Source organism: Zea mays, chromosome 3 (assembly GCF_902167145.1).
Source record: "Zea mays cultivar B73 chromosome 3, Zm-B73-REFERENCE-NAM-5.0, whole genome shotgun sequence".
NCBI lineage: Eukaryota > Viridiplantae > Streptophyta > Magnoliopsida > Poales > Poaceae > Zea > Zea mays.
Window position 1 is genome coordinate 59,389,626 of NC_050098.1, and position 72,089 is coordinate 59,461,714.

At 44.8% G+C, this 72,089-nt stretch overlaps 2 protein-coding genes and 1 long non-coding RNA gene across 3 annotated transcripts; 2 read left to right on the forward strand and 1 right to left on the reverse strand.

The window, feature by feature from the left end:
• The first annotated feature begins 15,357 nt into the window (after positions 1-15,357).
• On the forward strand, positions 15,358-27,390 carry LOC542682 (crs2 associated factor 2). The gene is made up of 6 exons (NM_001112199.2): positions 15,358-16,199; positions 20,683-20,810; positions 24,290-24,515; positions 25,297-25,424; positions 25,508-25,661; positions 26,613-27,390. The coding sequence occupies exons 1-6, from the start codon at positions 15,434-15,436 to the stop codon at positions 27,044-27,046; spliced, it is 1,836 nt and encodes a 611-aa protein (NP_001105669.1). The 5' UTR covers positions 15,358-15,433; the 3' UTR covers positions 27,047-27,390.
• Positions 27,391-53,019: 25,629 nt separating this feature from the next.
• LOC103651962 (uncharacterized) lies at positions 53,020-54,801 on the forward strand. Its single transcript, XR_002750280.2, has 2 exons — positions 53,020-53,356; positions 53,666-54,801. It is a non-coding gene; the product is annotated as an uncharacterized lncRNA (long non-coding RNA).
• LOC100194360 (S-adenosylmethionine synthase 1) lies at positions 54,697-56,840 on the reverse strand. Its single transcript, NM_001139395.2, has 2 exons — positions 56,803-56,840; positions 54,697-56,271 (listed from the first exon to the last, which is right to left on the reverse strand). Exon 2 carries the CDS (start codon positions 56,244-56,246, stop codon positions 55,062-55,064), a length of 1,185 nt encoding a protein of 394 aa, NP_001132867.2. The 5' UTR covers positions 56,247-56,271; positions 56,803-56,840; the 3' UTR covers positions 54,697-55,061.
• Between the last annotated feature and the right edge of the window lie 15,249 nt (positions 56,841-72,089).

The window sequence follows — 72,089 nt, forward strand, 5'->3', positions numbered from 1 at the left end:
AAGATAGTTGTTACCTTCTTCGGATCTACAGCCAATCCCTCTTGGTTTATAATGTGACCCAAGAATAGGACTTCACTGATCCAGAACTCACACTTGCTAAGCTTAGCATACAGCTGACAATCTCGTAGCCTTTGAAGTACTTTCCTCAAATGCTCCTCATGCTCTTGCTCATTCTGGGAATATATAAGAATATCATCAATGAACACTACTACGAACTTGTCGAGGTAGTCCATGAACACATTGTTCATCAAGTACATGAAGTAAGCTGGCGCATTCGTCAAACCAAATGACATGACCCTAAACTCATACAGTCCATACTTGGTGATGAATGCTGTCTTCGGTATATCCGAGGGTCGGATTCTGAGCTGATGGTAGCCTGACCTTAGATCTATCTTCGAGAACACACTCGCTCCTCTCAACTGATCGAATAAGTCCTCAATTCTAGGCAGGGGGTACTTGTTCTTGATAGTAACCTCATTCAAGGATTTGTAGTCAATGCACATCCTCTTTGTTCCATCCTTCTTCTCCACAAATAGCACCGGGGCTGCCCAAGGCGAGGTACTCGGCCTGATGTAACCTTTCTCTGACAACTCATCAATCTGCTTCTTGAGTTCCACCAATTACGGTCCGGACACTCGATAGGCTCTCTTGGAAATAGGGGCGGTGCCTGGTATAAGCTCTATGGCAAATTCAACCTTCCTTTCAGGTGGCATACCTGGTAACTCCTCGGGAAACACATCTGGGAATTCTGACACTACATTGATAGCCTCTAATGGTTTAATCTCCTCAATATGAGCGGTGACTTGGTGACAACTCCCTTTCCTTGGTCCTGACAAGACCAGCTCCACCAAGACTTCTTCTCCTAATAAGGACACTAACTTCACTGTTCTCTTGTCACAACTAAGACTAGCTTGATACTTGGTTAGCCAATTCATCCCTAGGATGACATCTATAGTTGTATCTTGGTTACCCATAACTATTAAATCAGCGGGGCACTCTATCCCCCTTATTTGAACCTTTGCACTAGGGCAAAATCTATCAGTTTGGGTCCTTCCACCAACTGAACTAACTCTCATAGGTGGGTACATGGGTGCTACTGGCATATTATGTGATTCTACCCATGATGCAGTCACAAAAGAATGTGTTTCTCCAGTATCAAATAAGACATTTGCAGAATGGTACTCGACTGAAAACGTACCTAGTGCCACTCCTGGAGTCTCCTGGACTGTGTCGACCTCCAAATGGTTCACCTTTCCATATTGGGCACGAGGTTACCCACGGTTGTTGCCTCCTGGCCGCATTGCATTCTGCCTGACTGGGGCATTGGGAGCTCGCTGCTGCTGAGCTACTTTCTTTGGGCAATGATTCGCCCAATGGCCTTGTTCCCCACAATGGAAACATGCACGACTTCCTCCTTGAGCTGGCGCTGCTTAATTGTTCTGGTTGATTGCTGGGGCAGGAAGACGGGCTGCCTGATTGCTCTGACGCTGGTATTGATTTCCTCCTTGCTGGTTGTTCTGACGGTACTGCTGCTACTGAGGAAACTGCCTCTTGTACTTCTGGTACTGGTTCTGACGCTGATGCTGGTGTGGTGTTGGTGCTGGTGACCTTGCTTGAATTGCTGAGGTGGGTTGCCGGAGTAGCGAGGACGGCTGCTACTCCCAACCTGAGGTCCACCAATCTTGTGTTTCCTGTCCTCCATCTCCTGACGCTTCCTTTCTATCATGATTGCTTTGTCTATCACATGCTAGAAGGTAGGGAAGGTCTGGTTCATCAGCTGATAGTGGAGGGGATCAACCAACCCTCTCAATAAGCGGTATTGCCTCTTGGTATCCGTGTTGACATCCTCTGGGGCACAACGCGACAGCTGCAGAAACTTGTCCCTGTACTCGCTGACGGACAGGGGACCTTGCTTCAAGGCGAGAAACTCCTCCTTCCTCACTATCATCAGTCCCTCGGGCACATGGTAGCGACAGAAGTTATTCCTGAACTCCTACCAAGTGATAGCTTTAGGGTTGGCATGGGTGGCGAGGTAGGACTCCCACCAAGACTGTGCTGCTCCCCTCAGCTGTCGGGGACCATACAACACCTTCTCACGATCGTTGCACTGGGCAGTGTGCAACTCATGCTCCACGGTACGCAACCAATCTTCAGCATCCATGGGATCAGCAGAGTGGGCAAAGACTGGGGTATGGCCCCTCATGAACTCTGCCCGCTTGTCTCGGGGCACTTGTGGCATCTAGACTTGCACTGGAGGCTGAGGCGATGGTGGCTGCTGCTGCACCTGCTGCAACGCTGCTAATGTCTGACCAATTGCCTGAACTGCCTGGGTCTGCATCAAGAACATCTGCTCAATGGTCATAGGTGGTGGCGGTGGCAAATGCTGCTGCGGGGTTGCTTCCTCTTGGGGTGCCTGCTGTTCAGGCTGAGCACGCCTCGCACCTCTGCGCATGTTCTCAGACATCTATAGAAATCACACACACATATCAAATCTGACTCTGCAGTCTTTCAGCATAAGAAAAGATGTATAGAAAATCTTCATAGAACTGAACGATTGACCATCTTCACTGACAGCTTCTCAGATAAAGAGGAAAGTGGAAATAAATGGATTACCCAACTAAATAACTGACTTTATTAATAACTACACCAAGTTGCAGGGGATACCCACATCTTGGTGACAATCATTACAAAGATCCAACTTTAGTACATGTCCATCATAACAAGCATCCAACATAAAATAAGCAAACTAACTCTAACTAGACTGACTAGACTGAGACACTGAACTAAGAATTATTACAGACTCTGACTCTGTCAATCTAGGGATCCAAATCTATCCAGGTCCTGCAGTCTGGGGTACCATAGTTGAAACGACCACGGGGCGGTGGACGGTAAGGGTGCTGAATCCCGACAGGGGTGGGAGAACCACCATCCAAATAGTGGTGTGCTGCGCACTCAGCACGCAATTCCACAACCTCCGCCCGAACCTTTCCCAACTCATCGAGGGCGTGGTCCAACTCTGTGTTGAGCACGAAAGCCAAGTTGACCATGTTGTTCAGTCTGGGATTGTCCTCACCAACTGGCGAGACAATCACACCTCCAGCACTGCCGGTCGAACGGTGAGGGTAGTACTTCAGGTCGAGGCCATCAACTACCCCGCTGAACAACGAGCAATACTGAGAAAGTGTCTGCCGTGCTGCCTCTTGCATGGCTATCTCGGCAATATCCCTCTCAGTAATAGAATAGTGCTCTGAGAAGGCCTCTGCACCCTAGAGATCATTGTCCGGACGGCGCACCAAGCAAGTAGCCTCCCACTGGTCCGGGTATAGCCCGTGACGATGCTGGTAGACTACACAACGGTACTCGATAGACCAAGTGTGTCGATCGAAGGGCCGACGCAGCAAGGTATCGAGAGCGTCGTGGAAGTGACACCCACGAGCGACATCACGAGTGATGGGTCTAGCAATCCATCCCTCCCGCTCCGGCTCCTCCGAGAGCTCCGTGTCGTGGCTTGAACTGCCACCGGCGTCGTCATCGTCTCCGTCTCCGTCGGGTCTCCTCCAGCAGCCAGGATGCCCTGAGGTGGTGCAAGGGGCATCTCTGGCTGAGGTGCAAGGGAAGGCGGCCTCTCAGACTCCACCTCCCGCTGAGGCGAGGGGGAAGAGTCCTGCTGCTCCTGGTCCTGCTCCTGCTCCTAGCGTCGGCGCTCCTGCTCCTCGTGCAGGCGACGATGCAGTCTCTCCAGCTGGTTGGACTGACCTGACACCGTGCGATGCAAGGGACGCTCCGCCAGTCGAGAAGGCAAAAAGGGAATCATAGACTTACGTGCAGTGCCCTGATACGGGCCATCTACAAAAGACATCATAAGCATAAGAATAAGAGTGGAACTATGAGACCAGAAAGTAAATAGAAAGAAAAGTGAGACAAAACTTTTGAGATGAGTAAATAACATAGAGTTGGTCAAGATGACCAACTATTAAAAGAACTCTAAGGTCAAGGTAAGAGTAGGGGTCTATAGTCCTTAGGTCGACCATTCTAGTCTAGGTTAGCGGTCCTACAGTCACCAAGGCTTTGATACCACTTATATCACACCCGATTTTGAAAGGCAAACCGAATGCGAACCACGTACGTGTCAAAGTCGCCTAGAGGGGGGTGAATAGGCAAATCTGAAATTTATTAAGTATAAGCACAACTACAAGCCGGGGTTAGCGTTATAAATAAAGTCGAGTCCGAAAGAGAGGGCGAAAACAAATCACAAGCAAATAAGAGCGTATGACACGGTGATTTGTTTTACCTAGGTTCGGTTCTTGCAAACCTACTCCCCGTTGAGGTGGTCACAAAGACCGGGTCTCTTTCAACCCTTTCCCTCTCTCAAACGATCACCTAGACCGAGTGAGCTTCCTTCCTTGATTTCCCGGATCACTTAGACCCCGCAAGGACCACCACACAATTGGTGTCTCTTGCTTTTCTTACAAGGCTTTGACAGTAAGAATGAGAGAAAGAAGAAAGCCAACCAAGCAATAAGAACAACAAAAGAACACAAGCCGATCTTCTCACAAGTCCTAAAAACTAGAGTTGAATTGTGGACTTTGATTTGATCGGAGGCTTTGATTTGTGTCTTGGAGTATTGTGTATTGCTCTTGTATTGAATGAGGAGTAGTGAATGCTTGGGTGCATTGAAGAGTCGTGGTTGGGGTATTTATAGCCCCAACCACCAAAATGGTCGTTGGGGAACTCTACTGTCGACGGGCGCACCGGACAGTCCGGTGCGCCAGCCACGTCACCCAATCGTTAGGGTTCGACCGTTGGAGCTTCTGACATGTGGGCCACCGGACAGTTTGGTGGTGCACCAGACATTCACTGTTCACTGTCCGGTGCGCCATCTGGCGCCTGCTCTGACTTCTGTGCGCGCAGTTGCACTGTTCACTTTAGACTTTTGCAGACGACCGTTGGCGCAGTTAGTCGTTGCTCCGCTGGCACACCGGACAGTCCGGTGCTAAACCGGACAGTCCAGTGAATTATAGCGGAGAGGCAATCCCAGAAACCTGAAGGTGGCAAGTTCAGAGTGATTCTCCCTGGTGCACTGGACACTGTCCGGTGGCACACCGGACAGTCCGGTGCGCCAGACCAGGGCTGCCTTCGGTTGTCTTTTGCTCTTTTTATTTGAACCCTTTCTTGGACTTTTTATGGGTTTGTGTTGAACCTTTGACACATGTAGAACTTATAATCTAGAGCAAACTAGTTAGTCCAATTATTTGTGTTGGGCAATTCAACCACCAAAATCATTTAGGAAAAGGTGTGAGCCTATTTCCCTTTCAACGTGCCAGGATCAGAAACTCACGTACACATCGATTACATAATTGGACATCATCACACAATGCTCGAAATAAATAGCGGAAAGGTACTTGATTACATCAAGATGTTCAAGACATCCACAGATTCTATTACATAGCCATTGTTCAACATAATTATCAAAGTGCGGAAATACAAAACGTAGATGCTAAGCCTACACAGGCAGCTGACTGGGGGTTTGCCACTAAGAAAAGACTAGAACTCGTCATATTCCTTGAACTCCTCGAAGTCATCCATGTTGCCAACATCACCTCCTGAGCATTGGATACACTAGGGACAACCTGGGGTGGGGGTGGTGTGTAAAGCAAGGGTGAGTACACATCAATGTACTTAGCAAATGTCATGTTTGGCTAAAGTGGACTAGCTGTATATGGAGTTGAGGTTAAGCAGTTGCTTTTAGTTGGTCAAGTATGTATTACTATTAGTAGAGCCAAGTTTTAGTAATAAACCCAGTTTTTACCCAGAAGTACCTCCTCAAAAGAGGAAATACCAGAGATCAAATTTTATAACATCACTATTAATCATCATCATAAAAGTATCCAAAGTTCTTCTAATCAAAGAGGATCCCAAGGCTGCTCTTAACCGTGAGCTTGGCTGATATACCAGTTTTTAACACTCTGCAGAGGTTGTACACTTTACCCACAAGTCGTGATCCCTTTCTAGGCTGGGTTGTACAGACCCGATCTTCACTACCAAGGTGAATGGCCAGGGATACACTACGTAGCCTTTACAAAGACTCCCCTGGTGCATAGCTGCTCGTTAGGTTTCGCCAGTCGTACAAATGCAGTACACCTCCCCAAGGTGGGTGACTAACAAAACCAAATCGAAAGAACCTCTACACCCCAACCATGGCACAGCGAGCACTATGCCCTGGCCCCCATTGACGGCCCTCTAGCAAAGCCATCTACACCCCCAGGTTCATCTAATTAATCAGCTAAGGGCGTCCCATTCCACCCTCATGGTTGTACAGTTATCCCGGGTGGTCACTGCACGAACAGGTCCTTACGGGGAGGTACTCAGGAAAAAGGCCTGAGCCCCCTAAGGTATCACAAGATCATCCACAATATCAGGATAACATTATCGTATCATAAATGTTCACATCGTGTTCATTGATTAAGTTAAGGCAATAGCAAAATGCTAACCATGATAACCCAAAAGGTAAACAAGGATAAGTGAATACAGACTAGTCAATCCTTAGGTTTAAATAATGTAATGCGGGACAGTGAATCATAAAGTATGTAGGACATAATAGGTCAAAGGACACTTGCCTTCACCATATTGTTGCTCAGGGAGGTCTCCAACAACACACTCAGGAACCTCGGACTGCTCGTTGTCTAAATAAAGCGAGCATGCATTCAATACATTTGGAAAGTACAAATGAACACCACACCAAACATGTACAAACATTGGAACACATCTTAAAAGGACACAATACTACCTAAGGGATAATTAATTTAAAGTATAACATGAACTACAACAAAACTTAACTTCATTTGAAAATAGATTATTATTTCTCTAAGTGTTACTTACAAGTACATAAACATAGTTCAACATATTTTATTGTGACCTAAAATTTAGAACAGAGATGAACTTATGTAATACATATTATTAATCTCACAAGCTTAAACAAGTTTAAATCTCTAAGATTCTCCTTTTATTTATTTATTAAATAAATAAAACATACACCTATATTAGTTCATATTCAATCCCAAAAATTAGAGTGTGTAGACAATGAGTAAAACCATTTTATTTCAACGGAGAATAATTCTATGAACATTTTTCAATTTGAATCACTAAATTTGGAGTTCATATGCAAAAGTTATGAAATAAACAAGTTTGGGAATTCAAAATATGAAATTAGGGCTAATCCTGTGAATATTTAAAAGTCTAGGGCTAAATCTGCAAGATTATAGGGGCCTGCGCGCGAAAACCAGGGACGGCGGGTTGATTTCCTATAAACCGAGGGTCTCTTTAAGAAAAATACCGCGCGAAGGGGTATCGGGTGAATCTAACTGTTAGATCAGAAACCAACGGCCGAGATTAGATCTGCGGCCCAGGGCGCGCGCGCGAGCGGGCGAGCGCTGACATGCGGGCCAGGGAGTGTCAGCGACAGAGGGGGAGAGCGCTGACCGAGCGGGCCCAGCACCAGAGGATTTGGGCGCCGACAGGGTGGGCTAGGGAGTCAGGGCGTGCATGCGCGAAGCGTTATCCGTGATCTGGGATGTTCGATCTGAATCATACGGAGGGGATCACACCAGGGGAAATAGACGGCTGCGGGCAGCGCCGCTCCTCTCCGCGGCGGTGAAGTCGCCGGAGTTGAGGCTGGCGCGAGCTAGGGTGGCTCCGGGGTCGCTGGAGTTGGGCAGAGAGGAAGAGGGCGCCACGACGAACTCAATGGCAGGGAAGAGGCCACGAATCCATGGGCAGACAGGGGAGAACGGCGGTGAGAAAGCCTCGGGTAGGCCAAAGTAACTCCGGTGAGCCATTCCGGCCACGGGGAGGGGACTTAAGGCGCGCTAAGTCCTTGGCTAACTTCAGCAGAGGCAGCGGTGACACAGGGACCTACTTCGGTGAACTAAACCGGGCCAAATCGGCCGGCCACCGCGCGAGCACGGCAGACCGCCGCGGCCGAGCACCGGCGAAGGTGAAATTGGCCGAACATAGGGCGCAACAGGGGAAATTGGGCACGGGGACGGGTGTCTCACCTCGGGGCAGAGCTCGGGGAGGCTTGGAGCGGTCTCCGGTGAGCTGGATGGCCGGGAACGCGGGCGCGGGTCTCCGGCGGCGGCTGGCTGCGTGGGCAGAGCGAGAGAGAGGGTGAAGTTGAGCGAAATGAGGTGAGGGGTGTGCGCGGGGCACTAGCGGGGCTCTAAGAAGGGAGCTGGGCGCGTGGGCGGGCGTCGTGGCCGAGAAATCCGGTGACGTGCGCGAGTGCGCACGCGCCGGTCCACGGCGAGCGCGGAGGGGGCGGAACTAACAGGGTAGGCCCACGGCGCAGAGAGAGAAGAAAGGGGTGCGCGGGGCAACGGCTTGGCGACTGGCGATCCGGGCCCGCGAGACAGAGAGAGAGGGAGCGAACGGGCGAAGAAAACTGGCGCCGACAGGTTGGCCCCACTGGGCAGAGAGCGAGAGAGAGAGCACGTGCGGGAGGGGGGAACTGCCGCTGACAGGCGGGGTCCGCCTGTCAGGCGGCACGGGCGCGTGGCCTGGCTAGGCTTAGTGGGCCGACTGGGCTGCTTTCTCCTTTTCTTTTTCTCTGGATTTTCTAATTCCTTTTCTATTTCTTTTTCTATAGGGTTTTCAAATCCAAATTCAAACTAGGTTTCAAATTCAAATAAATTCAAACTTGTGCAACACTTCAAAGAATATTTTAAGCTCAGCATGATGCAACATGTCATGACTCATAAAGTTTTGGCAATAAATAATTAACCTCCACTAGTTTAAGCTATTTCTAATCAAAAAGGAAAAAGGGAGAGAGGATCTAGAGAGAGAAAGCCTAGAGTGAGAAAAAGAAGAGTAACACATGATTTTGGGTGATAATTAGAAAGAAATTTTATAACCCCAAAATCAGGGTGTTACAGCGCCCACCTCCGGTGAACTCACTCGACCACCTTCGGCAAGTCGTGACCTTTGTCATGCCACCGAAGAAAACTTCTTCAGGGCTAGGGGCTGCACTGCAGCCATTGGACGTCAACCAGGAAACACTGCGTGAAGCCAGAACTCAAAAAAGGAAGGCTACAAGTCCAACGCCTCAGGATGAGGAACTGGACCAAGAAATAGGGACCTCGAAGCCATCCATCAACAAGTCCAGAGGAAGAAGGAGAAGATGCTTCGTCTCTCCGAGCTACAGAAGAAGATCGACGAAGCTGCTGAGGAAATGCGTCATCTCACTCAAGATGACCAGGACCGACGACCTCAACTCAGAGAGCTTCGTTAGGACAATTCCTATGATGATGAAGAATGGTATGATGATTTCCATCATGGAAATTTTGCTTTTGATGATGCTTCTACTCTGTCAGTAGAACTGCAGGCTACCCCATGGCCCCCATCATACAAGCCACCCTAGCTCCCCATGTATGATGGGCACTCAGATCCGAAGTAGTTTCTGATGAGTTACGAAGCAACTATATCTTCCTATGGGAGCAATACAGCAGTCATGGCGAAATCCTTCGTCATAGTAGTCAAGAATGTTGCGCAAACCTGGTACTCCTCCCTTCGGCCAAGAACAATCACATCATGGCAGAAGCTGAAGGACATGCTGATCACCAGTTTCCAAGGGTTTCAGACGAAGCCGGTTACTGCTCAAGCTTTGTTCCAGTGCACACAAGACCACAAAGAATACCTCCATGCGTATGTCCGAAGGTTCTTGCGTCTGAGGGCACAAGCGCCCACAGTGCCCAATGAAATCATTATTGAGGCCATGATCAAGGGTCTTCGGCCAGGACCTACGACTCAATACTTCGCCAGGAAGCCCCCTCAGACTCTGGAGAAGCTGCTTCAGAAAATGGACGAGTACATCTGGACCGACAATGATTTTCGCCAAAGAAGGGAGGAAGCTTATAGGTTTTCTGAGATGACTAGGGGCTTTGGAGGAAGAATCCACCCTAGGTATGTCAGATCAATCCACAACTCCAGTCAGAGTGAGGACAGAGGAAGCCAATTTCAAAGGCCATAGCACAGCTCACAGTCTTTAGGGCAATAGCAAAGCTCCTTCAAGCCACCAGCTCCAAGGGGCAGAGGCGGCAGGGGTTTCGGAGGAAGATATGGGGATCAGCCCAGGAAAATATATTGCTTATTCTATGGTAAAGCCAAGGGCCACACTACAAGAACGTGTCAGATTACCATTCAGAAGCAAAAAGAGATTGCCGAAGCAGAAGCCCGGCAGAATCAACTGAAGCAGGTTTTACATACTGCTTCATGCTACTCTCCCTACATACCAGAATATGTGGGCAATCAACCTGCAACTTCGGTTGCTTCGGCAAGCCATTCATAAGCTTCCTGGCCTCAGCTTCCACTACCACCACCATTGCCACCTACTCATACCCAAAGCCAGCAGCTAGAAGGGCGTCAGCACCACCACCAACAACGCGACTTCAGGGAGGAGTCCGAAGCTCGTACAATCAACAACACTATACCAGAATCGAAGCACATATACTGAGGAATATCCTACTTCTGAAGTACTTTTATCTTGTATGCTATTTTACTTTCTGTATGAGAAACAAGTAATGAAAAACTCAGTTTCAATTTCTTTTAATAATTCTGCCTACACCAGAATGAAATATATCTTCTTCATAGATTTACGAAGCTCGAAAGACGACTCTTAAAGGAACGAAGTAGATTTCGAAGCTCAAAAGTAGTTTCTAAGGGAATGCAGAGCCAAAATTGACGAAGCTACAAAAAGTCATTCCTAAGGGAGCGCAGCGTAAGTTTTCTGCTCAAAAGTCGTTCCTAAGGGAATGCAGAGCCAAAATTGACGAAGCTACAACCAAACATTTCTTTTAATAATCTTTATTCAGTCGTTATGCTGCCGAAATCATTTCCTTATTTAATGACTTAAGAAAAAAAAGTATATAGAAAACATTTGTGCTTAAAACCATTTGAAAAAAAACTCGAAGCTAAACTGCAATCAAACATTTGGCTTTCTATATTCCCTTTTCTCACAAATCTCGAGGACGAGATTTCTGTTAAGGGGGTAGGATTTGTAGAGCCCAAAATTGGTAGGAGAATAATAATAATGATGATGATGAAATTAATAAATATATATAATTAAGATAGTGTTTTAGGATTTTTTAAAGCCTTTTTGTTTAGATAAAATACTAATTCAATTAATTAATTAATCAAAGTATATTTTGCATTCATGCTGAAATTTTGAGTGTGCATCTAACTGAATTTGAAATCTTAAACTAAATTTGAGTTTGAACTTGAAACTAGAGGATAGTTTGAAACCTCAAAGAATAAATTGAGGAAAAGATTATCTCCTTCATGAACTATATATTTCTAAAACATTCTTTAGAAATATTTGAATTAAGGTAGTCTTTGATGAATATTATACTTTACTTTCTCTTAAAATAATTGGGTTATTTATATAAACCTCTAAAACTAGCCGCACCTTTAAAATATATGCTTGAGAGGAAATATATGTATGTTGCATTTGCCTAAACAAATGAATAAATAATATAAATAGAATGAATAACCTCAAGCCATGATGGAATTTATTGACTATGCACTCTAATTGAATTGAGAATTCAAATTATATTTGAATTTGTTTTGAATTAGCAAACAAAATAGAAAACAGGAAAAAGAAAAGATCAAACCTGTTAGCTTCTTGGGCCGAATCTGCACTCCTCGGCCCAATCCCTCGTCCACCTAACTCCATGCGCCGACAGGAGGACCCTACGTGGTCAGCCACTCTGCTTCCTACGCGGATTCCTTCCCAGCCACCGACCAGTGGGCCCCGCGGGCGTGGGAAATCATCTGCGCCCTGGCAGGTGGACCCGGTGGCCAGACTCTTCTTCCTCTCCGCGCTAAAATTCCGCTCACGCCGCGCGATGAACTGACTGCGCGGATCCTTCTCCCTCCCGTGAACCTCGTCGTATTGTTGCAACAAGTGCCGATGACGTCGGGCCGGTTTCGGGGCTGCATGCGGCTATTTAAACAGAGCTTTTCCCCTCATCCACCCCGTACCACCGCCCGGGCAATCGTTCACCAGTGTGTGCGGAGAGGAAGAAGTCGCTGGTGAACTGCGCTCACGGGATCAAGCTCGGCTGCAACGCAAGACCTCTGGGTCATCGCTGGGAGTCTCACTGCATCACCGGTGGTGCGCCCGCGACTGTTGGGGCGAAATCGTCTACTGGAGCAGCAATTTGTCACCGGAGACATAGATGATCGCCGCTCCGCACCTCGCCATGGCTGACTCCCGTGGTTGCCTTGCATATCGGTGAGTCGCATCCCCTGTGCTCGCCTCATTTTCCTCTTCGGGTAGCTATAAACGCAACTAGAGGTCGAGCTCTACAGAGGAGTTCGTTTATCGCCGGCGTGGTCTCCACCGCGGGCTGGAAGTGGCGCCACCGCTCCCAGGCTGGTAGTGGAGGGCCGCTCCTATGTCGTTGATCGGTAAACTAACGGATAGGATTTGATCAGGGTCAGGGGTGATGTGAACAGTTAGATCTAGATGAGCGTGTGGGATTGGTTAACCACGTACCGTGTTGCGAAATAAAATCTGTGCCACGGATGGACGATCCGATGGCTGGGTCATGTCGGTGGCGTGGCACTTTCTGGGCCGTAGATCTCAGATCGGTCGATTGTCTGCGCTTACTGGTTGGGGCAGCTGTGGATCTAATCAGAACCATCGGTTTTGAATCGGACGACTCCTATCCACCAATACCCCGTCGCACGACTCAATTGCAAAAGGAACCCTGGTTTACCTTCGAATCAACCCACCACCTACCCTCTCATAAAGATAGCAGCAAATAGGTCCTGAAGTTTATGAAACAAACCCCCGAAGACTTAAGAAATAATGCCCACAGTCCATCTAGCGCAGTCCATCTAGCGCAGAAACAATAAAATAACCCTGGAAATTGATTTTCAAGTATAAGGATAATTCTTGAATCTTAGAAAATTCATAACTCATTTATTTTAACTCCGATTTGATCCGTTCGAATTGCGTTAGATTCATAATAACATCATCTATACAGTATGACACTAACATTTATCACACCCCATACTTTTATTATTAGAAATTTGTCTAGCCTATGTTTAATAGATTAACTCCTCTAATCGAAGTTAACCTATCCATAATTATAATTTGATTAAAAATATGATCTCTAGTTAAGTTATAATTAAGTTTAAGGTTGAGTTAATTATTTATAGAATAGTCTCTCATATGATACACACTAACCAATTTATAATATAGTTTAATATTTTAATCACATGGATCTTCTATAAATCATAACTCTTTAATCGTAATTCCGAATTTAGTGGTTCTTGTTTCCACGATCTCGTAGCGACGCGTAGATTATTATTACGCAGTTTAATCTTATGTTTGGTGTGATGTTAATTTTGCCTATACCATGTTTGTCTGTATTGCTACGTTTAGCAGTGAGGACACGTGTCATCTGAAGAGCAAGTTGGTACCTGGAATCTCAAGTGACAGGCAAGTTGTGCCCTTGATCACTTTTTTTTACCCAGTCATGTTCTTATTAATCATAATGATCTGCATAGGTTATTTTTGATGGGACCCAATAGGTTACCCTAGATTTGACTATCTTTATACCTTGTTTCACCACTGGTTTTACTACTAAATTTTTGGGTAATACATGCTATTGCTTTATGTGGTTTTGGGTATAGAGATATTCATTACTCATGATTACACTTTTTATTATCTGTTCATGATAAGATCATTATGTTAATGAGAACATGGAGAACCACCCAGGAAAACAGTGCTACCAGAAAGGTTTAATGGGACTCTCTTGGCTGATTAACTAGGAAAGCTAGTGGTTGACTACCTTACCCGAAAGGGGCAAGGGCAGTAGGGGAGTGGTCAGTGTAGGGAGGTCCTTGGTTGATTTTGCTGCGATGGCGGTCAGGCGAGGGATTCCTGCACTGAAGCTTCCTATAAACTGTAGCGGGTTTTTTGAAGCTAGTGGAACTTTGTAATGGCCTCGTAGTGTTACCCTGCCTCGCCTCCTCGGTAGAGATGTATGAGATTGGCCGTCTCTTGGCAGATAGGTAACATGACTTGTGGGTAAATATGCGCAACCTCTGCAGAGTGTAAAACTGATATACTAGCCGTGCTCACGATCATGAGCAGCTCGGACACTCACATGATTAATTTATGAAACTAAATTCAATTTGTCATATGCATTGCATCGCAGGTGATGTTGTTATTTTTGTTCTACTACTTAATTGGGTTGGTATTTACTTATACTTAGTATTTGCTAATAAAATTTTGATCAACTTTAAAAGCAATGCTCAGCTTCAACCATCCTCTTTGGTAAGCCTTACACTTCACGTGAGCTCTCACCTTTGGCGAGTTCATGCACATTATTCACTACAACTTGTTGAGCTATGAACGTATGTGAGCTCACTCTTGCTGTCTCACACCCCCCACAGGTCAAGAACAAGTACCATAGGATGAGGCGTATGGAGGATGCTGCGATGTGTTCGTGAGAAGTCTAGACCGTCGTCTCCCAGTCAACTTTGGGTTGCTGGACCGTTGTCTCTTTATAATGTAATTATTTATTTATTTTGTACAGAACTCCTATTTTATAGTAAAGATGTGATATTCGATTATGTGCCATGATTCATCATATGTGTGAGACTTGATCCCAGCACACCTGGTGAATATATTTGCGCATGGGTCTTTGGTGCCCCGAAACCTGAGTGTGACAGTGGTGCAGCTGCAACATGGCCTCCCCATTTGTTGGCCTGTGATCGCGCATGAAAATGACGAGCAATGTTTTTCTTGGTTACATATTTATAATGTTATGTTATTTTTAACAAAATCGACTATTATTGTGTCAACTGAAGCACCAATTTTCTTGGTTCTAAAGTTTCCACCGTCATTGTGCTCTCCTACATTTAACCAGTTTTCTTGGTTCCACAATTTCTACGCCATTGTGCTCTCCCATATTTAAATAGTAAAAATGTTAAAATTATGTATAAATAAAATTCAGACCATGATTGTTAGCTTTAAACCTATATTTACACCAACCTGAATAACACAACATATATATCTTATGTTATATTTTTAAGCATAAATATAAATCGTAACAAACATTTTGTTAGTCAAATAAAAAAATCAGTCTAAAACATGCTTCACTCTTAGATTGTCTACAATATAATGTGTAAAATAGGAGACGATGAATTTTAGATGAAACTATTTAACACTGTTTACAGAAAGAAGTTCTAAAATAAAGGATGGGATAGAAGATACGACACTGCTCAATAGGGAACAATGTGGTTGGTACAGTGGTGCGCCCGAGCATGGACACGAGCAATATCTGAGCCCTACAATGGTGCCAAAATCTACTCGTTATCTCGTTTTCTACTCTCTTCCATTTCATCCTGGCCACCAGTTCCCGCCATGCCGCCACCGCCGCCGCAGCGTCCAGCTTCATCCCACGTTGGCCGCGCCAACCTCTTCTCCGCCTCACCGCCTCCCCTCTCCAATCGCCGCTACCCCCATCATCGGTCGTTGCCCCTCCCGCCCGTCTCCCCACGCCGCCGCGACCCCAAGAAGCACTCCCAGCAGCCTTCCCAAGAAGAACCGACAGACAGCGGTCCAACAAGAACGGTCACAACCAACCCGGCCTTCCGCGCGGCCCATCTCCGTACCGCGTACCGCAAGCCCGTGCCTCCAGCCGCAGCCGCCGGCGAAGGCGAGGCCCTCCTCGCCGCCGACCCAACCGATGCCGCCTCGGGGCGCGCTGTCGTCGTGGGTCCCTCGGGCCTTTCCTTCCGCCTCCCCGGGGCGCCGTTCGACTTCCAGTTCAGCTACTCCGAGGCGCCCCGCGCCCCACCGCTCGCCATCCGGGAACCGGCCTTCCTGCCCTTCGCGCCGCCGACCATGCCGCGGCCCTGGACGGGCAAGGCGCCGCTTCTGACAAAGGAGGAGAAGGCGCGGCGCCGGGGCGTGCGGCTGCACACGCCGCTCGGGCAGGAGACGCCGCAGACGGTGAGCGCGCACGGGATCATGATGGAGGTCAGGGAGAGGAGGAAAATGGACCTGGCCAGGGTGAGCCCCGGTGACGGCAGGAGCAGGGAGGAGGTGCTCGGTGAGCCGCTCACCCCATCTGAGGTGCGCGCGCTCGTCAAGCCGCACATTTCACACAACCGGCAGCTGAACATTGGTAACAACTGCACTGCCATTTTAAAGAATCTGATTACTTTTCCTGCCTCTCTATTCGTTCAGACTTGAGATTAAACTCAAATGGGCCAATGTGTAGAGCATAATGAGAGAATGCAGTGGCATGATAACAAACACATCTGGAGTTAAGTTAGATGCAAGGTCCTTTTCGATTACATAAGGTTAAAAATGTGGATTGTGGCACAGCCATGGTATCTGCCTACAAATTCAGCCATTTGTTAGGAAACGGTGAAACTATAGCAATGTCTTTCATGCATGAAACGAGAACAAGTCAATTTGTGGCCCTCCAACTCTTCTCAGGGTTTTATGGTGGGCCAATTGCATACCTCTTCGAACCATTTTTATGAACATTCCATTTGAGAAGTCATAATTGCATAGTTGCCACCAAAAGCGCTGGTCACTCACCGCTGGATTATCAAACTGAAGAAATGTCGTCATCCAGACAAAATCCTTCCTTCCCCATCAGCACACTGATGGGACCACTTCATGGTGTTGCATTTCTTCAGTCCATGGATCCTCCTTATCGCTCCATCTCCATGGTTACCATTGCAACATCTGGAGGTAGGGTTGGACGGGCAGGTAGCCAGGAGCTGAGGGCACCAGCGAGGGGGACTTGCGCCAGATCAGGTTAGGCTATCTCCAGCAGCAGCATCTGAGGAGCTGGCACCAGAGGTGGGGACACTTCGACTGTGAGGAGCAGGCAGGGGTCAGCACCATGTAAGAGAAAGGGGCTGGCAATGGAGACCAACATGCAAAGCACAGATGATGCCAATGAGAGGCTGCAATGGCGAAAGAAAGGAAGCATCAGAAAGGATATGCCGAGGATTAATTTGGTAATTCCATGATATGATTTTCCGTACATATTTTCTGAAATGGTTTTGCACCTATTGGATAACATTATCTAAGTTAAACTAGTGGCAATCTAACGGGAGGGGATTCCAGTGGTAGTTTTCCAATATATGTTTTTAATGGCAAATTTCAAATAGGATTCAAATCAGTAGCAAATATGCATTTGTCCTTTTCATTATCGTTACCCCTTCGCAAGACTTGAAGTCACATCATATGCTGTTTTTGCCATCAGCTGGCGCACCTGGTATCAGTAGTGTTTTGGTTTTTGGTTTGCTGGTCCCGAGAAGGAACACCACTGCATTCAAGCAGGAGGTTGCCAGCAGTAAGGCTGGCTTTTTTTGAGAGAATAGTACATATGTGATAAGTGGATGTTCAAACACATAAATATATGTTTGATTTAGTTAGTGAGAGTTGTTTTAGATTGTTTGGACCACGTTCATCAAGGGCTAGCGAATTCATGACAACTTTCACTAGGTTCAATTCACATGACATTGGCTTCACGCGCGACGACACCCATCGGTATTGTTGAAGGTTGATATCACCAAAACTTGACTCGATGGCATTGACCATTCCTACTTGAGGTGCTGGAGCACGTGTGCTTCAACTGCTGACGGGATTGGATCTTGATGTTGCTCTCCACCGTCAGCACCAGGGTGCTCCTCAACACGGTTTAAAGGTGGTAAGGCAGAACTAGGCGCTCAACCACCACCTGGATGCCTAGGCAAATTAGGCGATCGCCTAGGCGACGTTATACAAGCCAACCAATATATACCGCGCCATAAATTCTGCATAATAAGGAAGTAAAACTAACAGGTCATAGAATATAAACACAATAGTAGATCTGAAATAACCACAAAGTAGTATCTAATTGCATAATAGCAAGTTTGGAACACTCCCATCTCACAAGCAAGTCACAAAATATAAAACAACACGATAGCAAATTTGAAATAGCCACAATGTAGTTTCTAATGGCATAATTAATAGTAAGTAGCTTCTAATGTAGCAAATATGTGAACTAGCAAAGCATTCTAGCAGTAGCTTCTAGCTAGTTCTAATTTTTGAACTCTCCCATCTCTCAAAAGTCATCATCAAACTCTCCTAGGATATTGAGTGCCTCCCCTTATCCACCATCGTTGCCACCATCAGGTTCATCTTCACAATCTGTGATTTCTGCATCATGTGGATCATTTTCTTCCTATTCAGCCTCTGACACATTTTGTGCAGCTGCAGCACCAGAATTTCTTCTTGAATACACATTATGGGCTCTTCTTGGAAAGTTTCGGCCACAAAGTGCTTTTGATGCACCAATGACATTATTTACAAGCTCCCATGTAAGGTCACACTTACAACCACGCCTACCTTTAAGGCCTACATGTAATGAGTCAGCCCACTCATTGTCCCAGTTAAAGTCATGAGTCCTCATGAAACAATAGATCAAAGTTTTCCCCCTTCTTTTGGCGTTTTTTAGAATCTAGCTTTCATCTTCCGGTTGTAGAAAATGAAGACGATAGAATTCAGCCTCTTATGCAACAACCATTTTCTTTTCTTTGTATGGATCTACAAAATCAGAAAACACCTAGTCACTATTTGTTAAAATATTGGTTACCAAAGTAGGCAAATGAGGATTTGAGGAGGCACATAGTCACTTACAAATTCAAAGGTGCTCTAATTGGGTTCACAAGCAGATAATGATGCACAAAGACTCACCAAACGCCTAGCAAATATCTGTAACTCAATAGCACGACCACCATACGAACGCCACCACTCAACTAGAATAACAACATAACAAATACAACCATATATTAGGAGCTATGGCTGAAAATAAATCATGCTGCTTGCTGGAATTAAAATAGAATAGCAACACTTATGAGAGATCATAGTTTGAAGGTTATCTTTGGCCATCTTATTTGAAAAAGATGTTCCTCTAAGATACTCATAATCCACTGCTTGAGAATTGATTTGGCTCTTGTTTCCTCATCTATCATTCCTGCAAGCACATCAAGAAACTGTTTATGAAGAGGAGATGTTAGGGTCGAATGATGCAACAAGTTACAAAAGTGTGGTAGGACCCTTGCAATATTTCATGTTGACAAGGCCTGATATAGCCTTCCTGTTCAACAAGGTCTATTAGTTTATAAATGCTTCCTACTATTATTTATTGGGTTGCAATCAAGAGGATTTTACGATATCTCAAATCAAGTTCAAAAGTCAGGTTGAAGCTACTCAGGTCGTTCTCTTTGACAACAAGTCTATATTTAGATGCAAGTTGTCTAGATGATAGAAGATCTACAAGAGGCTTTGTTGTATTTTTGAGCCTTAATCTCATATCTTGAGTGCAAGAAAACAAGGCACTATATCGAGATCAAGTGTTGAAGCAGAGTACAAGGCTTTGAGCCTTTGGCAAATGCTACAACAGAGATCATGTGGATTTAAATCTTATTGATCAAGTTAAATCTTATTGATAGGGATTGATTTTGTACTTACTGGAGATTTGGTTATGGATGGTTTCATCAAGCTCTTTTGGTGCGTCAGCTAGAAAACTTTAAGTACAGTACAATCTCTATTTGGGAAGTTGTGGTTGAGGGGGGTTTGTAAGATATGTGTCTAGGCCAATTTCTATATTGCACGACAGGATTCCTAGTAGATTGAGTCATAAATCAATTTTATAATAGTCTGTATCAACTTAGGAGTTCTAGTATACTCTATGTTGTAAAGGATTGAACCCTATATATAAATACAAGGACGTTGGCTCTATGGAGGGTGCAACGCTTCCAGGCAGCTGTTTTTACAGATCTTACATGACAGACTGTGGACTGGCGAGTAGCGACAGACGCAAACGTCACAGTCTCCAGGACGACAACTCCTGTGCGCTATGTGGACAGTTGGTGGAAACAACAGACCATATGCTCATCCCCTTCCCTGCATCTTTTCTAGAGAAGTCTGGTTTAGTCTTCTGCAACCAGCAAGACTGCATGTCTTCGTGGCTACGGCAGATTCGAACCTGACCTCCTGGTGGCTAGAACCAAGGCAGCTGCTCCTGGCGTCCTTCAGCCATGGCTTTGATTCATTGACGTTGTTGGTTTCCTGGATGATCTGGAAACAGCGTAACTGTCGGGTGTCCGCTGGCACACTTGGTTGAGCTGGTTTTAGAAGAAGGCAACACCTGGGTGGTGGCCAAATTCTCAACTGTTTCAGCCTTCCTTGCTAGAGCGCAGGTGACAGGTTAGCCTAGAGATGTTGTGGGGTCTATGTCGATCAGTGTTCACCAATGTAGACGAGCAGGATAAGGCCTTGGCCAATTTGTCTGTTTGCCTTATCTGTGTTGTTGCCTTTGGGCATGTCGCTCAAAAGCAACAGCTCATGCCAAACTTGGTAGGAAGGGATTGGTCCTCACTCCTCACCGGTGTTCAGAGTTGGAGTTGTTATGTCTCTGTATTGTAGAGAGTCGAGGCGATATAGTCTTTCCTTCTCGTAAACCCCATCCTCATAGGAAACCTTCCAAATCCTCTTTTCTGCTTATTGCAAAGTTAAAACTTCTTTTCTTTTGTTGCAAAGCTAAATCTTATTACTGATGGAGTGTAGAGTTAAATATCAATTTCCTGAACAATTTTCTGTAGGAAGAGATGGCTTGACTCACAACATGTTGGAAATGATACATTGTCATTGGAGGCGCCAGGAAATCTGCAAAGTTAGATGCCGAGGCGTTCCAACTGTTGATATGAAGAATCTCTGTTATCATCTTGAGGTATCTATAATTAGTTTGCTACTGCATATAAATGTGCATTGTACACGTTCACATGTGTTAATATATCCCCCAGGCATCTGGATATGCATTCTGTGGTACAAAGCCAAAGATTTCCGTGAATCTCTTTTTCTAAAATTTGTATTTTTTTACTGTACTACAAAATGTGGCATCCAGTATGCAAAAGTGCCTTCTTTTCGAAAAGAGAATATTTCAAAGAGTGAGATGATGTTCTTTTTTATTTCTGTTCTGAATTGCATGATAACTCAAATGACACTTGATTATAAGATGTTTTAGCTTTTCTAAATACATTGCTTTTACTATTTATCTTGACATATGTCTATCTAAGTACATGAAATAACCCATGTATCTAGAGAAGTCAAAACCTACTCTTTTTTTTTCTCGAATACACAGGAAAACTGCGTATCATTATATTAATAGAAGAGTGTGCAGAGTACACAAGGTCAATAGGCCGCTACAGAGTTACAAGAGGGGAACTGAAGAAGAGACACAACAGAAACGACCAACATAAAACCATAGTTGTCAAGGCGTCGCCTAGGCGACACTTGTCTAGGCGGTAAGGCGCCCCGGCAACGTAAGGCGTCCTGCTCGCCTTACTCCGCACCTAAGACGAGTGGGAGAGAGGTTGTCGGTGGCGCAACAGCTCCTGTGCGTCTGCTCCAGCGGTGCGACGACGCGGCGGCAGCTGCAGCAGTGCGACAGCTCCAGTGGCACTGCGGCGGGCGCGGTGGCGCGACTGCTCTAGTGGCGCGGTGGCGTGACTGCGATGCGGCGGCGCCGGCATAGGAGGGAGAAGTGAGCGGAGCAAGAAGCGAGCAGAGAGGGAGAGAGCGGGGAGAGAGAGACGCTGGTGGCTGGGAGAGGCGGCTGGGAGAGGGAGTCGGGTGGGAGATGGAGAGGGGGACAAAGCCACAAAGGAGGTGGGCTTAACCTAATCTTCATGGGCTAGTTGGGCTGAATTGTATGCTTGTTGGGCTAGTCTTTTTCTTTCCTTTATCCTTTTCTCTTCTTTATTATTATTTTTGTCCTAAATACTTTCTCAAATATCAATATTTTCCTATTTTTAAGTATATTTAAGGTGTCGCCTCGTCTTACGCTTTACCACTTAAAAGTTAAAAAGGGGGTCTGTCGCCTTACCTCGCCTTACCGTTTTACAAACTATGCATAAAACACCCTATGACCTTTAACCATGAACACTAGGCAATGATAGATCATTGGCCTCAGCATCTCCCAAATTCTAATTCCATTTCCTGACATAATCATAATAGTAGAGATGCTTGGCCTAACTCCATTGAACACACCGTCATTGCGATGTCGCCATAGAGTTCAAGCTCCTAGGATCACCAAGGAGTTCAGCCCATCCTGGAAGGAGCTACTAATAGAATTTGTTTTATCCCTCCACCAACCAAGGAACTCAACATCAGAAGGTTGTGGCGCGAAACCAGCCAGACCAATCCTTTGCAAGAGCAAAAACCAGGATTATCTGGAGAAAACACAAGACAATTGCAGATGATTAATGGTCTCCATTTCTTGGTCACAAAAAACACAAGCCTCCGGGTGATCAAGGTTTCGCCTAGCCAACCAGTCTGCTGTCCAACAGCAGTTGTGGGCTTCTAACCATAGGAAGAAACGACATTTGGGAGGTGCCCAACTCCTCTAGATATGCTTCCAATGCTCAAAACCAGTAGCTCCAAATAGCAGCACATCATAAGCCGATTTAGCAGAATAGCAGCTCGAACTAGAGAACCTCCAGATGTGCCTATCTGGAGTATCTGGCAGCATAATCACCTCTGAAATAACTTCCCACAAGCTACCTACTTTCATAAGAGTTGTTTGAAACTTTTAGGATCATAGAAAGGGACAAAAGTTGGGCTTGTTAATGTTTTGCCTCTTGTTTATTTTTTTCTCGGAAAACAGGGTTGCGCATCATTATATTAAGTAGAGGGAAAAAAGTCCAAGTGGACAGCTACAAGCATCCCAGCCCCCCTTAAGGTGGCGAAAACACAAAAACATGAAAAGATCCATCAGGAGATACAAAAGAAAACACGACCACACACTACCCCCTAAAACCTTCCTGCCGAGCTAAGGGTTGTTGCTAGGCCTAAACATTCCAGATGCTTGGCCCAGCCATTACCCAACACGCTAGCTCATCAAGCAGGGATCTCTGCACTTTGCCAATTGTAGGAGAGCCACCATCAAAGACAGTCCGGTTTCTTTGCAACCATAAGCACCAAGCTCCTAAATGATGACACTATTTAAGCCTTTTCTCCAATTCTTATGGACTCTGCTGCTCACCTCTTTCCACCAATCAGCAAAAGCAACTCGTATTCCCCAGGAGTGAGGTGCCCCAAACCAAAAGGTGAGAGTATGTTGTGCTAGAATTGCTGGGCAAAGACGCAAGAAGTTAAAAGATGTTGTGCTGTTTCCAATCTATCAGTTATCCAACATTTGTTCTTCATTGCTAACCAAAGAAAATACTTGCATTTCGGAGGGGCCCAAGATTTCCACAATCTTTTTCCCGACTCAAAAGTGGTGTTGATCCCATGAACAAGACATTGTAGCAGGACTTTAAAGAGAAGGAACTTGAGGCTTCATGCCGCCACACATGCGTATAGAACACCATTCCTATGTTTTCTGGTTGAGCGACCAGCTGGTCGACCCAGGGGTCCAACTAGGCGACTAATCGTGATTAGTCGACGACTAGGTCGACTAATCGACCTCTGGTCGACCCTGGTCGTCCACTAGTCGTCATGTCCATCCAGGACATATATATATAGTATATATGACATATATAAAGGGTAAACATGACATGAATGCTGCAATACTGATTTAAGAGAAGATATCCGTTCATCCAACTAAAAATATTCGTTCATCCAACTGAAAACAGTAGCTATCCAATGACCCTAAAGTAATGCAGGTGTTGAAGAGAGATTTAAAGGAACATGAAAAACATAATTTCAAACCATACACGATCATGAACAGATATAAGTTTAGAACAACATGGAAGACACATAGTGAGACCATACACGATCATGGCCTGCCAAAAGTAATCATCGCTAATCGTCGACTAGTCAGACGACCAGGGTGATCAGGTGTCCTAATCGGGTCGCTTGTCCTGATCGGCCACCCAAAACCGACCTGCCCGACACGACTTGAAAACATAGCACCATACATTATTTTTTTCCTTTAATGGAAGGATTTTAAGAAAAATAGGACACTAGTATAAGTACCGATATCTTGAAATCAACAGTGTACTAATGAACTAATATTATTTTGATCAAACTAGTGTATGAGTTAAGGACTATGAAGAGCTTGTATATTGTTAGGGAAGTGCACTTGTTGGCCTCTCATGGAACAAGACCTCAGTCATCATGTATACTTGCTTATGTGTTTTTCAATACAACTATACAGGACTTTATTGTAATGCATTGTCAAACATAATAACATCTATTATGTTCCAGGAGAAGTCAGGTGGAAAAGTCATTCACCGAGTAGGCGGCGTTGTTTTTCTATATAGAGGAAGACATTATGATCCTAAGACCCGTCCTCGCTATCCACTAATGCTCTGGAAACCTGCAACTCCTGTATATCCAAAACTCATCAAAGAAGCTCCAGATGGGTTTACAAAAGAAGAAGCGGATGAAATGAGAAGAAAAGGGCGTGATCTGCTGCCAATCTGTAAATTAGGTATTGAGTTACTGATCAACCTTATTCCTATTCTTATTGATTCCTCGCCAATAAAACCTTTACTCTTAATGTTCATTGTTCAGGTATGTTCCAAATTTGGATGGCCTTCTTATTTGATTTGTTTGTTTACAAGTTTTGTATTTATGACATTCAAATCAGTATGTGAAATGACCTATTCACAGTAGGAACCTTAATCCTGTTACACACCACATACTAGATTACCTTTCAAGCCTAGACTAGTACTGTAAATACAATCCTAATTGTCAAGGATAGGATAGGCCCCTGATTTTACATTTTGTTATGTATACGCTTACAAGATTGTGTACCATGTATGTCATGCATATGTGGGATGTGGCTGCTGGCTACTGGTTACTGCTAGATTTTTTTCCTACCTGTCTAGTTCTACTGACCAAAAATGCTAGTCCTTCTAGAAATAGCTGACCCAGTTTGAACTGTTAAACTTCAGTAATTTCGAACGGTGATATTGGCTCAATTGTTTAGATTTTCCGTCTGAAAATAATATCGTTGGAGAGGCAACAAATACTTAAAAAATATATAGCATTTTACTATATTTACTAATGCATGTTTGCTTCTACTAAACGGCTGCTGCTGCTGCAGCTGTACACCTATGCACCACTGTGCAGCTGCAGCTTCAGTCATAGTGCTAAACTGATTGTCAAAACTGCTCACTTGAAGGATTGCTTGTTTTTTACTCTGTATTTAAGGTACAAAGAACGACACATGCTACTGATGGCGTATTTTATCTTGTACTCTCTTTTAGCCAAAAATGGAATATACATCACTCTTGTCAAGGATGTGCGAGATGCTTTTGAAGGAAGTGACCTGGTGAAGATTGACTGTGAGGGTTTGAATCCAAGTGACTACAAAAAGATTGGAGCGAAACTAAGGGTTCTGTTCACCCTCATGAATTTCTCAGTTTTCATTTCATTACTTGTAGTGGAAGCTAAATTTGCTTAGTTCTATATATGCAGGATCTTGTTCCCTGTGTTCTTTTATCATTTGATGATGAGCAGATATTGATGCACAGAGGCAAAGAATGGAAATCCAGATACTCGAAGCCTCTTACTCTCATTCCAAAAGTTCCAAAGAATAATCTGGCAATGACATCTGTCATGAATAGTTCAGGTATGCTTTCTTAACTTTTAAACCGCCTACAGCTGTCAGCAGCTTACCCATATGGCCGTGCCTCTGTTTACAAGTCGTCCGACTAATCGCGATTAGTCGGGCTGGTCGCCTGAAAGTGGCTGATTAGCCGGACGACTCGATCAGACTTTCTAGTCGTCCAGATCGTCCGATTAGGCGTCCAGATCGTCGATTAGGCGTCCGATTAGAGGGTTTCTGGTCGTCCATTGGCGGCTAGGGTTTACTATTGGGCTTTATTGTTTTTACGGCCCATCTACAGTCACATAAACAGCTTGCCTCCCCTCACCAAACCCTGTCTGCGCCCCTCTCCAACCCGTGGCGGCTAGGGTTTAGTGGCGGCTAGGGTCTAGTGCAGTCACCGGCGGTTGTCCAGTGCAGTAGCCGACGTCTGCTGCAGTTCACCCGCACCGGCTCTGCACCCACTTCCGGCGTCTCTAGGTCACCGGCGTTGGCTCCAGACCAGCACCAGTGACAACTTACGACGGACAAGATGAGCTCCCCTCCTCCCCCCTTTCTATCTTATTATCAGTATGTCCGCAGTCTCTAGTTCTTGCCTTCATGGTTCTTACCATCACATTCATGACTTCTGTCTGCTCTACAGCTCTAGTCAATAGACAGAGGACCGATTAGGCGTCCTAATCGTCGCCCTAATCGCGATTAGGCGCCTTTTTTTATCCATGCTTATTTTTATTTATGATAGCAGTTTTTGTGATTGGATTTTTATGAGCTCCTCATTTTGTAATCTCTTCCTGCACTCATTTATCATATGCATAATTTTGCTCAAACATACACTCAAATGTGTTGCATGGAGAATATAGCTGCCTTTTTTTGTTGGTTACTTGGAAAAGACCAGTACCTCCGTTTTTAATTCAATATTATTGGTTGCACTTCCTGGATCAAAATAACAAAGCAACTTTTTTTTTGCATATACAGATGAAGTTAGTGATGCCAACACTCAAGTTGCGATAAGAGAAGTATTGAGACCCAAAATGTTCAAATTATGGAAGAGTGCGGTGGACTCGTCTCTGGCATTGCTGCTGGATGACGCCGAAGCAAATAATCTCACACCCGATTCGCTCCTGACTCTGGTTGAGGAGTTCAGCGTGACATCTCAGGCGGTGGAGCACTCATTTCCTGCTCTGCTTGTGACCAATGGTGATGCGAGCACCGACTCTCTAAGTGCAGAGTACATGAATGACGAGCCTGAAACAAGCGTTGCTGGAAACGAAGAGGGCCAGCTGGAGCAGTCACCTGATCTCCGTGACGATGAACATTTTGATGTCGACATGTTTGAGCGTCTGGAGTCATCTGTGCCATTGGGATCGCTGCCTATTGACAGCATGATAGAGCGGCTGAACAGTGAGTGAAGTACAGCGAGCAGTTCGTTCTGTCCACTGGGATAACTACTGATGGTCAGATTGCAATCTCGGATCGTGTGATGCATTATCTACGTTCCTCCGGACCCTCAGTCTGGTGATAATCTCAAGATCCGAGAATTTCCTGCGATTTGGTAGCAAACGTGATGTAAAGAAACTAACTGTAGTATGCAAGTGCGCCATGCATTTGGCAAACGCACCAACGGATAACACGTCTCGTTTGCCATCGTCAATGAGTGCGCTTGCATGTATATGAATATCTGCATTTATACTGTGTTTACCAAAAAAAAAAGTATTGTGCCATGCTCCAAAAAGATGCGGAGCTAGCAGTGTCAGAAGTCTATAAACTCTATAGTAATTTATACTTCTGCATTTTCTGAATATTTTTGAAAATAAAGAATCGGTCTATGGTTCAGAAAAAAGATGGGGAAAACGCACCAAAGAGGATTCAAGAAAGCTACCTTGGTGAAATTAATTAAAGCATCGTCTTTGAGTGCATTTATAGAATATTAAAGGGATCCAAGTGAACTGAACGCTGACGTGGAGAAGAGAACAGACAAGCGTAAGTTTACAGTTGGTTTAGACAAAAAAAAAACAGAGAAAGTTTACCATGTATTAATAGATGTTGAGACTGTCGTAAATTCTGCTCCATAAACTTCACCGTGTAGTTCCATAAGAAAATATAGAGTTTATGGAGCACCCTTGCCCTCACATCTTCACTTTTTTTTCCTGGAGCAGAGTTGTGGAGTTCAACCTGTTCAGCTAAGAAAACATGGAGCGGAACGATATCAAACATCTTCCAACTACCATATACTTCCTCCTTATCAAATTAAAATTCGTTTTATCTTTTTATTAGATTCATACAATAATTAATATTATATATATATATATATATATATATATATATATATATATATATTCATAATTATCTATATGAATATGGATATAAAAATTTAGAGTTAAAATCATTACTATTTTAAGACGCAAGAAGTAAATAGGATGAAAGATGGACCGAGCGACTGTATTTTAGCCTTGATGTGCGATTAGTAGCCAATTAGACACCGCGGGAATGCTTGGAGTTAAAAAAACCCTGAATTTTGCAGATGCTCTAACCTTTTTTTCCAAAGGATTTAGAAGGTGTAACCCAAAAAAACTACGATAGTGGTGGACTGGCGGAAGGGAGCATCAAGTACCACGTGATTGGTTGTTCCGCGGAATGCACCCTGGTCCACCGCGTCCAGTTGACTGTGCGTCTGAATAGTTGTCTACAAGCGCGCAAGACCAGCCTACACTCAGATGCACAACACGCGTGAAAAAGTGCCTACCCGGCTGCATGTGTAGAGACACGGGAACGAAGCTTCACTAGCCGTCTAGGCCACCCACGAGCCCAGAAACTAATCACATACCACGTGATTGGTTCATGGGACACCCGCTGCCAGGCTCGCGCACAGCAGGCCGGCTAGTTACAGTAACTTTGGCGTACAAGTAGATGAACCTTAGAATAACTTATTTTGTATTCACTCGTACATCCTACGTCTTTTAGATACAAGTAATCAAATATATGCTCAGACAAAGTCAACACACGTAATAATTTAGGATGAGATTATGCGGGCAACCAATAAAACGAATAGATAATGACACAAGCACCGTACAAGGAGACAAAAGATTCTAGCACGTATTATTAATAATGGTCTGTCTAGCACTACTCTGTTGTAACTTTTTCAGATCTGCTTTTAACTTCGCTAATCAAATAAAAACAGGAGCAGCTTTTACCAATTCTGCTGTGTGTGACGAAGCCAACGAGAAGGGAGCACACCCCTCAAGTTTTAAGCGAGAAGAGAACACAGACTAGCTAGTCGGTCGGGAGGGATAGCGGGAGCTGACGCCCGTCATTTCACTTTCAGCCCCGCCGTGGATCTGTGCCAAACTGACGTGTACGTGCGCATGCGTCGGTCGGCTGGGTGAATGTGGCCGCCTTCGTGGCTTCCTTCAGCTTCCTCGTACTCGCGTGCCTCGCACTCTCACGCGCATCACACTTCACACGTCGCTGGGGCTACCGAGAATGCGAGATGGCGTAGGCACGTCCACGCCACACCACACCAAGCCTGCATGTTCCACGCCCCTATGGTCCAATCGCCAGCTGTGTTTTTTCCCCCTTGCCTTAATTTTGCATTTTCTTCGTCAGCAGTCAGCAGTCAGCACTCAGCACTACTCGAATAACCAACCAATGGGACAAAGCGTCAAAGGGAAGGTTCGTGAATGACAGTCAGTCGTGGTGGGTGGGATCGCGGATGCGCAGAACGGCCCAGGATGCGCAGGCAGCTGTGCGCCTGCTCCATGGCTGCTTGTTCACCTGCCGCTGTGGCGCTGTCGTCACCTGGCGCGCTCGCTTCCTCTGCACCAGATCCGGCGCCAGCCCGGCCCCACCACGGTACCTCGCTCGCCGCCGTTGGACTTGAACGGCTGCTTACCCCATGGCGCGTGTTTGGTTCTAGATTAGAGAAATGGAATGGGTTTATTATGTTAGAGGGGGTGAAGACGCTTGGAATATAATATAAATAAATTATTCATCTTTATCTGTCAGCTTAAATTTTTGGGTTCAATTCGTTGATGCATACAACTTAGGGCTCCTTTGGCAGGGCTCTGGCTTCTCCAAAAACGGCTTTGGCTCTGGCTCACGAGGTGAAGCCACTTCTTTAGATGAGCCAAAGCCATTCTGAAAAATCATTTGGCAAAACGGCTTATAGGTTGTTTTTCAGAAAGACCCTTGTATAGTTTGGACTGGTGGGAGGGCTATTGTGCGTGGCTAGGGATTGAGAGCAGGACCAAAAAAATAATTTGGACTGGTGGGAGGGCTATTGTGCAAAAATGACGTGAGTTGAAGCCAGGTGAGCCACTTTTTTGGCTCATGCCCTCTAGTTCATTTTGGAAAAGCACTTCACTGATGAAGCCATTTGAAAAAGAGGTGTTTGGCACAACTTTTGCATGAGCCAGAGCCGAAGCTGAAAAATAAGCCCTACCAAAGGGGCCTTTAATATATAACTATAGGATCTATGATACCGGCTAGAGAGGATAAATAGACAGTTTTAACTAAAATCAAAGACACTTGAGAAATTTAATCAAAACAATAAGAGATATAAATTTCCTAGCTTTGATAGGCTAACAAAATATGATGAGCAATTTACGTCAATACTACAAATGATAGATAATACATAAATAATTAACTACTTGCAAGTAATGAGTAAATAGTGGGAGAATGATATCGAAATTTATCCCGTGGTATCGGTGATTTGCCGATCACACCTAATTCATGTTGAGGTGGAATTCAAGCTCTCACTTGCTCCTCTATCAAGACACGACTTGATTTTTTAGCCAAGTGGACAAGAACTCACTCAATACCTCGATTCCACTAGCGTCGTCTTTGTCGTTCCGGCGAGGTAGGCGCGAACCCCCCACAATCAACACCGCAACTCCCCCACAATCTTCACAGAGAGCTCGACGGAGACAACACCCGAGCTGTCTAGGAGGCGGCAACCTCCAAGAGTAACAAGTCGATGACGCTTGCCCGGTATACCACCTAGTGCCTCAAAAGATCACGATGGATTCAAATGCACTAGAAGCTCTCAATCACTCACTAGAATGCAATCTCAAGCGACGAGTGTGAGAGTTTGAGTTAGAGGATCACAAATAAGCTCAATGTGTGCTAGGAATGGCCAAGAGGACCCTCATACATGAGCTCCACTTCAATTTATAGCCTCCAACACAAGGCTAGTCGTTATGTGCAACTAGCACATGTTCTGCGCACACGCAGACGGTCTGCGTCCTATGGCCGGGCGGTCCACTGTATTAGTAATGACTATAATGCCCGTTTGAAATCTGTCAGTGTTGTCAGAAAAAGTTAAGCTCAGATGGTACGCCAGCTTAGGCCGGACGGTCCGGGACCTATCAATATGAAATGCCAGAGCACTGACCAAATTGAACAACACACGCGGACGGTCCGCGTCCTATGGCCGGACGATCCACCCCTGGACCACATATTGTCTCGGTAAAAACCCCAGGCAATCCGTAGTACAATGACTCAAAAACACATCGTCCCTGCCCAATCTCATTTTGGCTCATGTGGGCGGTCCGACGACCTTGACCGGACGGTCCACACAGGAACACAGAGACATGTGCGCCAGCAGACACCTCTGGCAGAGTCGCAGACGGTCCGAACTCCTGGCCCGGACGGTCCGACTACCACAGAATTAAGTAAATTTACATTTGCGTTTTAACAAAAGACTTTGACTTTTTAAAACCGAAGCGCTGTTAATCCTCATGCAAATGCAATAGTTTATGCTATATGAGGCACGAAGTTTTACACCGATCAAGTTCATTGGCCCCTCTTAATAGTACGACTATCTAGCCTACTAATCCGGTCAATTACTTCTCTAAACTCCTGATGATTGGCAAAAACAAAACCTATGTTATACCTTTGCCTTCACTTGATCCACATCCAATGGTTATAAGTCACCAAGATTTCCTATTTCCTGTTGTCCAAACATGCATTCTTATTTCTCCAAGAACTGTTAGTCCAGAAGCAGTTGTCATTACTTACTAAAACACCACTAAGGGCCTAGATGATTCACAATCTCCCCCTTTTTGATAATTGATGACAACACTATATATTTTATAGAAAGTAGATTTTGTTTTTCAAACCTTCCTTACATATTGGGTATAAAAGAGATTTGAGATGAGTTTTGAGTGACTTATCTTGATTATAATGTTCATATGAAATGTTGATAAGTCAGCACAAAAAACTCAAACGACTAAGATTTTCTCCAACGGCTAGATTTGTGTTAGGGCCTACAAATACCACCCCAACCGGCCATTTCAAGGTGTGGGAGCCCAAGCAACATACCAAGGCATAGTATAGACATTTCCAAGTGCTCATACACCTAAGTGCTTAATAGAGTCACTCGGTGATTAGCGTAGGTGCTTTGCGAAGTGCTTAGGTTAGTTAGATCGCTTTAGCGCTTGCTCTAGGTGAATCCTAGTTAGTTGAGTGAGTTTAGAAAAACCATACAACCCCTCGGCTCTTGTGCGAGCCGTTGTAATTGTACCGAGTGGGGCGAGAGTCTTGCGAGACCGTGACAACCATGTTTATGTCATGGCCGCCACGATGTACCAGAGGGAACGAGGCCCGCGGCGTTTTGGGCGGAAGCTCGTTAGTGGAGACAACGGGGAGCGTCCGAGAGGAGCCGAAATTGGAGCACCACTTGAGCATGGAGAAGGCTTGTGGCTCTCTATGGAGTTACTAGACTGAGGTACTTGGCCCTCACGTGGGCTTCCCTTTGCATAGGGGCACCAACGAGGATTAGTCGGGACCTTGCGTGGTTCCGGATACCTCGGTAAAAATACCAGCGTCATCCACGAGAGTTTGCATCTATACCTTTTTCTTTAGCTTCCACATTTACATTAAGCATTTAAGTTTCAATCTTGCCTTTATACATAGATTGTTTAGGATTGAAACTTAGTCATTGTGCTAGAGATAGCAACACTTGGACAAAACCTAGTTTGCATATTCTAGTTTGATTATTTGCATAGGTTTTTCTCTAGGGATTTATTTGTGGCCTAATTTAGAGAAAGTTTTAGAAGTCCTAATTCACCCCCCTCTTAGGTGTCACCTATTTCCTTCAATTGGCATCAAAGCCAGGTTTGGCTCATTTGAAACACTTTAGCTTCACTGCTAATAGAGCCGACGCTTTTTAGAGAAAGGGGATGGATACCCATAGGCCACCACACTTCGACGACACTAACTTCTCATATTATAGTGCTAGAATGGCTTGTTACCTAGAGGTCATTGATCTAGGTGTTTAGAGAGTCACTCGTGATGGGATGAAACCACCCAAAAATCCTGAGAAACCCACCACGAGTGAGGAAAAAGAAATTCATTTAAATGCTAGAGCAAAAATTTGCTTGTATGAATCTCTTAGCATTGATATTTTTGATTAAGTTTTTACATTGAAAACTGCTAATTAGATTTGGCTAAAATTGCATGAGCTCTATGACGGCACATCCAATGTCCATGAGCAAAAACATTGCCTAGTCCTAAATGTGTACAATTCTTTTCCTATGAAAGAAAATGAGCTTGTTAGAGATATGTATTCTCGTTTGAATATAATCATCAATGAGCTCAATTCTATTGGCATTAATAAGCTAGGTGATGCGAACATTGTGAGGAAGATTATCTCCCTGCTACCACAACAAAGATATGGGAGCATCATCACTATTCTTCACAACATGGAGGACTTGAGTATAATGACCCCGACAATTGTGATTGGGAAAATCGTGGCTTTTGAGATGTCGCGAAAAATGTGTCGGGGAGAGGAGCCAACTTCCTCAAGTCCATATGCTTTTGCATGTGATGAAAGGAAGGGTAAAAAGAAGGCTCCCACTCCAAGTTCCTCAAGTGAAGAAGAGGAGGAAGAAGAAAGTGATGATGATGAAGATAATCAACCATCAACATCATCCTCTGAGGACGAAGAAACAATCTGACACATCGAAAAGGTAATGGGGATAATCTGTAAGATTAATCTAATGGGTGTGCCCCTGCAGGTCGAGGATCTTCTCTTTAACATTGATAGGAAAAAGCAAAGAAAGAGAGGATGCTTCACATGCGGGGAGATGGGCCACTTTAGGGATAGCTGTCCAACTATGGTAGAACCCAAAAAGGAGAGGAGCAAAGGCAAGGCGCTAACAAGTGTCAAAACATGGGATGACTCTTCAAGTGAAGATGAACCTCCAAGGACGCACAGTCACCGATCCTCATCACGCTCATCACGGTCATCACACAAGTGCCTTATGGCAAGAGGTAAAATGAGTATTCCATCCTGTAGTGATGACAACAGTAGTGATGATGAAAGCGAGGGAAAGCCCTCCGTAGATGAGCTTGCGGAAGCCATTAAATTTTTCCATAATGTTTGCACTAAGTAAAAGGCTCAACTTAAAACCTTGAAAAATAAGTTGATTAGCTCTTAAAATGATTATAAAGGTTTGCTAGAAAAATTTGAAACATTTGCAAATTTGAATTGTGAGCTATCGACTAAAATTGAGCAATTAGAATCTAGTGCCTCATCCACAGCTACCAATGATGGCCTTATTAAAAAGAATGAAAAACTTAAGGCCAAGTTAGCTAGCTCCCAAGAAGCTATTGAAAATTTGCTAGGGAAAATGGAAATTCTTAGCATACACAATAATGAGCTAACTATTAAGTTAGAAAACATTGGTAGCACCCTAGAAGTATCTTTGGTTGAAATACCTGAAATTATTAAAAAATATGCTTCTACTTCTTGCTTTGATTTAATTGATAATTCTAACCCCTGCAATCAAGTTCTTGATAATAATGTTGTTATAGAAACATGTTCGGACGAGATTGCAATGGAGAATGAGCAATTAAAGCAAGAGGTGGCTCGCCTTGGCATGGCTTTGTATGACGATAAAGGCAAAGCCAAACAAATCCAACCTCCACAGGATAACACCACTGTGGGAGTGAACAAGCCTGTGGAGGGCAAAACTGTGATTTGTAGGCTATGTCACAAAGAAGGCCACAAGTCTTTCCAATGCAAGGCGAAGACCAGGGATAAGCAAAAGCTCAAGAAAAGCCAACAAGCAAAATCTCCAACACCTACATCAACAAGGTGGACAAAAAGGTTGCTACACCATATTTGATCAAGAAGAAAAAGAATGGAAAGGCGATAGCAATCAAGGCCAACAAGCAAGCCAACAAAAGGAAAGGGGTCAAACGCATCTGAGTGCCAAAAGAGATAATTTCAACCATGAAAAGCATCAAGAAGGTTTGGATCCCGAAAGGGAAGTGAGAAGCTTGAAGGACATCGGGGAATTTGGAGACTTGGAAAAATTGGGATGTATATCATGGGATACATCATATTGGATCAAATCTATTGCCAAGTGGGTTAGTGTAAACTTTGGATCCAAATTTCCCTACCCATGACTATGGTAACTAGATTTATTGTATTTATTGTTTTTAGATATGTGTATCTATTTTCTTGCATCTAGTTTTACCTTTCATACCTAGTATTACAATTGGTACTTATTTTTTATTAAAAATGCATGCATACTAGGTAAATCATATGGTAGGATTGCTCATTTTCAATTCGTACTCTTGAGCAAACCTGCATGGTTTAAAATGATAAGCACCACACATAGCTTACTTAACATTCCTAAGAAAATGATACATCAATTGATATTTTGAAATAATACAAGTGGTATAACACTTCAATTATGCTTCAAATGGTATCATTTAACTTATATGTGTCAAAGCTCAGATTATGGATAATTTGCCCCTCTTGATATCACATCAAAGTGCATGTCTCCTACAAGTATTCAAAACTTGTATGCACACTTTCAGGGGGAGGTTACTCTATAATCTATGTCTTTGAGACTAATATCGGTTTTCAAGTTTATTTCATGTAGTAGTCTCATTGAAAGGAAAATGGAGTCCCGAGAGAAAGACAACAAACTTCCATTGCAAATCTACAAGAACTCTTATGTCTCTCAAGCCTGCTATTGGTCTTCAATTGGTCTGCAATTTACTTTCAATTGGTATCTTTGAGACTACATTTGTTATGATTTACATGTCTTCTCCAATATTTGGTTAGACTATATTTCATATCCTATACATCCCATGTTGCTATACATGCATAAATTGTTAACTCATATATGTTATTTATGCATAAGGGAAGTTAGTCTAATCAAATCATGTCTTGTACCTGAAAGGGAAATGTGCCCTTGGGCAATTTCTATAATGTTTTGGTGATTAAGTGCCCAACACGTTTAATTAAGTTCTTATGTGCCAAATAAAGTGAGAAGTGCAAATCAAGGCAAAAGGTATGTTTCTAGACTTGGTGAATTGTTTTATGTACTAACATGGTTATCCAAGTGCTAGAAACAGTGACTAAAGAAGAAGAGAGGAAAAGGGAAAAGCTTGGCTGTGTGCAGCAAAGTTCCAGTTCGGCCTGGCACACCGGACTGTCCAGTGGTGCACCAGACAGTGTCCGGTGGTGCAGGCTGGTCCGCGTGAACTCGCCGCTCTCGGGATTCGACGACGGCGTACGGCTATAATTCACCGGACTGTCCGGTGGTGCACCGGACTGTCCGGTGAGCCAACGGTCGCCAGTGCCAACGGTCGGCCGCGCAATCCGCGGGCGACGCGTGGCCCGCAACAACGATCGGTTGGGCACACCGGACTGTCCGATGCGCCAACCAACCCCGAGGACCAACGATCGGATGCGCTAGAAAAGGAAGGAGATCGCGCACCGGACAACTACAGTGACTGTCCGGTGGTGCACCGGACTCAAGCCTGAGTCAGTAGGCTTGTCGTCTCTTGCTCATTGAGGACAGACTTCTTTTCCTTGTCGTTGACCACCATCCCCTTTCCCTTAGGATCCATCTCTTCGGGCAACTAGTCCCTTAGATGAAGAGTGCGACTCTGATACCAATTGAGATGTGTGACCACAGGAACTACAGGAACAAGATCAGCCTTCTTCCTCGACGCTGGTGCATCCCCCAACCCAAGATATGGACAGGTACCTCAAGAAGAGGAGCGTGATTAAGGGGGAGAAAAAGAAGAACAATTTAGGGAGGAAGAAGCACCACGGATCTCTCCAACCCAAGTTCGAGCGACGATCCAAAGAAATCACCCCGTCGATCAGATTCTGGGTGACATCAGCAAGGGAGTAACTACTCGCTCGCGCTTAGCTAATTTTTGTGAGCATTACTCGTTTGTCTCTTCTATTGAGCCTTTCAGGGTAGAAGAGGCCTTGCAGGATCCGGCCTGGGTGTTGGCCATGCAGGAAGAGCTCAACAACTTCAAGAGGAATGAAGTTTGGAGCCTGGTGCCACGTCCAAAGCAAAATGTTGTGGGAACCAAGTGGGTGTTCCGCAACAAGCAAGACGAGCACAGAGTGGTGACAAGAAACAAGGCTCGACATGTGGCAAAAGGTTATTCCCAAGTCGCAGGTTTGGATTTCGAGGAGACTTTTGCTCCTGTGGCTAGGCTAGAGTCAATTCGAATTTTATTAGCCTATGTCGCTCACCATTCCTTTAGGCTATTGCAAATGGACGTAAAGAGCGCCTTCCTCAACGGGCCAATAAAGGAGGAGGTGTACATGGAACAACCCCCTAGCTTTGAGGATGACAGGTATCCCGACCATGTGTATAAACTCTCTAAGGCGTTCTATGGACTTAAGCAAGCCCCAAGAGCATGGTATGAATGCCTTAGATATTTTTTAATTGCTAATGCTTTCAAGGTTGGGAAAGCCGATCCCACTCTTTTTACAAAGACTTGTGATGGTGATCTTTTTGTGTGCCAAATTTATGTCGATGACATAATATTTGGTTCTACTAACCAAAAGTCTTGTGAGGAGTTTAGCAGGGTGATGACTCGAAAGTTTGAGATGTCTATGATGGGCGAGTTGACCTACTTCCTTGGGTTCCAAGTGAAGCAACTCAAAGACGGCACATTCATCTCCCAAACGAAGTACACACAAGATCTTCTCAAGCGGTTTGGGATGAAGGACGCCAAGCCCGCGAAGACACTGATGGGAACCGACGGGCATGTTGACCTCAACAAAGGAGGTAAGTCCGTTGATCAAAAGGCATACCGGTCAATGATAGGTTCATTCCTTTATTTATGTGCTAGTAGACCGGACATTATGCTTAGTGTATGCATGTGTGCTAGATATCAATCCGACCCCAAGGAGTGTCACCTTGTGGCCGTTAAGCGAATTCTTAGATATTTAGTCTCTACGCCTTGCTTCGGGATCTGGTATCCAAAGGGGTCTACCTTTGACTTGATTGGATACTCAGACTCTGACTATGCCGGGTGCAAGGTTGATAGGAAGAGCACATCAAGGAAGTACCAATTTCTAGGAAGGTCCCTGGTGTCCTAAAGTTCCAAGAAACAAATATCCGTTGCCCTATCCACCGCTGATGCCGAGTATGTTGCCGCAGGACAGTGTTGCGCGCAACTACTTTGGATGAGGCAAACCCTCCGGGACTTTAGCTACAATCTGAGCAAAGTCCCACTCCTATGTGACAATGAGAGTGCAATCCGCATGGCGGATAATCCTGTTGAACACAGCCGCACTAAGCACATAGACATCCGGCATCACTTTCTGAGGGACCACCAGCAAAAGGGAGATATCGAAGTGTACCATGTTAGCACCGAGAACCAGCTAGTCGATATCTTTACCAAGCCGTTGGATGAGAAAACCTTTTGTAGGTTGCGTAGTGAGCTAAATGTCTTAGATTCGCGTAACTTGGATCTATAGCATACATGTGTTCTATGCCTTTGATCATGTTACTTCATGCATTTATATGATTTGTTGCTTATTTATGGTGCTCAAGTTGTGCAAGGGATCCCCGGACCTCACAAGTCCATGTGTAAATGATGCACATATTTAGGGGGAGATGTGCTACAACTTGACCCTTTGAGACTAACCTGTTTGGTTGAGTATACTTGATGTAGCCTCAAAGGTGTATTGAAAGGGAAAGATGAACTTGGACAATGAAAAGACTTCCACTGCACTCCGGTATTAGTATACTTACTTCCAAGTTCATACTTATGCTCTCATTGCCTTTTTGCTCTTAATTGACATTTTTTGTGAGGCAATGGGGTTAAAGGGCCAATAATGACCCCGTTTTGGTGCTTAATGCCAAAGGGAGAGAAATTAAGGCCAAAGCAAATGGATCAGCTACCACTTGTGAATTTCAAAAATAATAGAGTTAGAATTTTTGATTTCTCCAAAATACTCTTATTGCAAAATTTGGTCTCTTGTGGGGGAGAATTTTGATTATGGGAAAAGGGGGAGTTTTTGGCACTTGATCAATTTTACTCTTGGAATAACTCTCTATGTGCCCAAACAAGTGTGTTTGACTTAGAGATAGGAAAATGAATTTGATTTGCAAAAACAAACCAAGTGGTGGCAAAGAGCGATCCAAATATGCCAAATTATAGTCAAAAACAATTTGGTCTTCAATTGCATTGATGTTGCACTTCTTTCGGTTGCTCTTGGTTATGTTGGCATAAATCACCAAAAAGGGAGAGATTGAAAGGGAAATGTGCCCTTGGACAATTTCTATAATGTTTTGGTGATTAAGTGCCCAACATGTTTAATTAAGTTCTTATGCGCCAAATAAAGTGAGAAGTGCAAATCAAGGCAAAAGGTATGTTTCTAGACTTGTTTTATGTACTAACATGGTTATCCAAGTGCTAGGAACAGTGACTAAAGAAGAAGAGAGGAAAAGGGAAAAGCCTGGCTGTGTGCAGCAAAGTTCTAGTTCGGCCTAGCACACCGGACTGTCCGGTGGTGCACCGGACAGTGTCCGGTGCACCAGGCTAGTCCACGTGAACTCGCATGTTGGGGACTTGTTCTCAAATGCTAAGAATTAAGAACAAGGCAACACAGAAAACGTTAAACATTAAAGTCATTCATCCTTCAAAGCATTATTTCCCTTGAGATATAATGATCTTCGGACGAAGGTTATGAAAGGCATACCTTCATAAACATTACATATCATAATGAAAAGGGAATTGCATGGAATATAAAAGATAACATGAATAGTTATGTATCATTATCAACTCATTTTTATTTTATTGCTATAGAAGAATAGAAATGATGTTGGGTTACAAATATACCTTTGACTTGAAAGAAGGTAAAAGTACCAGCGTGATGCAAGAGCAAATGCCAAGTCAGCGTGAACAGTACGGGAGTACTGTTCATCTATTTATAGGCACGGGTCACATCCCATGTAAAATTACATCCAGGCCCTTTGCTTTTGATAATAACTCTATAGTAATCTATCGGGGTTTAAATAGTCTTTTCCTCTTTAAGTCGGTTTTCTCTTTTCTGCCATCATGCCGAAGCTTCCTTGCGCACAGCTTCGGCTCTGTTCCATCCTTCGTTATCTTTGTGTTTCTTCGTACAACAATTTTGACTTGTCCGAAGAGTTCGTGTCAGAAGGTACCTGCTCATGTATTATACTCCAGAAACATTGTCAAATCGCGTTTTTGAGGACCTTCGAAAGCCGAAGGCCCCCAACAGTAGCCCCTCGCAATATTAATTTGTTAGGATAATAAATTCAGATTGCGATATGGACGAAGGCCCTAAGCCGAAGGTCCAAAAAAACACCTTCCTCTTGCTAGAATAGCAACAGTCAATGTCAAGCGGGGCCCTCCTGTTCTCAATGCGTCAGATGTATAAATACGAGCACACCGCAATGTCATTTGGTACGCTTTCTTTGCCATCTGCTCTTGCTTACCTAGTTTTTAGCTCCTGCGCAACAAGATTTGCTTGACTTGCAAGTTTTTTAAGCTTCGGCTTTAAAAGCGGTTTTTAGCGCTTCCAAAGATGTCTGAAGATAAGAAAGTTGTTGCTGAAACAAAGCTGAGCCTTCTTGAGGAGAAGAATCTTGGCTTTCTTGAATCAATATCAAAGACAAATACAGAAAAGATTACAAGGGAAATTTTGGAAGGTTTATCTGAAGATATTGGTGATAGTGATAGTTATGATGCCGAAAGTGGGGGGGAAGATTCGGAAGATCGACCCTGGCGGCCAAGCCATGCAGTTTTTGGAAAATCAACCATTTAACAAAGCCATCTTGCCAATATGAGAGGTAGATATTTTCGGGATTTGTCTATTGTGAGGGCTGACGAAGGAGAGAAAACTTGTCCTACTCCCGAGGAAAATGAAGTCGTCATCTTCCGAAGCTTCTTCAAGGTTGGGCTTCGGTTTCCTCTAAGCAGTTTCGTGGTCAAAGTTTTGAAGATATTTGAAATCTGCCTTCATCAAATTACTCCCGAAGCCATCATAAGGATGGGAATCTTTGTATGGGCCGTGAAGAGCCAAGGTTTAGAGCCAAATGCAAAAAGTTTCTGCAATATGCATGAGCTATTATATGAGACGAAACCCTGGGGTAAAGAACAATATCATAACAATTTTGGCTGCTATAGCTTCGGTGCTCGATCTGGGTCAAGCTGTCCCGTGCCAACCTTTCGAAAGAGATGGCCCGGAGACTGGATGAAGGAATGGTTCTATGTGAAAAATGATTTGAAGGCACGAGAAGATATTAAAGGTATCATCATGCGCCCCATCTGGCAGCGTTTCGGCCTCCGGAAACCGAAGGTGGAAATGGATGAAGCAGCCGAAGAGTGCCAGAGGGCCTTCGGCATAGTCTGCTCTTTCATCGGGACGAGGGACTTAGTTCAAGAGCACGTGGCCTACAGGATATGGCCATTGGTAGCTAACTGGGAAATGCTGAAGGAAACCATCAGCAACCCACACGAAGGTGGTCTGGTTCGACTAAAATATACCTTCAGGTTCGTAGACCAATTTATCGAGCCAGACGACGATTGGTTGAAATGCGTTGAAGCTACAAGTGATGAACTGCTTGGGCCATACTCGAAGGCAGAAGATACTGCACTATCTGCGGCCTTCGGAGGCCGGAAGAAGAAAAGACTCAACCAAGTTTTTGATGCTATTGGGTTCGTCTATCCTGACTACCGTTACCCAATACGGGGTCAGAAAAGAAAAGGTACGACTTCTGTGAAGGAAGTTGCTTCGGCCGCTCCTAGTGAGCCAGCGCCGAAGAGAAAAAAGATAAAAGTTCTTACGCACCGGCCACGCTATATTGAGCCGACCACAGTGCCTGAGTTTGTCGGTGAAACCTCTTCGTCCACCGAAGCCAAAAAGCCTACTCATCTATAGAATATTGAAGAGCCAGCTGCAATGCCGGAGACAGAAAAAATGGAAGAACCGAGGGCTGAAGAGACAAAGTCATCAGAAGTTTTAAGTCCTTCAGCAAGAGTCAGGGGCGGGCCTATGTTGAATCAAGGGTATTCAATTGAATACCCATTATTTTTGGGTAAGAAATTTTATATATACATGTATATGCTATATATATACACATGAAATATTGTAAAAAGCATAAAACACGTGTATTTGGTCCCAAATTCGTATATGTGCGCACGCTACTTCGCTAAAGTGTGGCCCATCAGGCCCTTCATCGAACATTTGGATGAGCGAGCAAAACTGCTTCCTTGCTTGTGGCGGCTAGCCAGCTTCCCTGCCCTATTCAACTAATCGAGATTTTCTCTTGGCGGCGAGGGATTGGCAGACTGCTGACTACGGGAGCCGGGAGGGGGCATCGCGCGCCGTGCGCGGTGGCAAAGGAAGAGCGGAGCTGCGGAGCGTCGCGCGGACACCTACTGTGGGGCGGAAAGGAAGCTCCTTCCTGCCGACTGTCATGGGCGGTGTGTGCTGTGCCGCTGCGTGGTCAACCGAGCCATCGAGGAGAGGAAGCGTCGTGCATGGAGGTATCATGATTTGTTTTAGATATTGAATTGGGTGTATCATGATTTATTCGTAGATCTGAAAATGAAGAAAAAGGTGAACATTTTTAGCAAGAGCTATTGGAAAAAGAAACAAACTGTATAAGCTAGTGCTCCTCGGATGAAATTGATGATATTACAATGCCATGTTGAAACTAGCAATGTAATTTGTAAACTTTCTTATGCTATTTAATGTTGTTCTTTATATATTTAAGCACTAGCCACTTGGTTATGTCAAACAATTAATACTTTGATATATTGAGTGCTGAATAACATCATCTTATGATCTATTTTTTGTTGCGTGTGTTATGATTTAGTTTACTGGTTGTGTAATATGTATGTTCAATTATATGTTATATGTTATAGATTTTATATGCTATGAAACAACTTCTATGTGATATTATAATCAATTATATATGTATAAAAGCTACTAAGATAGGCTTTAGGTCATTATCTTTTTTTACGCTAGTAAAATTTCGAATACCCATTCTCTAAATCCTGGGCCCGCCCCTGGCAAGAGTTGAGGTGCCAATGCCAACGCCGAAGGCACAAAAGGACCTTACAACAACTCCCAAGAGAAAGAGAATGGTTAACGTGCTAGATGTGTTAGAAACAATAAAATCTTCAAGCTCTACTTCGAAGATAGCTGTCGAAGCTCCAAAGACATAAATTGAGGCCGAAGCTGCCAAAAGCCAAGTGGAAACCAAGACTGGGCTTTCAGAGCCTGCCAAGAGGGAATTCTTGGAAACTAGAAAAGAAATAGAAAAAGAATCTGTAGAAGAAATTTTATCTGAGAAAACCGCCATCCCTATTCCCGAAGCATCTTCCGAAGCTCCCAACTATGTCTTACGCCATGCTTCGGGTAAAAATCTGACTGAAAAAGAAAAGCGAGAAGCTCAATTCTATGCGCAAAAATTGAAATATCCGAAAGGGGCGTTGATATTCAATGGTAGCGGAGAAGAAGACTTCTTGTACTGCCTCCCAGACAGCAAGGAGATCTCTGTCTGCCGGGAGATGGCAAGAAACTTCGGATTCCCAACTCTAGAAGATGGGCTTTCAGTTTTGTCAAAAGATGAATTGGCCGACATCTTAGCATATAACAGCTTAAAAGTGAGAAAATACACTTTTTGTGTGATTAAAAATTCGTGTGTTTATTTCTTAATATCACATTCCTTTTGCAGGGCCTCATTCTCAGCAATGCTCTCAGAGCGCAAAAAAGTGCCGAAGATGAAGGGTGCGCCATGGCTTTAAACAACCTTCGTTCCGAAGTAATTGAGCTAAGGAACGAAGGTCTTGAGAAAGATAAAATATTACATTCATTGGTAAATAAAATAAAAGAAGACGAAGCTGCTTCCAAAGCTCAAGCTGAGGCCCAGAAGCGCGAAATTGAGGGTCTTCAGAAACAGCTAGCCGAAGCTAAAGAAAAATGCGCAGTTGCAGAAGCTAAACGAGAAATCAGTGAACAATGGGCAAATCATTTAGAGAAAAACGTTGAAGAGCTTCGTGCATCCAAGGAAAGGTGTTATGAAAAGTCTATAGAGTGTGTTAAGAAAATAAAAACTAGCTTCGCCAACGTTGGCGCGTATTCAAGCGAGGAAAATTTCGTAAAGGGCGACCCCGAGGGGCCAATTGAATGGACCAGCCACGAAGCCGAAGCTTTGAAGAAGTTTTGAATGGCCGCGGAGACATATGCGCCTTTTCGGGTGCTAGGGGGGTTGCCACTATTTTGGAGAGCAGAGGTTGCGATCATGTGAAATCCTTGGCACAAACCGAGGCCGCCTTATCTTCTGAAGATATAAAAGACCCCTCGGCCGAAGCAAGCTTGGTTGGTGGTAAATTTTTCACCGACATCTGGGAAAGTGGTGGCCGGGAGATGGCTCAAGAAATTATAAGGAGAAGTGAAAAAGGTATTCACGACGCTAGAAATGTAGCAGAGGCTGCTGAGAAAAGTGCGGATCTCGAGAGGCGAATAGGTATTGACTACTAAGTTTTGACTTTATGTTGTAATTATATGATTTCGGACTTATTTACACTTTGTAATACGGCCGCACTATCTTCTCCCCCAGAGCCCGCCGAGCCATTGGCGGATCCCAACGCAAAGGGGGATGACGAAATTAGAAAAATGGCCGAAGCTATTATGGACAAGGTTGTTGATCAATTACTAAACGAAGTTGCGGAAGTAGTCTTAAGAGAAGATTAGCTGCTATTGTAAAGACATTGAGAATGTAATATTTGCTGGACAAAGTGTGTAATATTTTTATAACCTTGAATGTAATATATAAGCTGCTTGTAACTCAATTCTTTACGATGCATGAAACTTTACGTACATACCGTTTTTGAGCCTTCGGCGAAAAAACACCTTCCCTTCTTTTCATGCTTCGTGAAGAATATCTGTATTTCATAAAACATCCAATCCTCGTAAAAAATATTGTGCCTCGTAAGCAATAAGTCTTTTCATTTTAGAGTTTGACGAAGGTATGCTTCTTCAATAATTATTTTGTGCCTTGGCACTGCTTCTTCGAAACAATCTCCGAAGATCAACATTGAACCCCCCCTCTTGCGTCATTGATGCAATATGATGTATGATGTTATGCTATGCAAATGATGTGATGTTATGCAAAATGATATTTGTGCCGAAGATTATTGCTGACTTTTCGCTGCAAGCCTCCCTTAGGAGCTTCTTCGCCTTCTATTTCGGCGGAATCAGCGTTTATTTTTCGCTGTAAGCCTCCCTTAGGAGCTTCTTCGCTTTCTATTTCGGCGGAAATCAGCGTTTATTTTTCGCTGTAAGCCTCCCTTAGGAGCTTCTTCGCCTTTTATTTCGGCGGAATCAGCGTTTATTTTTCGTTGTAAGCTCTGTATTCCCTTTGGAACGACTTTTGAGCAGAAAACTTACGCTGCGCTCCCTTAGGAACGACTTTTTGTAGCTTCGGCAAACTTACACTGTGTTCCATAGAACGACTTTTTGTAGCTTCGGAGATACTTGTGATGTACCTTTTTAGCCGCGTGTTCTCTTAGGAACGACTTTTTGTGCTTCGGTGACTTTTTACACTCCGTAAGTCTGTGGAGAAGATATATTTTTACTATGGCAAAAACGAAGCTATTACAAGGAATTGAAAGTGAGAAGAAAAACTTAAGCTTTAACGATTGTTCCTTATTTAAACGAAAAATGAAAACGAATGCAAGAACTGTTGCCGAGGTAGGATATCTTCTAGTAGATGTGCTTCGACTCTGGCACAGTACTGTTGACTGTGCGAGCTTCGGACTCCTCTCTGAAGTCTCGTTGCTGATGAATGTGCTGGCTCCCTTCTGGCTGCTGGCCTCGTTGCATTGGTGGTGGAGGTGGAGGCTGTTGCCAAGACGCCTGAGGTTGGCTTGCCGAAGCAACAGAAGTTGCAGGATGGTTACCCACATACTCTGGAATGTACGGTGAGTGATATGAAGCAGTATGCATAACTTGCTTCGGCTGGCTCTGTTGGGCTGCAGCTTCTGCTATCTCTTTCTGTTTCTGGATGGTGACATGGCACATACTGGTAGTATGGCCCTTGTCCTCACCGCAGAATAAGCAATAAATTTTCCTGGGCTGGTCCCCAAATCTTCCTCCGAAGCCCCTGGCGCCTCTCCCCCTTGGAGCTGGCGGCCGAAGATAGCTCTGTTGTTGTCCCGAAGCCTGAGAGGAGTATTGTGGCCGCTGTTGCTGACTTCCTCTGTCATAATTTTGAGTGGAATGGATTGATCTTACATGTCTTGGGTGGATTCTCCCTCCGAAGCCCCTGGTCATTTCGGAGAACCTGTAAGCTTCCTCTCTTCTTTGACGAAAATCATTATCAGCGCGGATGTATTCATCCATCTTTTGGAGCAGCTTTTCCAGGGTCTGAGGGGGTTTCCTAGCGAAGTATTGGGCCGTAGGTCCTGGCCGAAGTCCCTTGATCATGGCCTCAATGACAATTTCATTGGGCACCGTTGGTGCCTGTGCCCTCAGACGCAAGAACCTTCGGACATACGCCTGAAGGTATTCTTCGTGATCCTGGGTGCACTGGAATAAAGCTTGAGCGGTGACCGGCTTTGTTTGAAAACCTTGGAAACTGGTAATCAGCATGTCCTTCAACTTCTGCCATGACGTGATTGTTCCTGGCCGAAGAGAGGAGTACCAGGTTTGTGCAACATTCCTGACAGCCATGACGAAAGACTTCGCCATGACTGCAGTATTGCCACCATATGAAGATATGGTTGCTTCCTAGCTCATCAAAAACTGCTTCGAGTCTGAGTGTCCGTCGTACATGGGAAGCTGGGGTGGCTTGTAAGACGGGGGCCAGGGTGTAGCCTGCAGTTCTGCTTACAGAGGAGAAGCATCATCAAAAGCAAAATTTCCATGATGGAAATCCTCATACCAGTCATCCTCGTTGAAGAAGCCCTCTTGATGAAGCTCTCTGTGCTGAGGCCTTCGTTCTGCTCATCTTGAGCTAGATGACGAACTTCTTCAGAAGCTTCATCTATCTGCCTTTGCAGATCAGCTAGCCGAGCCATCTTTTCCTTCTTCCTTTGTACTTGCTGATGGAGCATCTCCATATTCCTGATCTCTTGGTCCAAGTCATCCTCCTGGGGCGTTGGACTGGTGGCCTTCCTCTTCTGACTTCGAGCCTCTCGAAGAGAAAGGGTCTCCTGGTTCGGGTCCAGTGGCTGTAGAGCTGCAGCCCCTGTCGATGAAGCTTTCTTTGGCGGCATGACGAAGGTCGATGGTTGCCAAAGGTGTTCGAAACTCAAAAAGTGGAAGTGAGTTCACCGGAGGTGGGCGCCAATGTTGGGGACTTGTTCTCAAATGCTAAGAATTAAGAACAAGGCAACACAGAAAACGTTAAATGTTAAAGTCCTTCGTCCTTCAAAGCATTATTTCCCTTGAGATATAATGATCTTCGGACGAAGGTTATGAAAGACATACCTTCATAAACATTACATATCATAATGAAAAGGGAATTACATGGAATATAAAAGATAACATGAATAGTTATGTATCATTATCAACTCATTTTTATTTTATTGCTATAGAAGAATAGAAATGATGTTGGGTTACAAATATACCTTTGACTTGAAAGAAGGTAAAAGTACCAGCGTGATGCAAGAGCAAATGCCAAGTCAGCGTGTTCATCTATTTATAGGCACGGGTCACAGCCCATGTAAAATTACATCCAGGCCCTTTGCTTTTGATAATAACTCTATAGTAATCTATCGGGGTTTAAATAGACTTTTCCTCTTTAAGTCGGTTTCCTCTTTTCTGCCATCATGCCGAAGCTTCCTTGCGCACAGCTTCGGCTCTGTTCCATCCTTCGTTCTCTTCGTGTTTCTTCGTACATCAATTTTGACTTGTCCGAAGAGTTCGTGTCCGAAGGTACCTGCTCATGTATTATACTCCAGAAACATTGTCAAATCGCGTTTTTGAGGACCTTCGGAAGCCGAAGGCCCCCAACATCGCCGCTCTCGGGATTCGACGGTGGCGTACGGCTATAATTCACCGGACTGTTCGGTGGTGCACCAGACTGTCCGGTGGTGCACCGGACTGTCCGGTGAGCCAACGGTCGCCAGCGCCAACGGTCGGCCACGCAATCCGCGGGCGACGCGTGGCCCGCAGCAATGGTCGGTTGGGCACACCGGACTGTCCGGTGTGCACCGGATAGTGTCCGGTGCGCCAACCGACCCCGAGGACCAACGGTCGGATGCGCCAGAAAAGGAAGGAGATCACGCATCGGACAGCTACAGTGAATGTCCGGTGGTGCACCGGACTGTCCGGTGCACCACCCGACAGAAGGCAAGTTTGGCCTTCCAAGTTGGCCTCCAACGGCTCCTAGCGGCCTTAGGGCTATAAAATGGACCCCTAGGCGCATGGAGGAGATACACAAGCTTACAAAAAACATTCTAAGACTCCCAGACTCCGACTCCACGCATTTGATTATTTGTGTTAGCGGTTTGAGCTCCATTTGAGTTGCGAACTCCATGTGTTGTACTTCGAGCTCAAGTTATGACTTGTGTCCATGGTTGTGCTGTGGTTTTGAGTCTTGTGTGTGTTGCTCTCCCCTCCCTTACTTTTGTGCTTCTCTTGTGATCATCATTGTAAGGGCGAGAGGCTCCAAGTTGTGGAGATTCCTCGCAAACGGGAGAAAGACTATAAGGAAGAAAAGTTGTGGTATCCAAGTTGATCATTGGATCGCTTGAAAGGGGTTGAGTGCAACCCTCATCCATTGGGACGCCACAACGTGGAAGTAGGCAAGTGTTACTTGGCCGAACCACGGGATAAAAATCACGTGTCTCTTGTGTTGCTTATTGTGATTGCTTTGTTCGCACGAGAGCGTTTCTTAGCCACTTGATTACACTAACACCTTTGATAATCAAGTTTGTGGCTATTTAGTGTTTATTTTTACAGGATCACCTATTCACCCCCCCATCTAGGTGCTCTCAGTACCTCTATTTCTCACATGCTTTTTCTAAGTAGAAGATCTCTATCAGTGGGTATTTCTTCGTCTCTAATGGGGGAGAAAATTCTTTCTAAAAGAGAACACTCATTTAGGGAGAGAAAATTCTTTTATGGATAAATCTTTTATGAGTGCAAGTCTTATTTGCTTCCTATATGCTTTTAATAATGTCTTCCTTTACGGTGGTTGATGCCAAAGGGGGAGAAGTTGTAGTGACCAAAGCAATGAAATGTTATCAAACACCAAGCACCACCAATTAAAATTTTGATCCTTCAAGTGGTTTTGGCTCTTTGGTCTAAAATATGAAGTAAGTGAATTATGGAGTTAGGAGGAGGCTTAAGTCCATAATATCACATTGTGGGGTCACTCATGCATCCTAGCAAGTAGATTGCATATTTTCATTCAAATGTTTGTAATATTTGCTTACTTTGGTTGTGTTGTCATCAATCACCAAAAGGGGGAGATTGTAAGGAAAATGGACCCTAGGTCATTTGACTCAATAGATTTTGGTGTTTGATGATCAACATAACCTGTGGACTAATGTGTTTGCTAGTGTTTATGTTTATAGTTCACAGGATGCTAAAGTTACTTGGACTAAGCCATTGAAGAAAGCAACACCTCAAAAGAAGACATTATGAAGATCACAAGTGAAGATCAACAAGTATCAAGCAAAGTCCAAGAAACGAAGAATAGTGTTGCCACTGGTGGACTATCCGGCTGAGAGCACCGGACTGTCCAGCGGCACACGCCAAACTCTCCGGTGCACCAGGGAACAATAGCCCAACGGCTAGTTCTAGGTGGCACCGGTGGAGAGAAGCCACCAGATTGTCCGGTGTAAAAGCCTGCAACGTCAACGGTCACCTGCAGTGTCAGATCCAACATCTAGGCCTATCGGACAGGGGCACCGGACTATCCGATGACCCCACCGGACTGTCCGGTGTGCCGAAGTGAGCAGCAGCTTTTCTCTAATGGCTAAATTTGTGTTGGACCTATAAATACCACCCCAACCGGCCATTTCAAGGTGTGGGAGCCCAAGCAACATACGAAGGCATAGTATAGATATTTCCAAGTGCTCATACACCCAAGTGCTTAATAGAATCACTTGGTGATTAATGTAAGTGCTTTGTGAAGTGCTTAGGTTAGTTAGACCGCTTTAGCGCTTGCTTTAGGTGAATCCTAGTTAGTTGAGTTAGTTTAGAAATACCACACAACCCCTCGACTCTTGTGCGAGCCGTTGTAATTGTATCGAGTGGGGCAAGAGTCTTGCGGGACCGTGATAACCGCGTTTATGTCACGACCGCAACCGTGTACTAGAGGGAACGATGCCCGCGGCGTTTTGGCCAGAAGCTCGTTAGTGGAGACGACAGGGAGCGTCCGAGAGGAGCCAGAAGCGAAGCATCACTTGCGTGGAGAAGGCCCGCGGCTCTCTACGGAGTTACTCGGCCGAGGTGCTTGGCCCTCATGTGGGCTTCTCTTTGCATAGGGGCACCAACGAGTATAGTCGGGATCTTGTGTGGTTCCGGATACCTCAGTAAAAATACTGGAGTCATCCACGAGAGTTTGCATTTCTATCTTGCTCCTTAGCTTCCATATTTACGTTAAGCATTTAAGTTTCAATCTTGTCTTTATACTTAGATTGTTTAGGATTGAAACTTAGCCATTGCGGTAGAGATAGCAACACTTAGACAAAACCTAGTTTGCACATTCTAGTTTGATTATTTGCATAGGTTTTGATCTAGGAATTTATTTGTGGCCTAGTTTAGAGAAAGTTTAAGATTCACCCCCTATTAGGCGTCACCTGTTTCCTTCAAGTGGATGTCACCAAAGTAGACATGTTTACGAATTTGTGGGAGCTATTTCATTCTTGTTGCTTGTAACCTGTTGGGTGGACTATTTATTAAACCATGATGCTATGTGAACTATTGTAGTATTTCAGTTTGAATAATGTGTACCATTGCGTTGTGTACAATTATTTATTGTCTAGTCTCACAAACATTTTTGACATGACAATACCTTAGATGATGATAGCGTATCTGATGTTGAAGATTGGAGAACAAAGGCAATAACAATGATACGGAATGTTCAGACCAATATATCATGTAGTGCTCTTGTTGTAGGAAAATATTATTTGACATATTTGGACAAAATTAGGAAAGGACTTCATCACAAAGTGGATACACATGGGTCATGGAAACTTTGGGTACTCCTGGAGCAAGCCACATGTTCAAATGGATGCATTTCTTTTTTATAGATTGCATGATTTACTAGTGAGTACTTACAGTCTCCTTTCTTCGGTCTTTGCTTCATATGCATTCATTGGAGTCTCTTGCCATCTTTTTAGTTACATGTGGCCATGGTTGGTCCAATAGTGTTGTACAACATGTTTTCAAGCATCCAGGGGAGACTATCAGCATAAAATTTGAGGTGGTGATGAATTGTATGGCGGGGATGTGTGAGGACTACATAAGGCTAATTGATCTAAATTTTGCTACAACACACCCAAGGATTACCAAAGACAGTAGGATGATGCCATTTTTTAAAGATTGCATTGGTGCAATAAATGGTACTCACATAGCAGTGGTACCACCATCACATGATCCAATTAGGTACATTGGTCGAGGTGGGAAGGCTACACAAAATGTGCTTGTTGTTGTTGATTTCGACTTGCGATTCACATATGCATCTATTGAACAACCAAGGTCAATACATGACACTAGTGTCTTGTTTCATGCGTTGGAGCATGATAAGGACTTGTTTCCACACCCTCCTTCAGGTAAAATCAATATTTTATATGATATTCGGCCTTTCCAAATTCATTATGTTAATGTATCACAATGTGCTAATTAATTGTACTTTACCGCTTTGCCTTAGGAAAATATTATATCGTTGACGCGGGATATCCCAATAGGCCTGGCTACTTGGACCCATACAAGGGTGAAAGGTATCATCTTCCTGACTGGAGAAGGGGCCCTACACCAAATGTGAGCAAGAGCATTTTAATCATTTGCACTCAAGTATTCTCAATGCAGTGCAACACACATTTGGTGTGTGGAAAATGAAGTGGCATATACTTATAAAGATGCCAAGTTACTCTATGGACAAACAAAAGATGATTGTCGCGGCTACCATGTCCCTGTATAACTATATTCGTGAAAATGATCAAGAAGACAAAGATTTTTGTAAGTGTGATCACCATCCTGAATACGTGCCAACCATTCCTTTTAGATATAGAAATGCATCCAGACACGTCATGTCCGTACTCCAATGATCGCTCCATAGATAGATTTTGTGATGTCATTGCAAAATCAATCTTCCTTTTTAGGTCTTTTTGAGCATGATGTATGAAATCGCCAATACGGATGTATATAGCTCATATGGCCATATTTATTGTCTTAATATATATACCCCTTACATGTGTACAACTAAATAAATGAGACATGGACACTATGGACATTTTCCTTATACACCATTCAAAAAAACACAGGAGTAACTGTTTTGTTAAATGAAATTGTAAAACAGCTCTACCTCCTCTAGAGAAGCCAATGAGTCAGTGGAGCCAGAGCCTTGCCAAAAAAGCCTGTTTGGTTCAATTTTTTCTTACCAGCTTTTCTAAGAATCTGGTTGTGTGAAGAATTTGAGTATCATAGGGATTACGTGCGGAGGAAGATGAAGTGGTATAAAGAGTTCGGGATCTAGAAAGCGACGGATTATTACTATCATGACGACTCAACCAATTCTGTGTTTATGTTAATTTAGGGTTATCTTTATCAAAGCAATTCTTATAGAAGCGGACTGAAAAGTTAAGACGTTTGACAGCCCGCAGCAGCTTTTGGTGGACAGAAACTAAAAAAAGCCCAAACAAATAGTAACTTAGACAGTTGCCTTCTCTGGTTGCGAGAAAAATAAATATCACTACTCTGCTCAGACATAGTAGAACTCCATGTGCGCACCGCACCACATCTAAATATCTAATCAGCCTTTTATGTCCACTCGACCTTAGCCAGGGCCGGCCCTAGGGGGTTGCAGCCGGTGCCACCGCACCGGGCCCCGCAAAGCCAGTGGGCCCCCACCCCATCAAATATTCCACGGACTCTGGCACCCTGCATTCTATCCTATAGCGATCAGCCTGTTGGTTGTTGCCCACTTGCCCTGTTCGCCTCGCCTATTCCATTCCACGCTGCCGCCGCCTGTTCGTCTGCCTGGCGACTGCGCTCCCGCGTTGGACTCCTGGGCTCCTAGTCCTAGCGGCTGCCGGCTCCGATTAGCCGATCAGCCGGCCGGCGATCCCTCCCTGCCCCTATGTCACTGCGTGGCCTCTGCCTCCCAGTTCATCCACTCGACCACGACCAGTCTGCAGTCCGGGCGTCCGGCAGAGCGGCAGTTCTCTGCCGCAGTTCAAGTTCACAGAATCACAGTTGCCTGGTCGCCTGCCTGCCAAGTTATAAGGTATATTTTTCTTACCTAAAAGATAGTCATATAGATATTTCTAATTTCTTGTACCTTTATTTATTTCACTAGTTTAATTTTCTTTTGTTTATGAATTATGATCAGATCAGTGAGACAGTGATGAATAATTGATTGGTGAAAGCTATTGCATATTGTTGGCTTAATCTAATTGACAAATTTAAGTTAACTGACTAATAATAATAACCGCACTATTTGGATATGTATAATCATTATTATGTTATTATTTAATTTGTGATATATATCGTTTTTATTCTCAGTGCTTTGTGTAATCACTTCTTTGAAAACCAGATTTGAAGAACTCATGATGTTCAAAGATATATTTGGTTTTTTATTGAGATCAACTATCCTGAAGTCATTGAATGATACTGAACTAGAAGAGTCTTGCACCAAACTTGCAGACACTTTCTCTCATAATGGTTCATCCGATGTTGAGGTACATGATCTTATTTCTGAATTGAAGATTTTGAAATTTACTCTACCAGATGGCATATTGTCTGCTATGGAAATATTCGAGCATGTCAGAGATTTAGATTGCTATCCTAATGTCTCAATCGCTTATCGAATATTATTTACTATGCCTATGACGGTTGCATCAGCTAAGAGAAGCTTTTCAAAAGTGAAATTATTGAAGAACTATTTGAGATCAACAATGACTCAAGATAGATTAAATGGTTTGGCAATTTTGTGCATTGAGAAGAAGTTGTTGGATGAGATTGATCTTAATGGTATAATCGACGACTTTGTATCACAAAATGTTAGAAGAAATTTTTAGAATGATATTATGTGACATGTGACAAGTAAGTATTATGGTTCTAATTTATATTTGTTATCTTATAAACTTTAAGGCATAGCATATAAGTTTTTTCCATTGAATGTTCAATAATTTATGCTTATAATTAAATATATATAGTGTATATACATGGTGGATGGGGCCTCCATATTAGATTTCGCCCCAGGCCCCCAAAAAGTCAGGAACGGCCCTGACCTTAGCCGCTGGTAATCCATGTTGTCATAAGTATGCGTAATTTCCACTTTCCTGCTCAATTATTGAGGCGAACAATGTTCACTCGTGCATCAAGTCCCGGCGGCCAATTTTGCTGCTGGTTCAAGTTTGACCAGTTGCGGAACCAGCAGCAACAAAGATCCAGCCTGTCCATTCAGTTGCCAATTGCAGTATGAACTGTGTACCTTCCACACTTGCTCAAAGGTCACATGAAACATGTCGTATCACCTTTCATGGTTCTCAAAGGTCACCGATAGAGCAAGCACAAGTGGACGGAGAAAACTCTCAGCAGAGAGAGAGAGAGGGGCACCAGAGTAACAGTAGCATATGAATACGATACAACAATACTGCGAATCTCTCAGCAGTTTCAGTACAGAGTCGAAAAGGGGGGAAAAAGAAAGAAAGATATCGGACGACCAAACTAGTAAAAGATAACAGATCAGCACATAATAATGCTGGCTGCTGCCAAGCCAAATTATACCCAATCACTAAGCCGGCATGGCATGGGTTGCAGTTGCAGCGGCGATTGCCAAAGCCCTTCATCATCCTTCTCTCCGTTCATCTTCTATGGAGCAGCAGCCAGTCACTGATCAAACACACACATCCAGCAGCAGCAATGCTTGCAGGTAACAGCAGAGCCAGAGGAAGGTAGTCCTCATGTCCACAGTGACACTCCCAACCTTAAGCCGATGCCTTGTCGAACTTGAGGGGCTTCACCACCTCCCAGGTGAAGTCGGCGTCGTCACGGCCGAAGTGGCCGTAGGCGGCGGTCTTGATGAACCTGTTGCCGCCCTTCTTCAGGTCGAGGTTGATGCTGATCATCCCGGGCCTGAAGTCGAAGTTCTCCTTCACGATCTTGAGGATCTCCTTGTCGGGGATCGTGCCGGTGCCGTACGAGTTGACGAACACGGACAGGGGCTCCGGCACGCCGATGGCGTACGACACCTGCACGAGGCAGCGGCGGGCGAGGCCGCTGGCCACGATGCTCTTGGCGGCCTGCCTGGCCACGTAGGCGCCGCTGCGGTCCACCTTGGTGGGGTCCTTGCCGGAGAAGGCGCCACCGCCGTGGGCTCCCCAGCCGCCGTACGTGTCGATGATGATCTTGCGGCCGGTGAGGCCGGCGTCACCGTGGGGCCCGCCGATGACGAAGCGCCCGGACGGGTTGAGGTGGAAGATGGTCTTCTCGTCGAGGTACTTCTCAGGGATCACGGGCTTGATGACGTGCTCCTTGAGGTCGGCGGCGATCTCGTCGTTGGTGACGGTCTCGTCGTGCTGGGTGGAGATGAGCACGGTGTGCACGCGGACGGGCACCATGGCGCCGCCCTCGTTCACGTACTCCACCGTCACCTGGGTCTTGCCGTCGGGCCTCAGCCAGGCGCAGGTGCCGTTCTTGCGCACCTCGGTGAGGCGCGCGCCCAGCTTGGTGGCCAGCACGTGGCTCAGCGGCATCAGCTCGGGGGTCTCGTCGGTGGCGTACCCGAACATGTGGCCCTGGTCGCCCGCGCCGATCTCCTCGGGCCGCTTCGTGAAGTGCCCGTGCACGCCCTGCGCGATGTCGGGGGACTGCTGCTCGATGTTCACCAGCACCTTGCAGCGGTCGGCGTCGAGGCCCACGTCGTCGGAGGTGAACCCGATCTCGCGGCAGGTGTCGCGCACGATCTTCTCGTAGTCCACGGTCGCCTTGGTCGTGATCTCGCCGAACACCATCACCATGTTGGTCTTGGTGCAGGTCTCGCAGGCCACCTTGCTGTCGGGGTCCTGCGCGAGGCATGCGTCAAGCACGGCGTCCGACACCTGGTCGCACAGCTTGTCGGGGTGCCCCTCGTTCACGGACTCCGAGGTGAAAAGGAAGCTCTCGGCCGCCATTGCCTTCTTCTCGCTCTACCGACCTCTGCAATTTTATTTAATAAAGCAATTCAGACAATCATGCACAAACCATCCATAGATCCACCGCTCATTTATTATTATTATTATTATATATTGTTGGATGACGAAACCGATGCCCTCAGATCTGAAAAATCAGAGCACCACACACTGCTCCATATGTAGTAGAGGCTACGAGATCTGAAAATCAGAGAACCCTCCCGAGACACCCAATTTTTTCTTTTTTATAAAAAAGCCAAATTTTCTCCACTGCTGTATTAGAAATGATAAATTTAAAACCATTTCCCTCAAATTTAAACGACATCCAATCCATACAGAAACTGCAACAAGGATAAATCGCCAAACCCCACACCCGGATCTGCCATCCCGTGGCGACCATCAGATCCAACCGCGCCAAGAAATGAGCACCAGTTACCCCCTCCACGGAGGAAGAAGACCCAAGGGTTTGCAGCATATATCTCCACAAGCATACGCGCAAAACCACGCACGGACGAACGAACCAACGAGAGAGAAGCAGGGTGCGGGCAAGATGGCTGACCTTGCGCTGCTGCTCTTTATTCGGGACCGGCAAGAGGGAGAAGAGGCAAACGGATGTGTGGCACGGCACCTCGGGAGTGCTGGGGCTGCCATTTATAGCCGCGGTGAGAGCGGGTCCGGGGAGGAAGATGGGCCCGCGCGGGTGCGGGTGTACCTGAGTCACGGTGCGGAAAGTATTTGGCGAGTCGGGTAGGCATGCACGTGAGGACTCAGCGGGAGGACACTGACCGGATGGCCCCCACGTCGGGGTTGAAGCCACCCGCTGGGCGGTAGCTGTAGCCTTGTTGTCCTCTCTCACCTACCCCACCGCCACCAACCCCCATCTCGCTGGACCACTTCACCTAACATTTCTCTCCCCATCATTTCCTTTAGTAGTAGAAGTATGTGTTTTAATTTCGCTCTCCTAGAAATTTGTCAGCCTCAACTCGCAATGGAAAATAAAATTCTCGCCTTACCTAACAGTATAGTAATACCACTTGTTTACGAGTTTTTTTAAAAAATAATTAGCCTACGTTGGCAACCCAGATGTCCGATATTGCCTTTTCCTTGGAACGAGAGACCCGTCGTGCGGCTTTCCTACGTCAATGTTCCGGTAGCAGCTCCGTGTGGGCCCGTTCGTTCTCTCTCCTAAATTTTTAGCACATATCATATTAAATGTTTATATGTTATTTAAAAGTATTAAATAAAATGTAATTAAAAACTAATTATATAGACAAAAACTAAACGATGAGACGAATATATTAAATCTAATTAGTCTATAATTAGCTAATATGATACTACAATAAACATTTGTTAATTATGAATTAGTTAGGTTTAAAAAATGTGCCTTATTATTTAGGCTTCATCTATAATTATTTTGTAATTAGATTATATTCAATACCCAAATTTGATATTTAAACATACACGTACTAAACTTAAGGCTGGTTCAAGTGCACCATCTCTCTCGACGTGCCACGTCAGCTCTTGACACTCTTGTACCTATTGGTCCAGTGTACAGCCTGTAGCAGGTTGTAGCCTCAGCCTATAGTCGCATTAATTTTCTATTTTGGAATTAAGTAATTCACACACATTTATTTTAACGCTCATAAATCGCTGACTATAAATTTTTTATTGAATTAAAAATACAAAGTGCATAATAATTAAAAGAAAAGTACATGACAATTTAAAAATACATAATAGTTAACAGAAAGTTACATAAATCTAATGATTATTACGTCGCCACACTTGCTCAACCAAATTATGTTGGAGTTGTGTATATATCGACGAGTATGTCATCTCGGTGTCCATTTGAATCATAACTGCTAGGCCAGGGTTGCATTGTAGTAGCTCAACGGTCCGATTGTAGAATCAACTGTCTTATATGTCTCGTCCAAATCGGCATCACGGTCGTCATCGATGATCATGTTGTGCAAAATGACACATGCGCGCATGATCAAACCAAGAGTAGGTTGACACTTGCAATGCATTCCACGGTGCACCTTCGGCTCCTTCACTTGAGTTGTGCTTGAGGAAGACATGACATGAAGATGAGTAGAAAAGGCGAGTTTAGAAGAGAGAAATGAGATGAAATGGTGTGTGGAATGAGCTCCACCTAGGTAGGGGTATTTATGGAGGGATTGGGGATGAAATTTGTGATGTTTTGCAAATTTTTTGGACTCTAAAAGGTAAAAATGGCTAGTTGCAATGACTACCACACGTGGACCAATCAGGAACCGCCATGTCGCTCTTGCCCATTCTCTATCGCCCGTGAGATGTCGATGCCAACACGTCGTCTGCTTCCCGCCCACCTTTGGCCTCCCTCTCGCTCGGGGCATGCTTCGACACGAGTGAGAGCCGAGCGATATCGCCTGCTCTCGTCGAGCGATGGCAGCCTGAAAGGAAAATAGGGTCAAACCTTTTCCTAAATGATTTTGGTGGTTGAATTGCCCAACATAAATAATTGGACTAACTAGTTTGCTCTAGATTATAAGTTCTACATGTGCCAAAGGTTCAACACAAACCAATAAAAAGTACAAGAAAGGGTTCAAATAGAAAGGAGCAAAACCAAACAAAGGCTGCCATGGTCTGGCGCACCGGACAGTGTCCAGTGCACCAGGGAGATCCACTCTGAACTGCTCAGCTTCGGGTTTTTGGGGAGCCACTCCGCTATAATTCACCGGACTGTCCGGTGTAGCACCGGACTGTCCAATGTGCCAAGCGGAGCAACGGTCGCCAGCGCAACGGTCGAGTTCAACGGTCGGCTGACACAGCTATAGTGCACGGACAGCGCGCGCAGAGTCAGAGCAGCGCTAGAAGGCACATCAGATAGTGAACAGTGACTGTCTGATGCACCACCGGACTGTCCGGTGGCCCCACCTGTCAGAGCTCCAACGGTCGAACACTAATGGTTGGGTGACATGGCTGGCGCACCGGACAGTGTCCGGTGGCGCACCGGACTGTCCGGTACGCCCATCGACAGCAGCCTCTCGCAACGACCATTTTGGTGGTTGGGGCTATAAATACCCCCAACCACCACACTTCAATGCATCCAAGTTTTCAGCCATTACATTCAATACAAGAGCTCTAGACTTCACTCCAAGACACAAACAAAGAGATCAAATCCTCTCCCAAGTCCGGAATCACTCCAAACAAATTAGTGACTAGTGAGAGAGACATTTGTGTTCATTTGAGTTCTTGTCGCTTGGATCTCTTTTCTTCTTCCCGATTTCTTGTTCTCAACACCTTTGTAATCAAAGCAAGAGACACCAAGTTGTGGTGGTCTTTTGTGGTCTAAGTGACCCATTTGATTGAGGAGAAAAGCTCACTCGGTCTAGATGATCGTTTGAGAGAGGGAAAGGGTTGAAAGAGACCCGGTCTTTGTGACCACCTCAATGGGGAGTTGGTTTGCAAGAACCGAACCTCGGTAAAACAAATCACCGTGTCACACTCTTGATTTGCTTGTGGTTTGTTTTCGCCCTCTCTTTCGGACTCGCTTTTATTTCTAACGCTAACCCGACTTGTAGAGTGTGCTTAAAGTTTATAAATTTCAGATTTGCCTATTCACCCCCCTCTAGGCGACTTTCACAGCCGCGCCCGCCGTCTCTCTCTCGCCCCACTCCCGCCTCGCTCTTGCCCCTAGTCCGGCCTATAGCCCTCACTATGGGCTACTGATAGTCGCCTAGAGGGGGGGTGAATAGGGCGAAACTGAAATTTACAAATATAAACACAACTACAAGCCGGGTTAGCGTTAGAAATATAAACGAGTCCGAGAGAGAGGGCACGAAACAAATCCCAAGCGAATAAGCAAGTGAGACACGGAGATTTGTTTTACCGAGGTTCGGTTCTTGCAAACCTACTCCCCGTTGAGGAGGCCACAAAGGCCGGGTCTCTTTCAACCCTTCCCTCTCTCAAACGGTCCCTCGGACCGAGTGAGCTTCTCTTCTCAAATCAAAGCCGGGAATAAAACTTCCCCGCAAGGGCCACCACACAATTGGTGCCTCTTGCCTTGATTACAATGGAGTTGTGATCTCAAGAACAAGTGAGAAAGAAAAGAAGCAATCCAAGCGCAAGAGCTCAAATGAACACGGCAAATCACTCTCACTAGTCACTAGGGCTTTGTGTGGAATTGGAGAGGATTTGATCTCTTTGGTGTGTCTATAATTGAATGCTAGAGCTCTTGTAGTAGTTGAGAAGTGGAAAACTTGGATGCAATGAATGGTGGGGTGGTTGGGGTATTTATAGCCCCAACCACCAAACTTGACCGTTGGCTGGAGGTGTCTGTTCGATGGCGCACCGGACAGTCCGGTGCACACCGGACAGTCCGGTGCCCCTGCCACGTCATCATTGCCGTTGGATTCTGACCGTTGGAGCTTCTGACTTGTGGGCCCGCCTGGGTGTCCGGTGCACACCGGACATGTACTGTTTGATGTCCGGTGCACCGGCATGGGCGATTCTGACTTCTGCGCGCGCTGTGCGCGCATTAAATGCTCCGCAGGGAGCCGTTGGCGCCGAAAAGAGCCGTTGCTCCGCTGGTACACCGGACAGTCCGGTGCACACCGGACAGTCCGGTGAATTTTAGCGGAGCGGCTGCCGCGCGAACCCGAGGCTGGCGAGTTCTGGAGACCGCGCTTCCTTGGAGCACCGGACATGTCCGGTGCACACCGGACAGTCCGGTGAATTATAGCGCGCCGGCTTCCGAGAATTCCCGAGGGCGAAGAGTTTGAGTCTGAGTCCCCTGGTGCACCGGACAGGAACTGTTCACTGTCCGGTGGCACACCGGACAGTCCGGTGCGCCAGACCAGGGGTGCCTTCGGTTGCCCCTTTGCTCCTTTATTGAATCCAAAACTTGGTCTTTTTATTGGCTGAGTGTGAACCTTGTACACCTGTATAATCTATACACTTGGGCAAACTAGTTAGTCCAAAGATTTGTGTTGGGCAATTCAATCACCAAAATTATTTAGGAACTAGGTGTAAGCCTAATTCCCTTTCAATCTCCCCCTTTTTGGTGATTGATGCCAACACAAACCAAAGCAAAATAGAGAAGTGCATAATTGAACTAGTTTGCATGATGTAAGTGTAAAGGTTGCTTGGAATTGAGCCAATATAACTACTTACAAGATATGCATGGAATGTTCCTTTCTATTTAGTATTTTGGACCACTCTTGCACCACATGTTTTGTTTTTGCAAAATTTTTGTAAATTCATTTCAAAGATCTTTTGCAAATAGTCAAAGGTAAATGAATAAGAGTTTGCAAAGCATTTTCAAGATTTGACTTAACAAAACTCCCCCTAAATTAAATCCTCCTCTTAGTGTTCAAGAGGGTTTTGATGTACCATTTTTGAAATACTACTTTCTCCCCCTTTTGAACACAATAGAATACCAAATGATAAATACTTTTGGAAAGCACTAAGTTTTTGAAATAGGTGGGTGGTGCGGTCCTTTTGCTTTGGGCTCCTTTCTCCCCCTTTTTGGCATGAATCGCCAAAAACGGAATCATTAGAGCCCGTGAAGTAATTTCTTCCCCTTTGGTCATAAGTACATGAGTTAAGATTATACCAAAGACGAAGTTCGGTCCTTTTGCTTTTGAGCTTTTACTTTCTCCCCCAAGGATGAAGTCCTCTTCTTTGATGCTCATTTCTCCCCCAAAGAATAGAGAGTTGCTTGGAGTGATGGCGAAGTATGAGTTACGGAGTGGAAGCCTTTGTCTTCGCCGAAGACTCCAATTCCCTTTCAATATACCTATGACTTGGTTTGAAATAGACTTGAAAACACATTAGTCATTGCATATAAAAGAGATATGATCAAAGGTACATTTATGAGCTATGTGTGCAAGCTAGCAAAAGAAATTTCTAGAATCAAGAATATTGAGCTCATGCCTAAGTTTGGTAAAAGTTTGTTCATCAAGAGGCTTGGTAAAGATATCGGCTAATTGATCTTTAGTGTTAATATAAGAAATCTCGATATCTCCCTTTTGTTGGTGATCCCTAAGAAAATGATACCGAATGGCTATGTGCTTAATGCGGCTATGCTCGACGGGATTGTCGGCCATTTTGATTGCACTCTCATTATCACATAGCAAAGGGACTTTGGTTAATTTGTAACCGTAGTCCCGCAGGGTTTGCCTCATCCAAAGCAATTGCGCGCAACAATGTCCTGCGGCAATGTACTCGGCTTCGGCGGTGGAAAGAGCGACCGAATTTTGCTTCTTTGAAGCCCAAGACACCAAGGATCTTCCCAAGAACTGGCAAGTCCCCGATGTGCTTTTCCTATTAATCTTACACCCCGCCCAGTCGGCATCCGAATAGCCAAGTAAATCAAATGTGGATCCCCGAGGGTACCAAAGCCCAAACTTAGGTGTGTAAGCCAAATATCTCAAGATTCGTTTTACGGCCGTAAGGTGTGATTCCTTAGGGTCGGATTGGAATCTTGCACACATGCAAACGGAAAGCATAATGTCCGGTCGAGATGCACATAAATAAAGCAATGAACCAATCATCGACCGGTATACCTTTTGATCCACGGACTTACCTCCCGTGTCGAGGTCGAGATGCCCATTAGTTCCCATGGGTGTTTTGATGGGTTTGGCATCCTTCATCCCAAACTTAGCAAGAATGTCTTGAGTGTACTTCGTTTGGCTAATGAAGGTGCCTTCTTGGAGTTGCTTCACTTGAAATCCTAAGAAATACTTCAACTCCCCCATCATAGACATCTCGAATTTCTGTGTCATGATCCTACTAAACTCTTCACATGTAGACTCGTTAGTAGACCCAAATATAATATCATCAACATAAATTTGGCATACAAACAAGTCATTTTCAAGAGTTTTAGTAAAGAGTGTAGGATCGGCCTTGCCGACTTTGAAGCCATTATCAATAAGAAAATCTCTTAGGCATTCATACCATGCTCTTGGGGCTTACTTGAGCCCATAAAGCGCCTTAGAGAGCCTATAAACATGGTTAGGATACTCACTGTCTTCAAAGCCGGGAGGTTGCTCAACATAGACCTCTTCCTTGATCGGTCCATTGAGGAAGGCACTTTTCACGTCCATTTGATAAAGCTTAAAGCCATGGTAAGTAGCATAGGCTAATAATATGCGTATTGACTCAAGCCTAGCTACGGGTGCATAGGTTTCACCGAAATCCAAACCTTCGACTTGTGAATACCCTTTGGCCACGAGTCGAGCTTTGTTCCTTGTCACCACACCATGCTCGTCTTGCTTGTTGCGGAAGACCCATTTGGTTCCTACAACATTTTGGTTAGGACGTGGAACTAAATGCCATACCTCGTTCCTTGTGAAATTGTTGAGCTCCTCTTGCATTGCCACCACCCAATCCGAATCTTGAAGTGCTTCCTCTATCCTGTGTGGCTCAATGGAGGAAACAAAAGAGTAATGTTCACAAAAATGAGCAACCCGAGATCTAGTAGTTACCCCCTTATGAATGTCTCCGAGGATAGTGTCGACGGGGTGATCTCGTTGGATTGCTTGGTGGACTCTTGGGTGTGGCGGCCTTGAGTCTTCCTCATCCTTCTTTTCTTGATCATTTGCATCTCCCCCTTGATCATTGCCATCATCTTGAGGTGGCTCATCTTCTTGATTTTGCCCTTCATCATCTTGAGCCTCATCCTCATTTTGAGTTGGTGGAGATGCTTGCATGGAGGAGGATGGTTGATCTTGTGCATTTGGAGGCTCTTTGGATTCCTTAGGACACACATCCCCAATGGACATGTTCCTTAGCGCGATGCATGGAGCCTCTTCATTACCTATCTCATCAAGATCAACTTGCTCTACTTGAGAGCCGTTAGTTTCATCAAACACAACGTCACATGAGACTTCAACTAGTCCAGCGGACTTGTTAAAGACCCTATATGCCCTTGTGTTTGAGTCATAACCAAGAAAAAAACCTTCTATAGTTTTAGGAGCAAATTTTGATTTTCTACCTCTTTTAATAAGAATAAAGCATTTGCTACCAAAAACTCTAAAATATGAAATGTTGGGCTTTTTACCAGTTAGGAGTTCATATGATGTCTTCTTGAGGATTCGGTGTAGATATAACCGGTTGATGGCGTAGCAGGCGGTGTTGACTGCTTCGGCCCAAAACCGGTCCGGTGTCTTGTATTCATCAAGCATGGTTCTTGCCATGTCCAATAGAGTTCGATTCTTCCTCTCCACTACACCATTTTGTTGTGGAGTGTAGGGAGAAGAGAACTCATGCTTGATGCCCTCCTCCTCAAGGAAGCCTTCAATTTGAGAGTTCTTGATCTCCGTCCCGTTGTCGCTTCTTATTTTCTTGATCCTTAAGCCGAACTCATTTTGAGCCCGTCTCAAGAATCCCTTTAAGGTCTCTTGGGTTTGAGATTTTTCCTGTAAAAAGAATACCCAAGTGAAGCGAGAATAATCATCCACTATTACAAGACAATACTTACTCCCGCCGATGCTTAAGTAAGCAATCGGGCCGAATAGATCCATGTGGAGTAGCTCCAGCGGCCTGTCGGTCGTCATGATGTTCTTGTGTGGATGATGGACTCCAACTTGCTTCCCTGCCTGGCATGCGCTACAAATCCTGTCTTTCTCAAAATGAACATTTGTTAATCCTAAAATGTGCTCTCCCTTTAGAAGCTTATGAAGATTCTTCATCCCAACATGGGCTAGTCGGCGGTGCCAGAGTCAACCCATGTTAGTCTTAGCAATTAAGCATGTGTCAAGTTCAGCTCTATCAAAATCTACTAAGTATAGCTGACCCTCTAACACACCCTTAAATGCTATTGAATCATCACTTCTTCTAAAGACAGTGACACCTACATCAGTAAAAAGACAGTTGTAGCCCATTTGACATAATTGGGAAACAGAAAGCAAGTTGTAATCTAAAGAATCAACGAGAAAAACATTGGAAATGGAATGGTCAGGAGATATAGCAATTTTACCCAAACCTTTGACCAAACCTTGATTTCCATCCCCGAATGTGATTGCTCTTTGGGGATCTTGGTTTTTCTCATATGAGGAGAACATCCTTTTCTCCCCTGTCATGTGGTTTGTGCACCCGCTATCTAGTATCCAACTTGAGCCTCCGGATGCATAAGCCTACAAAACAAATTTAGTTCTTGACTTTAGGTACCCAAACTGTTTTGGGTCCTTTGGCATTAGAAACAAGAACTTTGGGTACCCAAACACAAGTCTTGGAACCCTTGTGTTTGCCCCCAACAAACTTGGCAACGACCTTGCCGGATTTGTTAGTCAAAACATATGATGCATCAAAAGTCTTAAATGAAATGTTATGTTCATTTGATGCATTAGGAATTTTCTTCTTAGGCAACTTGGCACGGGTTGGTTGCCTAGAACTAGATGTCTCACCCTTATACATAAAAGCATGATTAGGGCCAGAGTGAGACTTACTAGAATGAATTTTCCTAATTTTGTCCTCGGGATAACCGGCAGGGTATAAAATGTAACCCTCGTTATCCTGAGGCATGGGAGCCTTGCCCTTAACAAAGTTAGATAAGTTCTTTGGAGGGGCATTAAGTTTGACATTGTCTCCCCCTTGGAAGCCAATGGCATCCTTGATGCCAGGGCGTCTCCCATTATAAAGCATGCTACGAGCAAATTTAAATTTCTCATTTTCTAAGTTGTGCTCGGCAATTTTAGCATCTAGTTTAGCTATATGATCATTTTGTTGCTTAATTAAAATCATGTGATCATGAATAGCATCAATATCAACATTTCTACATCTAGTACAAATAGTGACATGTTCAATGGTAGATGTAGATGGTTTGCATGAATTAAGTTCAACAATCTTAGCACGAAGTATATCATTCTTATCTCTAAGATCGGCAATTGTAACTTTGCAAACATCAAAATCTTTAGCCTTAGTAATTAAATTTTCATTCTCTAATCTAAGGCTAGCAAGAGATATATTCAATTCATCAATCTTAGCAAGCAAGTCAACATTATCATCTCTAAGATTGGGAATTGAAACATTACAAACATGTGAATCAACCTTAGCATTTAAGATAGCATTTTCATTTCTAAGGTTGTCAATCATCTCACGACAAGTGCTTAGCTCACTAGATAATTTTTCACATTTCTCAATTTCAAGAGCATAAGCCTTTTTAACCTTAACATGTTTTTTGTTTTCTTTAATTAGACAATCCTCTTGGGAATCCAAAAGGTCATCCTTTTCATGAATAGCGCTAACCAATTCATTCAATTTTTCCTTTTGAGCTATGTTAAGGTTGGCAAAAAGGGAACGCAAATTATCTTCCTCATCACTAGCATTGTCATCACTAGATGATTCATATTTAGTGGAGGATTTAGATTTAACCTTCTTTTTGCCGTCCTTTGCCATGAGGCACTTGTGACCGACGTTGGGGAAGAGGAGTCCCTTGGTGACGGCGATGTTGGCGACGTCCTCGTCGTCGGAGGAGTCGCTTGAGCTTTCGTCGGAATCCCATTCCCGACAAACATGGGCATCGCCGCCCTTCTTCTTGTAGTACCTTTCTTCTCCTTTCTTCTCCCCTTCTTGTCGTCGCCTCGGTCACTGTCACTAGATATAGGACATTTAGCAATAAAATGACCGGGCTTACCACATTTGTAGCAAACCTTCTTGGAGCGGGACTTGTAGTCTTTCCCCCTCCTTTGCTTGAGGATTTGGCGGAAGCTCTTGATGACGAGCGCCATTTCCTCATTGTCGAGCTTGGAGGCGTCTATTGGCTGTCTACTTGGTGTAGACTCCTCCTTCTTCTCCTCCGTTGCCTTGAATGCAACGGGTTGGGCTTCGGATGTGTCGCCAAGCTCGTTGATTTTCCTCGAGCCTTCTATCATGCACTCAAAACTTACAAAATGCCTGATAACTTCCTCGGGGGTCATTTTAGTATATCTAGGATTACCACGAATCAATTGAACTTGAGTGGGATTAAGAAAAATGAGAGATCTTAAAATAACATTTACCACTTCGTGGTCGTCCCACTTCTTGCTCCCGAGGTTGCGTACTTGGTTCACCAAAGTCTTGAGCCGGTTGTACATGTGTTGTGGCTCCTCCCCTTTGCGAAGCCGGAATCGACCGAGCTCCCCCTCGATCGTTTCCCGCTTGGTGATCTTGGTGAGCTCATCTCCTTCGTGCGCGGTTTTGAGCACATCCCAAATCTCCTTGGCGCTCTTCAACCCTTGTACTTTGTTATACTCCTCTCTACTTAGAGAGGCGAGGAGTATTGTTGTCGCCTGAGAGTTGAAGTGCTCGATTTGGGCCACCTCATCCTCATCATAGTCCTCATCCCCTACCGACGGTACCTGTGCACCAAACTCAACAACATCCCATATACTTTTGTGGAGCGAGGTTAGATGAAATCGCATTAAATCGCTCCACCTAGCGTAATCTTCACCATCAAAAGTTGGTGGTTTGCCTAATGGGACGGAAAGTAAAGGTGTATGTTTGGAAATGCGAGGGTAGCGTAGGGGGATCTTACTATACTTCTTGCGTTCTTGGCGCTTAGAAGTGACGGAGGGCGCATCGGAGTCGGAGGTCGATGTTGATGAAGTGTCGGTCTCGTAGTAGACCACCTTCCTCATCCTCTTGTGCTTGTCGCCTTTCCGATGCGGCTTGTGGGAAGAAGATTTTTCCTTCTTCTCTTTGTGGTGAGAAGAAGATTTCTTCTCCTTCCCTTTGTTGGAGGAGCTCTTCTTCTTCTCCCTCCTTTTGGTGCGGGACTCTTCCGATGAAGTGCTCCCGTAGCTTGTAGTGGGCTTTTCGCCGGTCTCCATCTCCTTCTTGGCGTGATCTCCCGACATCACTTCGAGCGGTTAGGCTCTAATGAAGCACCGGGCTCTGATACCAATTGATAGTCGCCTAGAGGGGGGGGGGGGTGAATAGGGCGAAACTGAAATTTACAAATATAAACACAACTACAAGCCGGGTTAGCGTTAGAAATATAAACGAGTCCGAGAGAGAGGGCACGAAACAAATCCCAAGCGAATAAGCAAGTGAGACACGGAGATTTGTTTTACCGAGGTTCGGTTCTTGCAAACCTACTCCCCGTTGAGGAGGCCACAAAGGCCGGGTCTCTTTCAACCCTTCCCTCTCTCAAACGGTCCCTCGGACCGAGTGAGCTTCTCTTCTCAAATCAAAGCCGGGAATAAAACTTCCCCGCAAGGGCCACCACACAATTGGTGCCTCTTGCCTTGATTACAATGGAGTTGTGATCTCAAGAACAAGTGAGAAAGAAAAGAAGCAATCCAAGCGCAAGAGCTCAAATGAACACGACAAATCACTCTCACTAGTCACTAGGGCTTTGTGTGGAATTGGAGAGGATTTGATCTCTTTGGTGTGTCTATAATTGAATGCTAGAGCTCTTGTAGTAGTTGAGAAGTGGAAAACTTGGATGCAATGAATGGTGGGGTGGTTGGGGTATTTATAGCCCCAACCACCAAACTTGACCGTTGGCTGGAGGCGTCTGTTCGATGGCGCACCGGACAGTCCGGTGCACACCGGACAGTCCGGTGCCCCTGCCACGTCATCATTGCCGTTGGATTCTGACCGTTGGAGCTTCTGACTTGTGGGCCCGCCTGGGTGTCCGGTGCACACCGGACATGTACTGTTTGATGTCCGGTGCACCGGCATGGGCGATTCTGACTTCTGCGCGCGCTGTGCGCGCATTAAATGCTCCGCAGGGAGCCGTTGGCGCCGAAAAGAGCCGTTGCTCCGCTGGTACACCGGACAGTCCGGTGCACACCGGACAGTCCGGTGAATTTTAGCGGAGCGGCTGCCGCGCGAACCCGAGGCTGGCGAGTTCTGGAGACCGCGCTTCCTTGGAGCACCGGACATGTCCGGTGCACACCGGACAGTCCGGTGAATTATAGCGCGCCGGCTTCCGAGAATTCCCGAGGGCGAAGAGTTTGAGTCTGAGTCCCCTGGTGCACCGGACAGGAACTGTTCACTGTCCGGTGGCACACCGGACAGTCCGGTGTGCCAGACCAGGGGTGCCTTCGGTTGCCCCTTTGCTCCTTTATTGAATCCAAAACTTGGTCTTTTTATTGGCTGAGTGTGAACCTTGTACACCTGTATAATCTATACACTTGGGCAAACTAGTTAGTCCAAAGATTTGTGTTGGGCAATTCAATCACCAAAATTATTTAGGAACTAGGTGTAAGCCTAATTCCCTTTCAGCTACATTGGCACCAGCCTAACTTCAGTGACTATCCGACATTAACTTCCCTAAAAGTTACTACAGAGGATCAAGCTGCCAATGTTCCACAACATTTGGAATCCTCATTCCGTTTTGCACAACTTTTGGAACCTCGGATGGGAGACGTTGTCCCGTCTCGCTCGAGGCCAACCTCGGAGGGGAGATGCTATTCCATCTCGCCCGAGGCCAACCTCGGATGGGAGACGCTGTCCCGTCTCGCTCGAGGCCAACCTTAGAGAGGAGAGGATGTTCCGACTCGCTCGAGGCCAACCTCAGATGGGAGATGCTGTTCCAACTCGCCCGAGGCCAATCTCAGGCAGGAGATGCAGTCGCTACTCGCTCGAGGCCAACCTGGGATGGGAGATGTAGTTCTGACTCGACCGAGGCCAATCTCGGGCAGGAGATGCAGTCGTGACTCGCCCGAGGCCAACCTCGGATGGGAGATGTAGTTCCAACTCGCCTGAGGCCAACCTTGGGCATGAGATGCAGTCGCGACTTGCCCGAGGCCAACCTCGGACGAGAGATGTAGTTCCGACTCACCCGAGGCCAACCTCGGGCAGGAGATGCAGTGGCGACCTGCCCGAGGCTGGCCTCGAGCGAGAGCGCTAAAACGCTCCATGGTACACTTGATGGACTTCCCGATGGCTTGCCTAGCAAGGCATGCCCTCAGGCCGCAACTAGGTTAGATGAGCTTGACCTAGGGTGATGAATACCGGACGAGCGAGTCATGCATAGAAGGAGCATTGATAACTCGAGTAGGGGGGTTGAGCATACCCGAAGAGCTAGATACTCGGAGATAACCCGGATGAAGGGCAACTGAACTCCGGATAAGCGAGAATGCATGGCGTGGACAGATTCAGAAAGAGTTAGATAGTCATCACAACTTGTAAATGGATAGTCATCTATATAAGGCTGAGGGGGTACCCCTACGAATGCATATCTCATATGATCTCATATCGACACATCCCATCACCACCTCATAGCTCATCAGTCCTCTCATAGCAACTACACCACTACCAGATCGATAGGAGAACTCACCCTCCACCGCCATAGCTTATCTGTAACACGTGTACACCAGTAATACTCAAATACTCAGCCTCGACAGGACGTAGGGTGTTACACATTCTAGCGGACTGAACCTGTATAAACCCTTGTGTGATTCGACGTGCATCCGCACGTACCATCGAGTCGCAATCAACGACGTCGTCCTACTCAAAGGCATCACGTGGGGAACCCCGTGGTGTGCAGTCGGGTCATAAACGACGACAATATCTCTCACCATATAGGATGAATTAGAACTTAAAATAAGCTATATTGGTGGAGTAAATAATAAAATATATGTATAGATATTCTAAGAATTGTTTATGACTTTTGATAGTTTTATTGCACACTAGTCACACAAATAAAACTTGATTACATAACAATTTTTTTTCTACACTTTAGTGCTGGTTTGGGAACACCGTTTTCCCAAGAGATTTCAATTTTCCTAACGGGGCGTTTGGATCCCTTTATTTTAGAGAAATTAGAATTTATTCATTAAAGTAACTTATTTAGTTTGGAATTTGACTTTTCAAAGTTTAGATATAAGTCTATCTCAAATTTATGGGGTGAAGGATAGGAAATGATTTTATGCATTAGTAGAATTTGTTTATACTCTGTAACTTACATGACACTCTTCGTTTCACTACTCTATAGTAAAAAATATAGCACATAAATATCTCCGACATCTTGCTAATAATAGTATACAAATATATTTTGCATAAAACCAAATTAGCTTAATTGATATATGCCAAAATTACTATTATTACAATGGAATTCAATTCCAATGATCCAAACGAGGCGTAAGGAAAATTAGTTTATTTTCCTTTGGAAAAATTGGAATCACTTAGAAAAACGATGTTTTCAAACTAGTCCTTAGAGATAATCTTCACTAACTTCCAAAGTGGAACTTAAAGGAAAAGCTCATTTCTTTGGGAGCTATGGTTGGTGGTTGTCAATTGAAGCAATACAAAAAATGTTTTTCCCATTTCTCTTCCGTAGGACAGTTGTGTGCCTAGCGTGGTCGCTGTATAAAGCTTTTTAGCATCACTGTCAACGTCTAAGGGCCCGTTTGAAATATAGGAATTTTAGAAGAAAAAAATACATGAATTTCATATGACTTGGTTCATTTTCATAGGAAACGGGTAAAGTGGAGGTCACGCGGTGAGTCAAATACACTGTAACAGTTTAACAGAAGCGTTACGTGTCTGTTTGGAATCGCGTGAAATGCGTTCTTTCTTAGTGCAAGATTCTTGCGTTCGTACGATGACAGGGAAGAAAAAAAAGATCAAAGGTCAATGAGAACAACAAATCTCACAAATTATTTTTGGTGCTTGATTTACCTGTCCTTGGAAAGTTCTCACGAGAAAAATAGCAGTACCATTTTCCAGGCACGTGTTTGTGCATATGCTGTGTTTTCGAACGGGAGCAAATAGGAGTTTATTCTTATTCCAATTATTTTTCTATATAGTTATATGATCGGCAAAAAAGATGGATAATTATTATTTTTGTTTGACATGAATAGTACTAGCTCCATTTTTTTATTTGACGCTGAACAGTACAACTTCACACTAACAAACGCCATATAAAAAAAATTT

Excerpts from the sequence above, each read along its gene's own strand:
- LOC542682 (NM_001112199.2), top strand. The coding sequence starts at position 15,434 with ATGCCGCCACCGCCGCCGCAGCGTCCAGCTTCATCCCACGTTGGCCGC. Across the intron at positions 20,811-24,289 it reads ATCTCTGTTATCATCTTGAG|GAGAAGTCAGGTGGAAAAGT; the intron begins GTATCTATAATT and ends ATTATGTTCCAG. Across the intron at positions 25,662-26,612 it reads ATCTGTCATGAATAGTTCAG|ATGAAGTTAGTGATGCCAAC; the intron begins GTATGCTTTCTT and ends TTGCATATACAG.
- LOC100194360 (NM_001139395.2), bottom strand. The coding sequence starts at position 56,246 with ATGGCGGCCGAGAGCTTCCTTTTCACCTCGGAGTCCGTGAACGAGGGG.